The 72089-nt window shown below is 34.4% G+C and overlaps 1 long non-coding RNA gene across 2 annotated transcripts; it reads left to right on the top strand.

Moving 5' to 3' along the window:
• The first annotated feature begins 12421 nt into the window (after positions 1 to 12421).
• LOC143686320 (uncharacterized) lies at positions 12422 to 61719 on the top strand. Of its 2 annotated transcripts, XR_013177027.1 has the most exons (5): positions 12422 to 12625; positions 23371 to 23511; positions 57681 to 57757; positions 60137 to 60331; positions 61450 to 61719. It is a non-coding gene; the product is annotated as an uncharacterized LOC143686320 (long non-coding RNA). The 2 variants fall into 2 exon arrangements; XR_013177028.1 differs by lacking the exons at positions 57681 to 57757; positions 60137 to 60331; positions 61450 to 61719 and adding an exon at positions 23900 to 24116.
• Positions 61720 to 72089: the final 10370 nt, after the last annotated feature.

Below are 72089 nucleotides of genomic sequence, written 5' to 3'. Positions count from 1 at the left end.
GAGCAATTAATTTCCTTAAATTTGCTCCCTTAAGTACATGCCATTTTAATACTCTAAACAATGAAATGGGCAGTATCCATAAAAACTTCTGCTGCAAATGAGAGTTATTTCATAGCTGGCAAACTATGATTATTTAGACTTGGATATATGTAGATATTTACTTGAAAATAAAGTGAGCCTTTTTACATAAAGGGAAAGAACTTACAGTATTTGTTGTCTCTGATAGTATTTTAATTTCTAAGAAGTAGAATTTTAGAAAACTTGTGTCTGTCCCCATAAGCTTGGCTGAATTCCCAGTATTTAATTATATTTCTGATTATATCATGGTGGTAATATTAATGGATGTGATTTTTTTGATATTCACTATGAAATGTGTGAACGTTGGAAGATCTGCATGACATTCTGAAGATATGCATAACTATGAACAGACCAATTCATGATATGAAATCACACATGGGTAAAAGATCCATTAAGGGTGCAAGATTATCAATGATTTTAGCATAAAGTAGAATGAAAAGTTCATTGATTAAAGTTTCAGATTCCACATTGCAAATTACTTTTAAGAAACTACCATTTTTTGGCTTTTTGTGTAGCATCGAAAAATATACACAATTAACCGAAAATACTATTAAAATCTTCTTCCCTTTTCCAATTATATATATTTGTGTAGGGCTGAATTTTCTTCATATATTCAATCAAAATAGCATAACGAATGTTGGAATGTAAAACAGTGCCATTTTAAAATTTTTCCTTAAATTTTGGCAAATGTAATCATTTTATTGTAGTATATTATTTATGTTAAAATAAAATTGACTTGTTATTTTTTATGATTTATTCTTACTTTTAATTTTTAACTTTGAATATGGTAATAGCAATATTTATAACCTATAGAAACAAAAGTTTGTTTTCTCCTCAGTAATTTTTAGCAGTGAAAAGTAGTCTTGAGACTAAAAAGTTTGAGTACTTCTGTTCTAGACTAACCTTGATTAAAATGGTTGACACACCACAGGGCTACCAAGTCAAACTGAAATGGAAAATGAATTATCTATTTAGGGAACATTTGAAATTATAATTTGAACCTCCCCCCAAAGAATTTCATGTGTATATAAGAACATATGAAGTACCTGACTACAAGTTTGCTTGTATCTTGCTGGGAAGATTTTCAATATTTTCCAACTTTTGCTTAGTTTACTTTTATATCCACTAGTTTATCCAAAACTGCATGATACAAAACAGGGGCTCAATGGATCTGTGTTGGAAGAATAACTGATTGAATGTAGTTATTTGCAAAAGAGGGTATTCTGGCTGACTTAGACAGATGTCTTATAGACACCGTGATGATATGAGGAAGATACAAATGAATAATAGATCATGAATATATTGCCCATGATTGCTGTAAATTTTGCTGTTTGAAATCGGAAGTAATATTGATTACTAAAAGTCTCATGAAAGAGGTAGAATTTTAAAATTAAGGAAGAGAACTTTTAAGCGTCAATAACAATAAGAATAGAAGCATAAGGGAAAAAATATGATGTTAAACAGTTAATAGTTTAGTGAACGAGAAACATGATGAATTCATTCAGGGAAACGACTAAGGAATGAGGAGCACAGCATTGGTTTAAAATGTAAGACTGACTCAGTGGAGATATGATTAAACAAGAGATTAACCAAGTCTAAACAAGAAAAGAGTCAGCAGCACCTCCAGAGGGAAAAGTGGAACTGGCTGCATAGTGTTTTAAACTTTAGGGCTGAAAGCCCTTCCTGCACCTTTAGAATCATAGCTGATGAATCGACTAACTTAGAAGGTTAACAAAATGAGAAAATTAGGAATGTATAAGGCAACTGATCCCAATTTGGGTCCTGAAATTGAGGTAGCCGAACTGTATTAATTTCCCAGCTGCTAAAACAAGTACCATGCAATGGATTTGCTTAAACAATGATAATTTATCAGCTCACGGTTTTGAGGCTAGAAATCCAAAACTGACGCAAGAACAGGTGACGGTTTCTTCCGGAAGACTGTGGCGCTCTGGGTCTGGCTGCTGGAGATCCTTGGCTTGGCTTTTCTTTCACATGGCAACGCACATACCATCGTCTTTTCCTTTCTCTTCTGGGTTCCATTGACTTCCAGCTTCTGCGAGATCCCTGTGGCTTCTTTCTGACTTTCACGCTGCTAACAAAGGTCTCCAATAATAATTCAGAGAAAACCCAACCTGATGCATTGGGCCACACCTTAATGTAATTAATCTCATCGGAAGGTTCTATTAATGATAAATTCACAGTCACAGGAATGGATTAAGATTAAGAACATGCTTCTCTGGGGTATATAACTCCAAGCTACCACCCCTACTGATGTTGGAATAGCCAACAGATGAGAGAGAAGATAGTTCAAGGTTATTTTATCAAAAGAAAAAAATTAACTGGTTTTAGGTATTTGTGGAGAGAGAAAGGGGATAGATGGTTGTTGACCTTATACTTGAAGTGATTGGAAAGAATGTCTGAAGTCCAATGAAAAAAAGATAATCCTGAAATGAAAATAGGAATCCAGTTACTTTGTTACAGCTACCTAGATGGGTGAGGTTATGATCAATGATTTTTTTTAGTACAGCCAGAAATAGGGCATTTATATTAAAAAAAAAAAGACTATTTGAATTATTTTTTTAATTAACATTTGATAACATAAAGCAGATTTCATTTGATTTGAATCTCACCCTAATTTATCTGTAACTCACTGAACTATTATATGGAACTCAAGGTAGAGAATTAATTGCATGTTTGATCATCCTCCAAATTATGTATTCTTTCATAATTAAAACAAAATCTCCCAAATAAGCCCCCAATTTATTCCTTTTTTTGTGTGAATAAAGTCTATAAAAAGCAACAGAATAAGTATTGAAATATGAAAATTAAGCTGGGTTTTTAATTGAATGTAGAGAAATTAGGTGGTACCATCTATTTTCAGTGAGAATAATTTTTCTCTGATCCGAAGCATTTTGGTTATTTTCTATCTTCTGCTGTCTCTTAATTTTATATATCTATACATCCATCGTGCATTCTTACTACTACTGAAACTTATTTCTGCCATGTTTACATACACACATGTATATTTTCTATTTTTAGTTTAAAGAGCTTGTGGTTATGAACTGTTAATATTTCTCTAAGCAATTATGTATATATTTTAAAATTAAATAAATATACATAATATAATATGTACTCTAACATATATTATATATATAATATTCATTTAGTCATAGGAATTTCCCCATTATTATTATTTTTGTCTTTCTTTTTTTTTCATGGGTAGGCACCAGGAATTGAACCCAGGTCTTCAGCATGGTAGGCTAGAACTCTGCCTGCTGAGCCACTGTGGCTGCTGTCTTTTATTTTTTATTTTTTATTTTTTTTAGGTACATGGTCCAGGAATCGAACCTGGGTCTTCCACTGACCCACCCATACACCCCCATTATTATCTGGCTAGACCCAAAATAAAGAAAAGATAATTGAAACAGTACTACTGTTGACTGTTTCCCTCTTGGGTAGGAATGAATAATTTGAACTGTAAAAGTCAGGTTATGGGTGGTGCAATGGTGGCTCAGTGGCAGAATTCTCTCCTGCCATGCTGGAGACCCAGGTTCGATTCCTGGAGCCTGCCCATGCCAAAAAAGAAAAAAAAAAGTCAGATCCTGAGTACACACATAAGCTCTAAATCATGTGGCTGAAGTCTCACAACAGTTCTGTGTGCCTTATGAATATGGCAAAGCGCTCATCCCTCCTGACTAAAACAGTCCAATAAAACACACTGATTTTAAATTCAACGAAGCCCAGTTTTCTGTGAATATGGCCCGCAGGGCTCTCCTGCTCTCATCTGCCCAGGACTCCTGGCCTGCCATGGGAGGCCCTGCTCTGTCCTTTTGGGTCTCGTGCCTGGGGCTAATGAACTTGCTAGTTAGGGGAGTGGTGATTATATAAGTCTTGGGGACAAAACCCTATGGCATTGTGCATTTTGATAGGTTTAGTAAAAAAGAATTTGGTACAAGCAGAAACAGAACGGGGTGAAATTGCCCTTACTCTGCTAATTTTGTTGGAGGGGGGAAAAGTGTTTAAAGGGCCACTCACCCTCTTCTCAAACTTGGGTAAGGCACTTCAATTTGAATGTGCTTTAGTTTGTTCTTAGTTTTACTTTTGACTTTTGGTTTGGACTTTCCACCCAAGTGTATTCCAACCACAGAAGGGTGAAACCACGGCTACTGAAGGTGAATCTTTGTTTCAGTAACACCGAGAAGGCAGAGAAAAAGTCATAAATACTTTTCTGCGTGGGTGCTAAAACAATATTAGTAATATCATTTTGGATAGAATTCTCACTCCTGAGGGTTAGGAAGCAAATGAGCTAATGCTATAATGTCTTTTCTTGATAAGAGATTCATCAGCGGTTGATTCCTCAAACTACATGGTAAGTTCATGCACAAATGTAATCAACCTCATCATTAGCATCTATTAAAGGAAACAGTTTAAAATTGATGGACAGTGTTGAAGAAAGGTATGAATATACATCTTTTCCTTTCTGAATCCTATTTGAATATACAACCAAAATCTATTCTTTGATCTCTTACTTTTTCTGTGAAAAAAAAAGTAGACACTTGACCTTAAATTCACATTAGTAAAATTACCATTTCAGACTCACTGAAACTGAAAACATATTTTGAAAAAATATGCATCAATATGTCTTTTCTGGACAAGTATAAACAGCATTTTTTTTGAAGTAATACATCAGTTTCAAACCTTTGCATATAGAGCTGTTATACTTCATCATAAGATGCTGTCATTTAAGGTCTTTTTAGAAAAAGAACTGCATTTAAATACTTTAGTTTTATCTCTGATTACTGTAGGTCAAGGCAGTTCTATGATAGTTATCATGCTTTTTTTTTCATATAAAAGAGTAAACAAAAAAGTAAAATTTTGCCAGTTAATGATAATATTCCTTTCTTTCAGTACAGCTGGCAGTATCAAATGATTTATTTATTCCCCTTAAAATGATGAGATTGTGTAATACAAATATGTAATGTCCCCCAAATCATGATTTATGTTATTTTTCATATTCTCAAATCTGATTATTATTAAGAATATTTAAAATTTACTTAGAATATACTATATATATTAATATAAAACATACTAATAGACATTTATGGTAAGAGTCTTATGCTTTTTCAAGTTCATGAAAGCTTGTGTAATGTTTTCTGTCCCACGTTTTCCACAAAAATCAGGCATCTTTCATGAAACATTCTCCCATGTTTCTCCACATAAACCTTACCTCAGCCTAAAGACAGAGTTACTTAAGTCAGATGCTTTTAGTAGTTTTTTGAAAATTACCATTTCTTGTGATGTCTTTTTATGATAAGGGAATGTCTTTATAGTAGACTCAGTTGCCATTTCATTTATAGTACTTAAACTAAAAAAATAGAATTGACAAAGAAACCACCATTAAAATGTTTGTTGCAAGGCTGATCTACTAATGTTTTATTGCTACTCAATGGTGAAGGGTTCTAGAGAGAAAAAAGTCAGGAAGAAATGAGAGTTTGTTAATAGGTCATAGATTTAGGCTCTGTTTACAAGATTCTGAAACACTGGGATAAAGCATGAAAATTAAGTCATGCACAAATGTTTCCAATTACTCACTTGTTTGGCATCACACAGACTGGACCAAACATGGAAATTAAAGCCCACATTTTTCACCCTCCTGTTTATTGTGTTGTAGATATGACCCTTCTAGATCATATTCCTACATTTATAGAGCAGTAACTATGACTATTCTTAATTTGCTCCAGAATCAAACAAAGCTAAGGATTAATTAAGTCAATCCACTGTTATTTATCAAAATAAGGCATTTAAAGTATTTCAAGAATGGGCAGGAACAGACCAGTAACAATGAATCAGAGTACCACACTTGAATTATTTTATCGGTGAAGAGTTACAGTGGTGCTCCTGTAACCTTTAGAAGCTTTAAAAATTATTGTGAACTTTTACGAGCTTAATGCATTTTAAAAGAAATCAGAAAAGGCAAACCTTCAGTCCACACATGATAATTAATTTTCCTACAGTATTAGGAAAGAAAGCCTCTCCCATGGCCTCTGGCCTTGGGAGCTATTGCTCCAGCCACATGTCGTAGTGTGACTTCAGCTAGAATATCTACTACTGTTCTTTTTTTTTTTCCCTCTTCTGCTTGAAACTGACATCATATACTGAGAGATGAAGGGGCCAATGTGCTTCTTAAGAAGCAAGTAGTCATGAGACTTCACCTGCCACCAAAGATAGAGGAAAAACAGTGGGGATGTGTGTGGGAGCTTAGCAATTTCAAGAGCCACAATTTACCATGGAAGCCTCTACTTAATATTCCGCTTGATCTGCCAAGTTTATAGCCTGGCAAATCTGAATACAAATGTCGATGCAAATGAGGATTCATTATTCTTACAAGGTCTTTGTGTTGAAGCTTAATGTAACTTGGTTCCTATGGTTGCTCAGAGAACATAGATTGCAAGACAGCAAAAAATGATGGAAAGAAGAAGAATAGAGAAAGGAAAATAATAGAAATATAAGGAAATGTTTAAAAAGGTCTTCAGCCTGAAATGTGAGGATGCATAGAAACAAAGCATTGCCATTACATTCTCTACTTATTTCCAGTTATTAGGTATTTACTTCTCCTCAGCATCAGAGGAGTTAACCACTCAAGAACATTCTACCCAGGACAAAACATAACAACTCTCCTTTTCTGATTATAATACATTGTCCCCATTAAAAAACCAATTCTTCAAATTGTCAACAAATTTTACCATTCCTTTATAATATAGAGCTCATGGCTGGTGGGACCCACACATTCCGATCTCTAAAATGATAACAAATGCATTAAAACACCCACCCAACAATTCCTTCCCTTTCATTAAAGATTTATTGCCAATAATTCAGAATCAACATGTTAAGAAAGCTAAAATTAATAAACTACACATTGAAAAAGCACAACAGTTCAACATTATTCATTTATTGTTTACCATAACCCATTGCACGTGAAGGTTGCAAAACCCCCAAATTAGGGGAAATCCTGAGAGGCTGCAAAATTATATCTCATATACCATGGTATATTGTTCCGATGAATCTTTTACATGGTTAGCTGTTGTTTACATATAAATACCTTCTCTGGAAATAAAAATGTACTGAAGGTAAAAGGAGCTGCAAAGCTTAGCAGATACGATGATCCCAAGATCATGCAGAAAGGCTTGTTTCTTCATCCATAAATAAAGCACATTTGCATCCATTCAGTCAAATTAGCTCCATTAAAAAGGTGGTTATAATTAGCTCCTTTTTTTCTGGTTCACCGGTAAAATTCTTGCATGCCTGCTGTTTTGATTAAATCCACCATTGTCTTCCAATAGCTAGTGCTAATTCTTCCAAGGAAATCTTCAGTTGAGGTGTTATTTTATTCTGCGCTTCCGTTAGTTGTCTAATTTACGCCAAGTCCCTGCAGTGTTTCCTTAAGCCATCCTCTTTGTCTTGCCTTTGAAATTTACCAAATCTTACAAGAAATCAATACTTAATTGATTATTCACTTTTCTGCAGCTTCAAACAGCAAGCACGCATAAGATCCTGGAGTAGTCCCCCGATTTCCAAAGCAGGATGTTGCTTGGTGGCAGAGCTCTGCAAGTGTCCAACAGCAGGCATTCCATGGTGCCGTGCGCTGGCGTGGAGTGCCAGTGTCTGATAGATAAAGAAAACGAAGATACTCTAACGAAGCAGGAAAAGTTCCTGGATGAGGCAGATCCATCTCAAGGATAAAAGGCTGAAGCAAGAGCAATTGGATACCAGAACATTATGATTTTTTTTTTTTTTTTTTTTTGTATTTATCCTTTGCTTTTTGCTTATCCTTTTCTTCCCGTGGCACTGAAGTGGAATATCCCAAGTGCCACCGAACTCAGAGAACTGCACGCCGGAATGGGGGTGAGACTGGTGGTGTACCTCTGGCATAGGATAAGGATGGCAGGCACGTAACATTACGAAATGTAGGACAAATTCAAGCGAAAGAGAGGGAGAGAGAGAGGGGGAGAGGGAGAGCTAGAGACAGATGGCGGGTCTGGCTAGGAGCCAAAGCCAGTGAAATGAATTACATTGCTGAATAACTGTACACCATTGATTCTGCCACTTGTTGCTGCATGGAAAAAAAAAAAGAATGAAAAGAGAAGAAAGCCTCAGTGTATGCTGGAATCTCCTTATTTGTCATGTATACAGCAGACAACTTTCATGCATAGCTCAATCCTGAGAATGATATGCTCTGGTTGTCTTGGGTGGGTGTGTAGGTGTGTGCGAATGTGGTTGTGTGCGTGTATCTGTGCCCAAGAAAGCAAATGTGAGTGTGCGTGCAGATGCATGTGGGAGAAAGGAAAAACAATCCCTGCAACCCAGCCATTTTTGTTTAATGAAGAATGGAAGATTGGCATTCAGAGATGTGGTTATGTGCCGCATATTAATGCGTCTTCACCAGACACCCTCCCCCACTTTAAAAATGAGTGGCACAGGGGTGAAGCCTTCTATAGACCAACCACGTGGGAGAAGCACCTCACGAGGTAACATATCATCTCTAAATCTACAAATGTGGCGCAAGGTAATCCGCAGAAGAACAAGTTGCTCTCTGACAAGAAGAAAAGCTTGTCCCAGAGATGCGATGTTTGGGTGTTTTCGAAAAAGACAGCCAATCTCAGCAGATTGTTCAATAAATGCTTCATACCCAGGATGAAGGGAGACATTATGGGATGCCCAGGGGGCTTTGGAAATCAAATACAATGTTTGAGTTGCACAATTTGAGGTACATTATAAAAAAGCAATTTGAATTGCCAATGAGGCGACATATCTGCATGCTAATTAGACCTGTGTCAAGCTTGGTCTGCAGGCTTCTGTTGATGGGGAGAAATGTGCATGTAGCTCTGCTGAGAGATTGTTTCTGCATAAATTATCAGCTTTGTCCTACTGATCATTTTCCCAAACAAACATGAAATGCAAGATCAAAAGGCGATTCTAAAATTAAAATTATTGATTGACAAAGCCAGATTTCAGAATCTAATTAGAGGAGGCACAAACAAAAGCTGATATTATTACCGACTATGCCTGAGCTAGCAGCCAGATTATGCAGGGTTTGTAATTTATCTTTGTTTATGCAGCCAGGATATTAAAAATGTAATTAAAATGGTAAAATGATCTGATCAGAAATAGCCACCTAGTGGCAAGTATATTATTTTAAATGGATTATAAAGGCATCGGTCTGTGCAAATATGCTTCTTTTTTTTTTCATGACAAACCTAGCATCTCACTGAAATCTTGCTAAGCAATTTATCTTTTGCTAATAAGTTGTCTTTTCTGTTTAGTTCCGTAGATAAGCAACATCATTTATAACCCTCATTTGTGCACTAATAAACATTCTGTTTTTACAGGTGGCCTCCTGTTATTACAAGAATATCGTTCATAAATTATGGTATATTTTTGTCATAAATGGAAGAAATGCCATACCTATTTTCTATATGCAACATATACATTAGATATAATTATTATATGTATTTGATAGCATCAGCAGGTAAAGTAATCCTGCCCCCCCCTCCCCCGCCCCATTCTTTTAGACACTCTCTTTTGAAATGGATCTGGAGATCTCTGGAACTTGGCATTAATGATCATCTTGAGTCCTGCAAATAAGGTTGCAGAGCAAACCTACTTGCCTATTGAGAGCCCTCTTCAACTTACTACTTCAGAACAGAATTAGTTACTTAAAAACAAAGTAATAAGGTGATTCAAGTGATTTATAAGCTATATCTTCTCTCATTTAGCAACATTTTGGAAGTGCCAATGAATTATTTCAGGAGCAAATTGTCTAATATAAAATATATTAACCAAAATGCATCTGCTGTCATCTAATTGTGAATTTTGCAGGCAGTCACCAGGCACAGCCTTGTGAATTTTTAACAAAGCATCTAAAAATGCATGATAAATATTTTTTTTGTGAAAAATTAGAGTCCTCGGTTGTGAGGTCTACATAAGAAACGTTAGATCACATTTCTTTTTCTTTTTTTTTCATGAAATCACTGCGGACCTGCTCAGTTCCCTTTTAAAAAATTCACAATTTAGGATCCTGTCAGCAGCTCTGGGGTCTTTTGTTAGGTTCACTTAAAATGCCAGATTAAATATTAATATGTGGTTAGAGTTGTGCTATTTTGCAAGCCCTGAAACCCTATTAGTAAATCATGATCTGATGACTGATGCAAGAAATTTCAAGGCGCCAATGGTGCAGATTGCTTTATTTCCATCAATCTGATGGATCACTAATTTTTAGTAGATTGGGCCTTTGGACTCATAGTTGTAAGTAGGTACTTGCTTTTCATAAATAGAGAATATAGTCCACCTAATAGAGTATTTTCTCCACAAAATGTGTAGGCTCATAGGCTAACCTCTTTTGTGTAATCAAGTGTTTGAAAGCAAATGCTCATTTAACAACCTTTGCATGTGCAATAGTCTACTTCAAATATACTTCTAGTTGTATTGCTGAGTGCCCAAAAAGAAATAGTTGTTGATTTCTTAGGCTCCCAGGAATGTTTTAAAAGAAAAATGAAGGAGAAGCTGATATGAGAAGAGGGGATTATCGATCTTGTTAGTATCCTTTAAAAATCAGAATCATGAACTAACTCACATTCTTGAGTTTCAATGCATTTCTCAAACCATGGTGAGCTAGCAACACCCAGAAGATCAGCGAAAAGACGTTGAAAACTAAAACAAATTTAAAAAAATTGAATAGTTGTTTGTAAGTGTCTTCTCTCTTATTTCTGAAAATATGTCTACATAACCTGTTACTTGACTTTGAGAAGTGAGAGATTTTCATCATACGCCTTGCTTCTGATTCTTTGATAACCCAGGTGGGAAAATATCCTTACTGGCGATATTTGTTTCATACCAATGGACCTTGACTCCTAAATCTTTATAATTTGAATAAATATGTGGATTAACATATTTCTTTATTATATTTACCAATTATAAAGCATTTTCCTTCCAGTGGATAGTATTCAAGTTTATGTTGGGTTCTGCCTTACCATCTGTCCTTTTTTTTTTTTCCTTTCATTTTTACAGACTACTCTATAGTACAGATATAGTAATTTTAAAGGGAGAAGCACGAAGAACAACTGTTCTCTCTTTTCTCTCCTTTATTATTATTATTGTTATTATTGCTTTAGCAGTAATAAGTAGAGTTCAAACCAACATTTAAAGGATACATGCCTTTAGTCTCAGGACTAAATTTTCATTTTTGGGAATATGAAACTCATTATTATAAATTAGTTCAAATAATTGAGTTTTAATATGAAAAGTTTGTCAATATTTAATACATTATAATGCATGTATCTCATATGCACATACACACATTCACACACCATTTCATTTTTCCTGTACGCCCAGAACACAAAGCTACGACAATCACACATTTAAAGCATTGAGTAATTGTGCTTAATTTAGACTAGAAAGGGTCATTTGGAGAACAGACATAATTCCTTGGATATAGATAGTCTAAAATGTCTTTTGTATGTTCTCTCCCTCCTTTTTGGGTTTTGTTCTAATTACTGTCCCTTTACCCTGCCCCTCCAAATAAAGGGGGTGCGTGAAACCCTTCTGTTGTTTTTCTTCATTACTGCAATTCTTTTCACTACACCAAGAAATATATTGCCTTGTTTTTACATGCCCTCCCATGCCATCAAAACTTTTAATTGATTTGATTTGCTAAGACAAAAGGAGAAAATAAGATAGCGTCTGTCACAACAGATTATGTACTTAGATAAATACAAAACAAAAAGTTTAGCATTCTCAACCACAGACTAGATTAGACCCTTCTATTTCACACTCCAATACTGTCCTCTACTTCCCTTTAATAATGTTGACCAGAATTGTTATTTAATTGTTTTTGATGACTGGTATTCCAGAAACAGAATGGCATTTAAAAAGGGGAATTTATTAAGTATCACATTTACAGTTCTAAGGCAAGGCTATGAAAATGTCCAAGTTAAAGCACCAACAATAAGTTATCGTCACTCAGGAAAAGACAATGAAGTTCAGGGTTTCTCTCTCAGCTGGAAAGACTCATGGCAAAGTCTTCTATCTTTCTCTCCAGGCTTCTGGTTTCATGAAACATCCCTGGGGGCATTTTCCTTCTTCGTCTCCAAAGGTCTCTGACTGCGTGGGATCTAAAGCTTTTTCCAAAATGGTTCCCTCTTAAAGGGCTCCAGTAAACAACCCCACTTTGATGGGTGGAGTCACATCTCCATGGAAACCATCTAATTAAAAGTTACCACTCACAATTGAGTGGATCACATCTCCATGGGAACAATCAAAGATTCCACCCAGCAATATTGAATGAGGATTTAAGGACATGGCTTTTCTGGGGTACATAGCAGATTCAAACCAACAGTTGCCTATCTCATTCACTAAAAACAGTTCCTGCCATATGGAAAATATTCATTAACTGTTTGTGGACCAATGTTTAAATGAATGACTAGAACTGAGAATATTAGTAATAAGTCACATTTTAGAAGGAAAAGTTATATATGCTTCAGAGGAATAACAGGTAATGCTAAAGTACAAATTTCTCTAAATGATATATATTTGGTTTGCTGCTATGAGAAGTATGATTTGTTAACATAATGTTTCAGTGGAGGAAAGCATGACAACTCAAATTTAAGATAATCAGTTGGCAAGATATTTCTCTTGAATTGAAGGGCACAAGTACTGAAAGAAATACTCTAACTGCATATCTATCAACCAAGAGAAGAGTGATTGAGCCAGAAATTATTTAAGGTACCATTTACTACTAAAATTCTGTGGTTCAATGTATCCAAAGAGTTGGCCTATGGATTATATGAGGATATAGGCTAAATGGCAATAGCAAAGAGATCTAAAAGATGGTTATTCAAACAAGTTGAAGATTGTAACAGTTCAGATATAAGGAGTAAATTCAGGGTAGTTGGGTAGCTTAGCTCTATGAACTCTTAGAGGCTCCCTGTTTCCTTCTATCTCACTGGTCTAACATTTCCAATTTAAATCAGAATTGTATTCCAATTGGTGGGACAGCATCAAAAGAGGAAGGGAAGTACAAGCAATTTAATCACATGGTGGCATCAATTATAAGGGGGCCTTCAGAACATACAGTACAGATAGGAGATAATGTGCAGCTACTGGGAAGAAGGGGAGAATGAAAAAGAGGGAAAATTAGCATATCTATTTCAAGGACTTTTCTCAAAGTGCTTCCTCTTTTCTGACCCATGAATTCCATTAATTTCCCTTATAGCTTTTCAAATTCTGGCTGGATTTGGCCTTGGGAACTCACTCTATTTCTGTGGGTTAGTTTTCTCTTTTGAAAAAATGAAATGCTTGAAGTAGCTTATTGTAAATTTTATTCTGCCTCTAAGAATCTATCATTCTTGTTTTTCAATAACTAAGAGAAACAGAGAATTTGTTAACTGTATTTACCCAGAGAGTAAATGTTACACATGCATGCAAGTCCCCAATTTAAAATAAAATATTGAGCCACTTAAAAACAATGAACGTCAAATATGATAGACAAATGCATTTTCAATATCGACAAAATGTAAAAGCTCATCAATAGTTCTCAAACTCTGTGACTTTCAAGAGCTCAGATTATTTATTTCTTCAAACCTAAGGTATTTTAGGACATATTTTCCATTGTAGACCAAGCATGACCAGAGTAACTATACCAATTTCCTCTCTAAATCAAAAAACAAAAGACAGGTTCAACCTGGTTATGTTGGGGCAGGGGATAAAAGAAATGGTGGAAGGAGTATATTATTCACTTGATAAATATTTGAATATCATCTTTGTGTGACATAATGTACAAATTTCAGTGAATGATGTAATAAAGACCGAATCCTACTCTTTGTCATTAAGAAGGTTATAGTTCTGTGGATTAAAAAGAAATTTAAAGCATCTAATACATGGAGGCTTATAAAATTTGCAGTAAGAATCAATTGAAACATATTCTAGGATATTTTAGCAATCAATTGAAACACAGACATAGTCAATTATAGTATGATGGCGAGCAGAGTAGAGGTGAGCCCTGGTAACAAATTCACCCTCTTGGGGAAGCTAATTCTTTCCTTGTTTTAACAGTGATGTTCAATTTGGTGAGAAAATACAATTTGTTTTTCAAATTCTGTGGTGATTTCTGATCATAGTGTGTACAAATAAAAAGAAGTTTGAAGAATGAGGTAGCAAGAATGCCAGTTGTTAGTTAGGAAGTATGCGCCAGCAATCCATTTTGTTTAGGAATGACACAAACTCTACCTCACTGCTTGCAAGTTCGAATCAAAGTTCTAATCTCTGGAAAGGAGATTGGCAAGAATTAGGTGAGAATTCTAGTCTCTGTGGGGAATGAAATACTAAACCATTTAATAGCAGGAATTCAGGAATGGAGAGCAGGGCAAATGGGACTAGGATTCAGAAAACAAGGTCAATGTTGAGAAAGACTGTAGAATACCAGGTGAAAAATTTTGTACGTTAAATAATACAAAACCACATTGCAATGTTTTGTTCCATTTTTAGCTCTAGAAAGATGATATCAGACTTGTTTTCCAGTCAGAGAAATCTCTTAGTGGTGGTTCAGAGGAGATGAGGCTTTGTAGGAAAATTCATTCATTTCACACAGTTTCTATTGGACAATTACAATATGCTGTACACCGTGCTTTGTACCAGATATTCAAAGGAGTAACTAAGCATGTGATTAGGTGAAGGATCAGAGGGAATGAAATGTTGACCTGAACCAGAGAGGTGGCAGTGGAAATATATAGGAACAAAGACAGAGGCAGAATTTTCAGGACTGTATATCTGAATGGAAAGTGAGAAGTTGAGAATAAAACAAATATTTGGAACTAAATGACTAAGGAGATTTCAATGTCATTTACAAAGGTAGGTAAAGTAGGAAAAGTTATTTGGGGTTGCAATGGTCAGGGGACATACTGATTTTTTAATCTATGGGTGATGAAATAATATATAGATTTTTTTTCATTGGACATTTGGATGTGATGATCTGAAATTTGGTAGAGACATCTGTAATGGAAATAAGATACTTAGGCATCATCTATAAAGGCAGAAGTTGAAACCATGGGTATGCATCAGATGACAGAGAAAGAAGCACTGCAAAAGAGAGGAGATAAACCAGTCGAGTATAATCAAATTAATTATTGAATATTTATGGAAAATAAAGGAGTCGAGAATTTTAAGAAAGCTGGAGGCATACGTGGAAAATGCTAACAAGCTGTGAAGCAGACTCAGGCTTGGGAAAGATGATACATGATACTAGAAAGCAGTTGGCTACATTTAAAGCAGGCAGTCAGTAAATAGAGGGGGTAAAAGCTCATTTGCAATGAGATAAAATGGAGCAATTAAAAATGTGAAGGCAACAGAGTAGAATACTCTTTCTCATAAATTGCGTGAAGGTTCCAGAGGGAAACCTCTCTTATATGTGAGACACATATCCTGGTTTTTAAACACTAATTTTGTGAAACCTGTCTTTTGCTATCACTGCTTGTAGGTTACAGTCCTTTTCAGAGCAAAGAAACCATGTAAGAGCCTTGATATTAGCAAGGATATTCGTGAGTCAGAGTGGATGCTTGTATCTCAACGGTGGGCTCTGCCCCATAATGCAGCTGTCAATGGGCCCAAGGTTGCTGGGCTTCTGGTAACATTCTGTCATTGGATCCCTGTGAAAAGTTAAACATCTCTAATCAACCTTCGGAGTAGTAAGATTCATGTCTTAGCAGTTAAGAACATTATTATGAGCAAAGAAAATTATTGCGAGTTTTATTGGATTTCAACTAGATTTTACTCAATTTAAAAAGTCGTCTTGCACCTATGTAAAGAGGATTATTTATGTAATCATCTGAACATATGTCCCCATCAACCACTAGATATAATCATTCCATGGCATTCAAATTCAGCACAAAACATGAAGACCTAAGTACAAATATTATTACTATAATGGGTTTTCATTTCTAGAGGTCGGCAGGGGAAGGGATTAATTTCGTTTGCTTTATTGTACGCACAGTACAGCACACACAGGGTCATGTTACAATGCCTCTATCTTGAAAATAGCATTTAGATGTAATAAGAAAGGCACTTTTAAAAACAATTTTACAATTTGAGATACATTAACTGCATTTCACTCCATCTTGCTTTGCTAACAGATTTTGAGGCCTTTCATGTGGTTAACACTGATTTTTGTCAATATTAGAAGGGAAATGTTTTAAATGTTTTCTTTAAATTCTCTTTCCAAACTTTCTTTGATAATTTTTAGATTGCCCATTGTGTTAGTTTGCAAGCTACCACAATGGGATATACCAGAAATGGAATGGCTTTTTATAAAAAGAGAATTTAATAAGTTACAAGTTTACAATTCTAAGAAAGTGAAAATGTCCAAATTAAGGCACCAGCAAGAGATTACCTTCTCAAGAAAGGCCAGTGGGTTAGGAACACCTCTGTCAGCTGACTAGTCGCATGGCTGGCATCTGTTGGTCCCTTTCTCCTGAGATCCATTGCTTTCAGCCTCTGTTCCTGTGGGGGTTCCTCGCTTGACTTCTCCAGCGCTGGATTCATCTCTTGGCTTCCCTTCGCTGTCTCCAGGTTCTGACTTGCTTAATATCTGCTGGTGTTGTCTGCTGGGCTCTAAGCATCTCCAAACATCCATGTCTCTGTTCTCCACGTGTCTGCATCTGTGTCAGCTCCGCTATGAAGTTTTGGTCGGCTCTGAGGCTTCTGTCATTTCTGTCAGCTCTAATCCTCTCCAAACTGTTTCCTCTTTTAAAGGATTCCAATAAACTAATCAAGACCCACCTTGAATGGTGGGGTCATAGCTCCATCTAATCAAAAGGTCACACCCACAATTAAGTGTGCCACATCTTCATGGAGTTAATCTAATCAAAACGTTCTCATAGAATATTGAATCAGGATTAAAAGAAATGATTGCTCCCACAAGATTGGATTCAGGATTAAAACATGGCTTTTCTAGGGTACATAATACTTACAAACCAGCCCACTCTCTAGTGGTCTGTATTATGGCATTTTTGAGGAGCAATTTTTAATTTAACAACCTGGAGAGTTAGACCCGACAGAACTCCAATCTGTTTCTCTGAAATGCAGTTTTTCATCTCATAGTTTTCTTAAATCTTAGGTAATAGGTAAAATTTAGTGATATTCTCTGACGAGTTTTAGCCTATGGAGCTTAGTTTTAGGGGGTATTTAATTAAAATGTCACATTGATTTTGCAACTCTAAGAAATGTCTATTTGACATATGTGGACAATAATACTTATCCCATGAAGCATTAACTTGGGAAAAGATCTGTCATAAAGGGATTGTTTGTTTTTGAAGAGCAAAGGCAGCTTCTTGCAATGCTGCTCATCTCTATGAATTAATACTATGTGGCCCTAAATCAACCTGTGGGTTGAGTATCTAACTTAAAAAGAACAGTCTTTGCATCTAGAAAGCTATGTTAGTCAAATAAGTCAATACATTTTCAAATAAACTGATTATTTTAGGTCAAATTGAATGCTTTTTCTCCTCTTTTATCCATTGTGTTACTAATTAAATCATCTCTTTATTTGATAGTCTAGTGAAACCATGGATCTCTTCTCAGAATAATATTTTAAAATTCATAAAATAAAGCATAGCAAAATTAAAAAGGAAGCCAATTTTATAAAAGTGGTGGTCATTTACAAAATCGATTTTGATGCAATAATATATATGCTTGTGTATTAATATTAAATATTATCTAGCTGCCCATGAATATAAAAGAGATTTCAAGAGAGATGAGACACTATAATGTGATAAAAGAATATTTGATTTCTCATGGTGACAAAGACAGAGATACTGCTGATCTTAATAGTTTCGTGGTTGGTTGCCTATATTCATACTGAAGGAAATGCTAAATTACAGTTAGAAGTCCATAAGACAAACCGCCCCTCCCCCACCTCAATTCCAAGACTCCAATGTTAAGAAACACTGATGTACACTATCTTTTTTTGCCTCTGGTGCTTCAAACCAGGATCACACCCAACAGCAAGTAGGGTTAGGAATTAGAGTCCAGTTCTCATAGAGGCACTGACTCTTATTCTCTCATTCTCACTCTCTCTTTCTGTCTCTCTCTTACACACACACGCACACATACATATATTACATTCCAAATCAAAGGTCAGTAAGTAAGCATGCATGTCTAGTTATTTGACTTCATAATTTGATTAAAATACTTCCAGATTTAAAGAGAAATTCTACTCAGCATCATTTCAGTGAGAACTCTGATGGCAGTTCAAAGAAATTTAAGGGAGAATTGGATGTCTTCTGTGCCTGGCTCATACTTCTCTATTGCAATAATTTTATTTTATAAGCACATGTGTGATCTCTTACATTTTAAAAAGGGAAAGTACAACCTAAATGAGTATTATGTGAGGGGTTGAAGAAACAATCATATTCTGATAACACTTAAACTTTTTTTGGACTGTTGGGTATAAGAAAGCATTCTTATATTACCATGAATTAATCAGAAAATCCTTTTATTAATAACAAAGTTACCAGTTTTCCAGCTGGAGTTTCCATTTGCTGGATATGGATATTTCCTTTTGCATTTTTTATAAAAGCACTTTCTATTAGATGTGAATGGAAAGTTAAAATTTTGCATTTGGGGTTGACAAGTACTTCTTTTGTGGACATTTTTGTCGTATATTCTTCAAAATCTGACAAAAGCTTTTCACTTTTTTCCTAAAGAAAAATATACTTCTGAACGTGCACATGCACAAAATTTATAGTTTCTGGGGTTTATGGAATTCCTGATCCTTATGAAATGAACACATCCAGATGAATTAATTAGTCAGAATAACCTAGATTATGCTGTGGTTATAAATATCCCTTAAATTTCAGGGGCTAAGAATCCTAAGAATTTAATTCTTATTGGTGCTCTATATCCATTGTGGTTTGGCTGTGTTGGGTGACAGTCCTCCAAAGGTCTGCATTTTTATACATCTTACAACAGGTGCTGACTGCCTTTTTTCTGCAGTACATATCTGCACGACATCAAGAATGTTGATGCAACAGCAGCCTACAAAGATATAGATATACATTTACCGAAAAAAGAAGGACAAGTCTATTTACTGTCCAGTACAATCAAGATGATGTCTCTCTCTAGGGCAAATTTTAGGCAGACTTACTGTCATTAGAAGGACTTGGGTTCCATAGGCTAGTTGTTTCTCTCCTGCAATGTACCCTACTGCATATGCAGGCATCTCCTGGCCCTGTGAGAATTGGGGCTCAGGAACTGGCACAAATGCTGATACTTTTGCTACTGTTATTACTGTGAGTATAAATTTCTTTGTCTCTGATCTAGCAGGCTTGCATTTTCTGCCAACGTCCATGAAACTGTTGCAGGCTAATTGTTAGGACAGAATTTCATACTCTTTACTGGCTATAGCACTCTCTCATTTTAACTTCACTTTAGGAGCTAGGCTGATAGGGCTGTCTCCATCTGGAACATTGCTGTTTGTTTTGACAGAGGGTGAAAAGAAAACATGTTAGCCATGTTCTCCCCTTTAAGCTTCTTCTAAACCCATAACTTATGCTCACATTTCATTTTTCAAAGCAAGTCACATGGATAAGCTTGGCATTAATGGATTGAGAAATGTAATTCTCCCTCTGGAATGGGCAGCAAATATTTGTGTATAATAATATAATCTACCACAGCAGGTTAATAACCATGCACTAGACCTTTAATTACCCACCTCCTCCAGCTAAGTGAATTTAATATAAGGCCAAATTTTCAGCTTATCTTAGACCAGTGATCTCCATACTTAAAATGTTATATTACTATATAATTGTTGCATGACTGCTTTTCACCTAATTTATTATTTACCTAATAATTTTCCTCCAGTTGCTTTTAAATGCCCTCATCCCATGAATATTTACACAATCATGGGTTTCAGAAGTTACCTTTATTTTTTTAAACATATTGAAATGAATATTTAAGCCTTATAATAATTAAAGCATGGTTATTCATATACCATCTAACATCATATCATATACTAACAATGGAAACATTTCACCCTTTAGGAAGCACTGACTTTCTAAATAGTCAAATACTTGTCATTCATTTAACCATTACTAAGTGCTTAGTATCTAAAAGGCAAGACACTAGGGGACTGGGGTGTCTGTGCTGAACAATATTGACCTGGTAACTGCCCTTACAGCACTTACAGGCTAGTCGGAGAAATGATAACAATGAATAAAATAGGAAATATACATAATACACATTTTTGATAAGTTTTTGAATGAAACAAACAGGTTTTGGAGATAAAATAAGAAATTTGAATGGGTGTATTTTAGGTCGATGATTTTAGGGAGGTGACATTTAATCTGAGACATAGTGTATAAGATGGAATGACTAAAACAAAGATCAGGGTGAGGAGGTGGAAATGGCACAAAAGCAGGTTGCAAAATCCCTAAGCTAGGGAAAAAAAAGACTTGAGGGAATGAACGAAAGCTAGAGTGGTTGGACCAGAGTGAGCCCAGGGAGAATGGTGAAAACTAGGATGGAGGTGGATCATGACCATTGTTGATAGAGTGTGGTAAGGCTGCAATTCTCTCAAAGTCAGAGTGCATACTTTTGGACATACTAGAAAAGTTGAGTATTTTATTGTAATTGGTAGAAAATTGTTGACAGGTTTATGCAGAGGTGTATCATGACCAAAATTATATGGCAAAAAGATTTTTCTGTTGTGAGGAGAATGGCCTAGAGGGGCAAGTCATGAGATTGACTAGACTAATATGGGGACCTAATAGATTCAGAGAATTGGACAGATTTGAGGCATCTTTGGAAGCCATAATTGAAGTTATTGCATTGGATAGGTGAATTATGGGAAATAATGACTGCTGGGTTGCTCGCTTAAAAAACTGGATGGATAATTATGTTCACTATTTTCTAAGATAGGGAAAGTATCTAGGTGGGTTGGTTGTAGGAAAATGATGCAAACCAAGGATTTCAGTTTTGACCAGTTTTGTTGGAGATATCTGTGAGAAATCTGATTGGAAATGGTAACTAGCCAGTTGAATATATTAATTTGGGGTTCAAGAGATAAAACTGGGATAGAAATACAAATTTTTGAGCCTTCACCAAATAATGACATTTAAAATTAGTTTAGATGAAATAATCAGGAAGGAACTATAAGAATAATAAAGAAAGGTTCCACATGTAAGTCCCTAAGAATACCATAATTTACAGGAGAAATAGAAGTGAGAGAAAGATGCAGAGGAGTGAGGAAAGTAGAAAAAGAGGAATATGTGATGTCATCGAAGCAAAGAATGGAAAGTCTGTCAGGCGAAAGGGAAGAGTCAAATGTAGCTTTTCATAAGAGCTTTAGTATGTTGAAGACAGAATTTTCTTTAGATCTGACAATACAGAGGCGATTGGTATTTTGAAAAAAAAGTAGTTTGATGATGTGGTAGAAGAGGAAAGCAGGGTGTGAGAGTAAAAAAAATCAGCACATTTAAGTTTTTCCTACATAGAGAGCAGAAAGATGAAATAGTATTTTTAGGGAGTAGAAAAGCTCTTGACTGTTTTGTTAATGAACTAAGCTATGACGTGTTTATGCCTTAATAGGAACAAGAAGAATAAATCAGAAGAAAGTGAGAATTGATATCCAAGAGAAGACATGCGTTCAGGAAAATAAACTCTTGCATGATTAGGAATAAAATCCTTGAGTAATGTGGAGAGGAAAGGCATGGAGCACAGAAGGGACTGGCATTTGGTGCAAACATTATGGATGCCACCTCCATTGTAATAGGGCAGGAGCATGAGAAAAGAGTTTAGAGATGTAAATAGGATTATAAATAAGGTGGGAAGAAGATAAGAGCTCATATTTGATGGTTGCTATTTTTCTCAATGAAATATAAGGTTAGAAGAGATCATAAAGTTGAAAGTGAGGGTGGTTTCAGAAGAAAAGGCTTTGAAAAGCAAGGCTTTGGGGAAATTTGCAATAATGCAAATGATAGTGAGTGCCCATCGATGCTATGTGATTCTGAATTGCAAACGAAGCTAACGGGCTGGTTCTGTGGTTTTCCACCACCAGGTGGTGGATGCTGTCAAGAAGATGGTTTGCTAGGAATCATTCCATATTGGAATGATTGAAAGCAATGGAGTAAAGGCCAACAAAATTGAGAATATTTGAAAAAAAAATGAAGTTGATGATAGACTGTGAAATCTGTATTTTAGATAAGGAAGGTTGTGATGCCAGGAGAGAGTTGAGAGGTAATGAGAAATTGATGTGGTCAATTTGATGTGGATCAGAGGTCTCCATGATGTCAAAGAGCTAAATCAGGGTGTACAGAGTCAACATAATATCATAGATACTGGTCAATTCTTTCTAGCACTTCCATTCTGGGGAACAGTAATTTCTCTAGCTAATGCTTTGCAGATTCATTTAGGATTTGCAAATATCATAATCACTGGCTGTTAGCTTAGTAATGATGATGAAGGGCCTGGTGTAATTATGTGAAGTAGTCATGTACTGAAGCACAATATCTACCAAATGCCTGGTAAGCTGCATTTTTACTATTTTTCCAGCTTCATATATTGCCAGTGTGAGAGAATTTGGACCCTACATCAATTGACCCTAAAAGAACAGCATTATATGGGTACTTAATAAATGCTTCAGTTGATGAAGTAGTCATGATGGTGTCCTATTTTCTAAGTAAATACCATTAAAATAAATATTGGTTTTCTCTGAATGGGAAGAAAACAAAGATACTTCATTAATATTTATGTGTGGAATTCAAAGTCCTGAATGTAATATATTTTTTCTGTATACAAATTAGCATGCCATAATTTGATATGACTTTAGAAAGAATGCTGATATTTAAAACAAGGTATTATAGAGTAATGACCTCATAATTTAAGAATCCAATCAATGTGTTTAAAGAGATTTGTGAAATAATTATTTACATGTAGCAGAATGCTAATATGGCTTTATTTTTTAACCACTCCTTGATAAACTCTTTCGTTTTCCCTTGGAAGCATTACTAGATTTATGTTACTTTTTTCTTTGGATTGTCTAGAAAATGGCACTGTCTGGCAAGTTTGGTATTTTTTTTTTAAACATTAAGTTTGAGAAACTTTAAATACGGTTTAACTTTCATCATTGTCATTTCAGAAAGCAAGGCTGTGGACAAGCCTCTATTTCAATGATTTAAAAAGAATGCTGGCAACAAAACGAAATAACAAGTTACACCCAACGTATAATAAATTTCATTTTTACTGTTTTAGAGATGTGACTAGGAGTAAAGGATGATGCTTATGAATGAAATATCTGGGATTAATTTAGTTAATGTGGTTCACGTTGAAGATCTTTGAATTTCGGAACAAAGGGAATTGGAAGAAAGAAGAAATTGGAAGAAAGAAATATAGGTAAATATAATTTTTAAATGTTGAAGAGAAAATGTATCCTATGCAAAATTCTTGCCTGGACACTAAATATAAAATTACCTCAAGGTCATACTGGTTTAAAGATGGTTGATGGTTGATGTTTACAGTGGATGCTGATGTGTGCCACCCAGATATCCTCTTGAAGACTGAGGCACTCTTTTCCTAGCTGCTGGGAGTGTTGACTGCTGCCTCAGTTGAAAGAAGCTGCCTTGCCTGAGATTGTGTCCCTTCCCTATAACTGAACCATGCAGGGAATCAAAAGCTTAGCTAATTTAATTCATTTCAGGACAGCTCTGAAAGACCTTACCAATTCCACTGCATGAAGCCCAACTTTTCTCCCTGCCCAACCGTTTCTCTTTTTCCTTCATAGGGGTTACTGGCAAGAGCACTCCCTAGAAACCTCCTGAAGTCCTTTCTACCTGACCATTCTCCAGTCCGATTCAGGTAGTTCTGGACCTCTTATGACAGCAGTCTGATTCCTGAGGAATCCCTATAAAATATTCAAAGTAAAATTGATCTCACCTCTCTATTCTATGCCTGCATTGATACACTTTTGCCACCACAAGCATACTGAGTATCTATTTTCAATAAAGGAAACATTTAAAATGTGAATAGAGATTTAGCTGAGGCTTTTTTTTATTATGGCATAATTTATAATAGTAAAAACAGTGGGGATAAAGTAAAAAAAAAACAAAATAGAGTATTGATGAGTCAAAAGTCAATAGCTAATGAGAAAATGGAAATGGTGAATGTGGACAACACATTCAAAAGCTCTGCTAGTATTAATATCATTATTATTATTAATTACCATTGATCTGTTTTTGCATTTGCCTCCTTCTCCAGATTGTCATATTTAGATATTTTCCCTCTGGATAATAGTACCTTATAGTTAAATGTATAAACAAATTCCCCACCATTCTGCCCTGACACCTTGTATTTCATTGGCATCAGAATAGCGTCTTTGGATTAAGAGATTTTTCCCTGAAAGTCCCTCTCAAAATGCAGATGGACATTTACTGTTCTTTTCTTTGGGCTTGGAGAAACTTGCAGTGCTAATTCGAAGACTGTTGTTTCAGTGTGAACTCTGTAGAATGGAATGGGAATGCATAAATCAATGTCTCCTTTGTCAACTACATTTTCAAGTCTCTTCCTAAAGGTGGCGGTAATCTTAGTGGAATTCAAACACTTATAAATACGTCTAAAGTGTGCGTTTATTGCTCTAATTATTTTCATGAAAACAGTTCTACTTTATTACCCAAATGAGAGTTGTTATTGCCTTTCCTTCTGATAATTGAGTTTGTGGTATTTATTTCAGGGTTCTTAAGATCCTTTAAGGCCTATTTAGGTTTTCTTTTGTTTTATGAATTTAATGCTAATTAAAATAATGGATTAGTAGACTTGGGAAATGAAATCATTATTCAGCCTGAGCAATGGAGGGGTTTATTTAATTGACCACCTTAAATCACATTAAACCAATCCTAGAAGGATCATCATGAAAATTCAAATACTGCAGATACTGTCATACTTTCTATAGAAGATACTAAGAAAAATTCAGATAAAAAAGGTACTGATTAAACATTTAAAGTAGCTGGGCAAGTGCTGACTTTATTAGGAGGCAGTTGGACATCTTTCAATTTACCCTTATGATTTTTTGGGTAATTTCTCCAGACAGTGATTTCAGCTGGCGATAGGTTAAACTCATACCAGCATGGAAGTCAAGCAAGATTCAGAATAAAGCCTAATAATACTGAATGCTTGGTTTGTCATCACCAGGTGGCTGTGTGGAAAGTGAATCAGAGCTGTTGTTGACAAAATTCTCATATATAATGGCAGTAGTTTCTCCAGGATTAAGATTATAGTAGCGAGGCAACACTTTCTTATCAGGACGGAAGTAATAATTTCATGACAAAATGACAGATTATCTGCTATGGTTTATAAGAATTCATCATGTTTTCAACCTTTACTTTAAAAAATATTTCTACATCATCATATCAATTATATATTTTTCTATATAGTAAAATACTTAATAAATTTGATATTTGCTGAATTTTATAAACTGACTGAATGTTCTGGTGTTGCAAAAGGTAGAGACAGACTTAGGAGAACAAACCAAACCAAGGTGGATTCAACAAATGCTTGGCTCACTTTAAAGTCATTTTAAGACCTGCCCTCTGGCTCCTTCATCAGATAGACTGCACCTGATATTACGGTATTTAATTAAACTCATATGGAGGTTGGACCCATCTATGCCTGCCTCTCGCACTAGAGTATAATAACCACAAGACAAGAACCCTGTCAAGTTCATCTTTATGTTACTTACAGAAATCTCATACAACAAATAATTGATAAACTGATGATTGGAATGGTTTAGTCAATTAATTCCATTTACATGTTTTGTAGATCGATTCTCAGTTTTCCTAAAGTTTTAAACATACCTATGGTATCAGAAGAAAGCAAGTCAATAAGGTCATGTCTTAGACTTAGACTGTTAAAATAAAATAAAACCACATATTGCTTTCGAATATTCAGGGGTCTAGCCAAACATAATTTGATATACTAAATGCATGATTTAACATAGTTCTATTATAACTGAGGAGCATATTATTCCAAAAAGGTTATAGGTATATCACCTTAGATTCTGCCTAGTTCTAAATGGGATTTTATCTATTAAATACATTTTTTAAAAATTGTTCTAATATTAGGCCTATTTTGCAATATTTCTTTCTTACCCTCTTTTGTTTGACGTGCTCATGTAACACTTGAGTCTCATATCTTAATCACCTTAAGATTGTCAAGTTATTGCACTATTTATGGATTTCATTTCACATGGCACTGTATCTAATTTCTAGCTATATCAATTAAAATATAAATGTCTCACTGAAATGAAAATATTAGAAAAAAGAATGCTTTTTAAATGCTCAGAATACTCCCTCTACATTATCTTGAATACAAACTGCTGTACTGTACTGTCTGCCTAGAAATGCCAAATAGGTGTAATGCAAATCAGGAGCAAGTCATTGACAGATAAATTAAATAGTCATGATCTGAATATTGAGTTTAGGCAAGCATCACAGTCTATTGGCGCCAAGCTAGATTTCTAGTCCTGTACAAAAATGTTATGTTGCTCTCGTTAAGCAGTCATCCATCTAAGTGACTTCAAGCCCTAAAGACCCGAATAGGCAAACCTCATCTATCAGCCTCTTGACTTCAGACAGAGCCACAGCAGGTACCGTATTAAGCTGAGTCCACGTATTCTGATCATATTGCTACAGGAGTACATTTTAAAACCTAGTTTTAAAATTTTTATTTAAAAATAAAATAATTTTTAGTTTTAGTTTTATTGTAATTTTATAGCGAGATACTAGCTGGTTTTCATTAAGAACTCTTTTTGATATGTCAACTCCTAGCTATGGATGATGATATGAGGATTAGCAGAATATGTTCATTCTTGGAAGAGAGATTTCCCATAATTTATGCTTAGTCTTTTGTTTGACTTCAGTGAAAATATGGGAAAAATGATTTTATAATAACTAAATGCATTGATGCTTATCATGTACCCACAGAATGTTTCCAAAGCAAGCTAAAATGGCAGGATCTATAAAATGGTGAACTATTACAGGAAAAATTTTAAATTCAAAACAGGTGATTCTGTTGTACATTCTTAATCTGTATATTAAATCCGAACTATTATAGAAATTTTGAAGCAACAGATTTAAAACTTAAAAATTAAGTTAAAACAGCTCTCTGGCATGAATCTGGCAAATAGTTCTTTGATTGAAACTTTTTATTTTTAATTTTTTTTAGATTAGAGAAATTGTAGATTTACAGAAAAATCAGATAAAATACAGAGTTCTCATATACCACCCTCATACATGCAGTTTTCCCTTTATTTTCACTTTCCATTAGTGTGGTAACTCTGTTACATTTGTTGGAACAGTGTTACTATAATTATACTATTGACTATTATCCATAGTTTACATTAGCATTCACTGTTTGTGTTGTTCAGTTCTTTTTTTGAAAATTTTATTCTAGCAACATATATACAATCTAAAATTTCCCTTTTCAATCCATGCAAACATATAATTCACTGGTGTTAATTACATTTAAAATGTTGTACTACTGTCACCACCATCCATTACCAAAACTTTTTCATCAGCCCAATCATAAACTCTGTAACAATTAAACACTAACTCACTACTTCCTATTTCCACAATGGCCCTGATAACCTGTGTTCTAGTTTCTGACTGTATGAATTTACTTATTTTGAATACATCATATGAACAATACAATATTTGCCGTTTTGTGTTTGGCTTATTTTATTCAAAATGATATATTCAAGATTTAGATATTTATCTATTTTATTGATTTCCGAAACCAGTTTATGCTTTTATTGAATTTCTCTATTGTTCTCCATTGTTTCTGTATTGCATATTCTGTTGTGGCTAGACTGAATATTGTATTAATGTCAATCAGGTCAAGTTATTTGATAGTGTTGTTCTGTCCCTTTGTGTCTTTATTGATTTTCTCTCATGGTCTATTAATAACTGAGAAATGGTTCTTGAATTCCCAATTAGAATTCTGGATTTGTCTATTTCTCGTATGTGTTCTTGCTTCATGTATTTTAAAGATCCTTTTTAGGTGCATAAGCATTCAGGATTGTTATGTTTTCTGATGAATTGATTTCTTTACCATTGTAAAATAATCTTTATCCCTGATAATATTCTTTCCTCTGAAGTCTATTTTCTCTGATATTAATATAATCATTACAGTTTTCTTTAGGCTAGTATGAGTGTGTTAGTTCTTTTTGTATTCTTTTTACTTTTAACCTACATGTATCTTTATATTCAAATTGCTTTTGTTGTATGTAGGCATCATATATTTGGATGCTATTTTTTCAACTAATCGGACAACTTCTGTGTTTTAATTGGAATGTTTAGACAATTTATATTTAATGTGAATTTTTGTATGGTTAAATTTGTGTTTATCACTCTGATTTTTGTTTTCTATTCGTCCCATATTTTCTGTTTCTTTTTTACTTTTTCTGCCTTCTTTTGGATTATTTGAATATTTTATTTGATCCCATTTGATCTCTGTTGGTTTATCAGCTACAAATCTTTGTTATTTAATAATTAATGCTTTAAGGTTGCTAGTGTTTATCTTTAATGTATGAACATCTACCTTCAAGTAAATATTTCACATATGATATAAGAACCATATAATAGTGTGATTTATATTTCTTGATTGGTTATGATAGTTTTTTTGCTAAAATTTTTACCATGGCTATATATATTGACTTTTGTCAAATGTTTTTTTAATATCTGTTGAGAGCATAATATAATTTGGTGAGTTATATTGATTTATATTTTGATGTTAATCCACATGTACAAGCTTGGAACAAATGCCACTTGATTGTAATATATTATCCTTTTTTTTTTTGCTTATTGCTTATTTAGTATACTTTCTTTGTTAAAGATTTCTTATCTATTTGCATAAGAGTGATTATGTTGTAATTTTTCTTTCTGGCAATACTTTTGTCATATTTTGAAATAGAGGTGATTCTGCCAATAAAAAGAGTTAGGAAATGTTCTGATGTTCTCTATTCTCTAGATTTCATGAAATATCAATGTTCCTTTCAAAAATGTATATTAGGAAAGGATAGATCTGAGAGTTTCTTTGTAGGAATTTTAAAATTATGATTCAATTCCTTTGCTATCTTTAGAAGTATTCAGAGTTGTTTTTTTTTTAATAAGTTTGCATTTGATTTGTAAAAAGAGCTAACATACTGTCTTTTTCTATACTCTGAGATAATCTGTATGGTATTGGAATTATTCCCTTCCTGAAATGTTTGGAATAATTCCATTTTACAAGTAAATGCAAAGTAAATTTTTTGTATCAATATTTTCTATGCAATTGTATCTAAGAATTTCCAGTATAACTATACTAGTATAAGATAGAAAACCATTTAGGGAGTATATTAATCATCAAAGATATATATGTACAGGAAAATTAAATTACCTGTTTTTTTAATCTCAGTATAATGAACAGGGTGTAGAAAATGTTTTTTTATTTTTATTTTTTAAATTCTAAAAGGGTGGTTTGGGGGTAATAGCATTGATAACTAAGCCTAGACTCCACAGACATGATAGAGATGGGGATAATTGCAACCCAACTGTAAGGCTGCTCTACACAATGGGGAAAAGTGTGTAAATGCTATGGTCACAAAGATGTTACTACTGGAAAATTCCCACCATTATCTCTGCCCCTCTGTTTTCACTACTTGACATATTCCCATTGATCCTGAGATTTCCTTAGAGAGACAGAGAAGGAAATAAGCGCCATTCAGGGAAATTTGCATAGTTGGACAACTTTCACACTTGACTACTAATTTAATTAGAATAACATACTATTTCATCACCATTTTATTCATAGCATAATTCTCTCAAATGTCAGAGTTTGAACAAGAGCCCAAGTTTGCTGTCTCTCCTTCAGTGATACTTTGCCCTACTCCAAAATGACCAGGTATCACTTTGTGTTCAGGGAATACTTTCTTATACCTAACTAAGAACTTGATAAAGATGGAGTAATTATCACTTTTCTTCCTCTTCCCAGAGGCAACATGTTCTTACACAGATACTTTGGCCACCAATAGCCCATCATTTTTCAAATTTGGTTTGTTGTATTTGTAAAGTATCTATTTGAACGCACTTTTTAAACTGAGTTTTACTTATAATCTTTTATTTCTTTGTTTGCTTACTCTACTAGTTTTTTTGTTGTTGTTGTCTGTTTTTTTTTACATGGGCAGGCACTGGGAATCAAACCCAGACCTCCAGCATGGCAGGCAAGAACTCTGCCACTGAGCCACTGTTGCCCATTTGTTTGCTTACTCTATATTTCACTTTGTTCTAAAAAGTTGAGATGATTTTAAATAGCTCAATATTATAAATTTTAAACACACAAAGATATAATTGCCAGATCAAAATTGAAAAAGAGTGCTATAAGTAGGAGAGTATGGAGAGTACTTAATAATATTTAATTATGATCTTAAATTCCATAGTCATTTCCCCAGGTTTTTTCTTGAACCAGGGTTTCTTAATGTTTTTTGTGCTATGGAGTACTCAATTTTGGTGCTATAGTTTCCTCAATTTGATGAATACTAAATGTTCCTTCTCACAATAAGGTTTTGATATATATAAATAAAATACGGAACATTGTAGAAGAAGCTTATGATATAGAAATATAGGCATCAAAAATTGTTAAATAGCAATATATATATATTAAATAAATAAATAAAATGAATAAATACTATTTTTAAAGCATTAAATAATATGTCAAACAGTGAGGCTAATAACATTTTTATGAAGTGATGAGTATAAATTATTTGAGATACTAGCCACAACAGTAATGTAATCTCAAAATATCTATGGTTTCTATTAGAGCTAAAATTACAGGTACTGGTAATATAGCTTTGTTTCCAAAATTCATATTTGACAGAAATACTGAATTTCACTTATAGATTGGTGAAAATAAATATGTAAATTTTTTTCATCCATGTTTATGAGCTCCAGTATGTTGAACCCTTGAACTAAGCCAAGCCCTTTTAAAATAAAAGCAGGTAGAAAGAGGATGGTGGGGAGATGGCAGAGTAGGGAGCTCAAGGACATGAGCTTAAATAGGAATGAAAAAACTATTAAATAGGCTGAAACTTTCTAAAATAACTCTTTTGAAACTCCAGAGGCCAAAACAAACGAACAAAAAACACTGAACAGCATCCAGTGAATAGCAAGAGAAAAGAGTGATAAATTATAGTAAATAACAGTAAATTTCTCTCTCCATGTAGTGGCTGCCAGCACCCATACCCTCTCTCATGGCAGGCCACTATGGGGTCTAGCTCCAGGCTAGCTCACTGGTGACAGAAATGGACATAAAAATCCACTTCCCCAAGACCTGGGGCATACATAGCTGATCCTTGATCACAGTTTTTTTTTTTATTAATTAACGGAAAAAAGAAATTAACCCAACATTTAGAAATCATACCATTCTACATAGCAATCAGTAATTCTTAACATCATCACATAGCTGCATGATCATTGTTTCTTAGTACATTTGCATCGGTTTAGAAGAACTAGCAACACAACCGAAAAAGATATAGAATGTTAATATAGAGAAAAAAATAAAAGTAATAATAGTAAGAACAAAACAAAACAAAACAAAAACCTATAGCTCGGATGCAGCTTCACTCAGTGTTTTAACATGATTACTTTACAATTAGGTATTATTGTGCTGTCCATTTTTGAGTTTTTGTGTCTAGTCCTGTTGCACAGTCTGTATCCCTTCAGCTCCAATTACCCATTATCTTACCATGTTTCTAACTCCTGCTGAACTCTGTTACCAATGACATATTCCAAGTTTATTCTCGAATGTCGATTCACATCATTGGGACCATACAGTATTTGCCTTTTAGTTTTTGGCTAGACTCACTCAGCATAATGTTCTCTAGGTCCATCCATGTTATTACATGCTTCATAAGTTTATCCTGTCTTAAAGCTGCATAATACTCCGTTGTATGTATATACCACAGTTTGTTTAGCCACTCGTCTGTTGATGGACATTTTGGCTGTTTCCATCTCTTTGCAATTGTAGATAATGCTGCTATAAACATTGGTGTGCAAATGTCCGTTTGAGTTTTTGCCCTTAATTCCTTTGAGTAGATTCCCAGCAATGGTATTGCTGGGTCGTATGGCAATTCTATATTCAGCTTTTTGAGGAACCGTCAAACTGCCTTCCACAGTGGTTGCACCATTTGACATTCCCACCAACAGTGGATAAGTGTGCCTCTTTCACCGCATCCTCTCCAGCACTTGTCATTTTCTGTTTTGTTGATAATGGCCATTCTGGTGGGTGTGAGATGATATCTCATTGTGGTTTTGATTTGCATTTCTCTAATGGCCAGGGACATTGAGCATCTCTTCATGTGCCTTTTGGCCATTTGTATTTCCTCTTCTGAGAGGTGTCTATTCAAGTCTTTTTCCCATTTTGTAATTGGGTTGGCTGTCTTTTTGTTGTTGAGTTGAACAATCTCTTTATAAATTCTGGATACTAGACCTTTATCTGATATGTCATTTCCAAATATTGTTTCCCATTGTGTAGGCTGTCTTTCTACTTTCTTGATGAAGGTCTTTGATGCACAAAGTGTTTAATTTTGAGGAGCTCCCATTTATTTATTTCCTTCTTCAGTGCTCTTGCTTTAGGTTTAAGGTCCATAAAACTGCCTCCAATTGTGAGATTCATAAGATATCTCCCTACATTTTCCTCTAACTGTTTTATGGTCTTAGACCTAATGTTTAGATCTTTGATCCATTTTGAGTTAACTTTTGTGTAGGGTGTGAGATATGGGTCTTCTTTCTTTTGCATATGGATATCCAGTTCTCTAGGCACCATTTGTTGAAGAGACTGTTCTGTCCCAGGTGAGTTGGCTTGACTGCCTTATCAAAGATCAAATGTCCACAGATGCGAGGGTCTACATCTGAGCACTCTATTCGATTCCATTGGTCGATATATCTGTCTTTATGCCAATACCATGCTGTTTTGACCACTGTGGCTTCATAATATGCCTTAAAGTCAGGCAGTGAAAGACCTCCAGCTTTGTTTTTTTTCCTCAAGTTGTTTTTAGCAATTCGGGGCACCCTGCCCTTCCAGATAAATTTGCTTCTTGGTTTTTCTATTTCTGAAAAATAAGTTGTTGGGATTTTGATTGGTATTGCATTGAATCTGTAAATCAATTTAGGTAGGATTGACATCTTAACTATATTTAGTCTTCCAATCCATGAACACGGTATGCCCTTCCATCTATTTAGGTCTTCTGTGATTTCTTTTAGCAGTTTTTTGTAGTTTTCTTTATATAGGTTTTTTGTCTCTTTAGTTAAATTTATTCCTAGGTATTTTATTCTTTTAGTTGCAATTGTAAATGGGATTCGTTTCTTGATTTCCCCCTTCGCTTGTTCATTGCTAGTGTATAGAAATGCTACAGATTTTTGAATGTTGGTCTTGTAACCTGCTACTTTGCTGTACTCATTTATTAGCTCTAGTAGTTTTGTTGTGGATTTTTCCGGGTTTTCGACGTATAGTATCATATCGTCTGCAAACAGTGATAGTTTTACTTCTTCCTTTCCAATTTTGATGCCTTGTATTTCTTTTTCTTGTCTAATTGCTCTGGCTAGAACCTCCAACACAATGTTGAATAATAGTGGTGATAGTGGACATCCTTGTCTTGTTCCTGATCTTAGGGGGAAAGTTTTCAATTTTTCCCCATTGAGGATGATATTAGCTGTGGGTTTTTCATATATTCCCTCTATCATTTTAAGGAGGTTCCCTTGTATTCCTATCCTTTGAAGTGTTTTCAACAGGAAAGGATGTTGAATCTTGTCAAATGCCTTTTCTGCATCAATTGAGATGTTCATGTGATTTTTCTGCTTTGATTTGTTGATATGGTGTATTACATTAATTGATTTTCTTATGTTGAACCATCCTTGCATACCTGGGATGAATCCTACTTGGTCATGATGTATAATTCTTTTAATGTGTTGTTGGATACGATTTGCTAGAATTTTATTGAGGATTTTTGCATCTATATTCATTAGAGAGATTGGCCTGTAGTTTTCTTTTTTTGTAATACCTTGCCTGGTTTTGGTATGAGGGTGATGTTGGCTTCATAGAATGAATTAGGTAGTTGTCCCTCCGCTTCGATTTTTTTGAAGAGTTTGAGGAGAGTTGGTACTAATTCTTTCTGGAATGTTTGATAGAATTCACATGTGAAGCCGTCTGGTCCTGGACTTTTCTTTTTAGGAAGCTTTTGAATGACTAATTCAATTTCTTTACTTGTGATTGGTTTGTTGAGGTCATCTATGTCTTCTTGAGTCAAAGTTGGTTGTTCATGTCTTTCCAGGAACCCATCCATTTCCTCTAAATTGTTGTATTTATTAGCGTAAAGTTGTTCCTAGTATCCTGTTATTACCTACTTTATTTCTGTGAGGTCAGTAGTTATGTCTCCTCTTCCATTTCTGATCTTATTTATTTGCATCCTCTCTCTTCTTCTTTTTGTCAATCTTGCTAAGGGCCCATCAATCTTATTGATTTTCTCATAGAACCAACTTCTGGTCTTATTGATTTTCTCTATTGTTTTCATGTTTTCAATTTCATTTATTTCTGCTCTAATCTTTGTTATTTCTTTCCTTTTGCTCGCTTTGGGATTAGTTTGCTGTTCTTTCTCCAGTTCTTCCAAGTGGACAGTTAATTCCTGCATTTTTGCCTTTTCTTCTTTTCTGATATAGGCATTTAGGGCAATAAATTTCCCTCTTAGCACTGCCTTTGCTGCGTCCCATAAGTTTTGATATGTTGTGTTTTCATTTTCATTTGCCTTGAGGTATTTGCTAATTTCTCTAGCAATTTCTTCTTTGACCCACTCGTTGTTTAGGAGTGTGTTGTTGAGCCTCCACGTATTTGTGAATTTTCTGGCCCTCTGCCTATTATTGATTTCTAACTTCATTCCTTTATGATCCGAGAAAGTGTTGTGTATGATTTCAATCTTTTTAAATTTGTTAAGACTTGCTTTGTGACCCAGCATATGGTCTATCTTTGAGAATGATCCATGGGCACTTGAGAAAAAGTTGTATCCTGCTGCTGTGGGATGTAATGTCCTATAAATGTCTGTTAAGTCTAACTCATTTATAGTAATATTCAGGTTCGCTATTTCTTTATTGATCCTCTGTCTAGATGTTCTGTCCATTGATGAGAGTGGTGAATTGAAGTCTCCAACTATTATGGTATATGAGTCTATTTCCCTTTTCAGTGTTTGCAGTGTATTCCTCACGTATTTTGGGGCATTCTGGCTCGGTGCGTAAATATTTATGATTGTTATGTCTTCTTGTTTAATTGTTCCTTTTATTAGTATATAGTGTCCTTCTTTGTCTCTTTTAACTGTTTTACATTTGAAGTCTAATCTGTTGGATATTAGTATAGCCACTCCTGCTATTTTCTGGTTGTTATTTGCATGAAATATCTTTTCCCAACCTTTCACTTTCAACCTATGTTTATCTTTGGGTCTAAGATGTGTTTCCTGTAGACAGCATATAGAAGGATCCTGTTTTTTAATCCATTCTGCCAATCTATGTCTTTTGATTGGGGAATTCAGTCCATTAACATTTAGTGTTATTACTGTTTGAATAATATTTTCCTGTAACATTTTGCCTTTTGTATTATATACATCATATCTGATTTTCCTTCTTTCTACACTCTTCTCCATACCTCTCTCTTCTGTCTTTTTGTTTCTGACTCTAGTGCTCCCTTTAGTATTTCTTGCAGAGCTGGTCTCTTGGTCACAAATTCTCTCAGTGACTTTTTGTCTGAGAATGTTTTAATTTCTCCCTCATTTTTGAAGGATAATTTTGCTGGATATAGGAGTCTTGGTTGGCAGTTTTTCTCTTTTAGTATTTTAAATATATCATCCCACTGTCTTCTGGCTTCCATGGTTTCTGCTGTGAAAGCTACACATAGTCTTATTGGGTTTCCCTTGTATGTGATGGATTGTTTTTCTTTTGCTGCTTTCAAGATCCTCTCTTTCTCTTTGACCTCTGACATTCTAACTAGTAAGTGTCTTGGAGAATGCCTATTTGGGTCTAATCTCTTTGGGGTGCGCTGCACTTCTTGGATCTGTAATTTTAGGTCTTTCATAAGAGTTGGGAAATTTTCAGTGATAATTTCTTCCATTAGTTTTTCTCCTCCTTTTCCCTTCTCTTCTCCTTCTGGGACACCCACAACACGTATATTTGTGCAGTTCATATTGTCCTTGAGTTCCCTGATACCCTTTTCAAATTTTTTCATTCTTTTCCCGATAGTTTCTGTTTCTTTTTGGAATTCAGATGTTCCATCCTCCAAATCACTAATTCTATCTTCTGTCTCTTTAAATCTATCATTGTAGGTATCCATTGTTTTTTCCATCTTTTCTACTTTATCCTTCACTTCCATAAGTTCTGTGATTTGTTTTTTCAGTTTTTCTATTTCTTCTTTATGTTCAGCCCATGTCTTCTTCATGTCCTCCCTCAATTTATCGATTTCATTTTTGAAGAGGTTTTCCATTTCTGTTCGTATATTCAGCATTAGTTTTCTCAGCTCTTGTATCTCCTTTGAACTATTGGTTTGTTCCTTTGACTGGGCCATATTCTCAATCTTCTGAGCGTGGACCGTTATCTTCTGCTGCTGGCGTCTGGGCATTTAGTCAGATTTCCCTGGGTGTCGGACCCAACAAGGTTGTAAGATTTTTCTGTGAAATCTCTGGGTTCTGTTTTTCTTATCCTGCCCAGTAGGTGGCACTCATGGCACACGTTTGTCTCACGTGTTTGGAAGGGATCCCCCCAATCACTGATCTCCGTGGCCTGGGGATTTCCGATCCAATTCTCTCAGTTGGTTCGGGGGGCTGCGCGTGGTGGTGGCGTCAGCCGCCGCGGCTTGAGGGGACCCTGTGGCTCCTTTATTAATTCCCCTATTGGTGTTTCGTTGGACCCAGTCCCTGCCACTGTTGGAAATTCCCTCCTCTTCCTGGAGGGGTGTCAGTCGCCGGCCGCAGTGCGCCCGGGGAATTCGCCACCGGACCAGGAAGCCACCCGCGGGGGGAGGGCCACCGCGGCTTGAGTAGCCCTCTGATCCGAGACTCGTAGCCAGACCAGGAAGCCGCCCACAAAAGAGGGGCGCCGGCCGCCGCGTCTTGGGAAACTTGCCTCTCTCAGACTCTCAGCCGGCCCGGGAAGGAGGGAGGGAGGAGCTCCAGCTGCCACAGCTGCCGCTGCTCGGGAAATTGCGCACCGCTTGGGGATCTCACCGCAGCCGAGTCTCGCAGTCAGCCTAGCCAGTCCAGACTGGGGTACGCTGTGTGTCCATTCCCTGCCGTGGCCCCAGGAGCTGTTCTGCACTGTTTCAGTTCACCTAGTAGTTGCTTTGGAGGAGGAACTTAATGTACCTTATTAAGCCGCCATCTTGGCCCCGCCTCTTGATCACAGTTTTTGGTTAATGACTTCAGATTATGGGGCGGGGGGGGGGCTGACCCTAAGGGAAATCATTGTTTCAACCTGCTCTGGACAAAGGTGGTGGCAGTCACTGTTTTAAACTGTCTAGTACAAGGATGGTGGCAGCAGAGAGCTAAGGATGCTGTGCTTCCTCAGGAGTTCAGGTTGAAGGTAGGCATTTGCTGGGCAGGTCCAGAAAGTTCAGCTTTGGGGACCCATGTCAGAAGTTCTTGGTGCCTTTTCTCATTCCATCGTCAGGTCACTGTAGAGCCAGTCTATTCTCTCTTGTGGGTGTCTGGCCCTATTTCAGCTGAGAAAAACTGACTTGGGGAAGTCTTTTCTGGTGTACCCCTCTCTTCAAGAATTAACCTTCAAGGCAAAGCAGCTTAAGACAATGAAAGGAGTCTAAGGAACTCTACAGGCAGAAAGTATCGGGCAAAGACTTGCTGGCTTTAAAGATCTGGGAGAGAGAGTTATCGCTCCTGGGAAACAGAGGGGACAACCAAACTCCTGTAAACAGGGAAACTCCAAAATAACTAATAAGCAAAATTCCAAGACAAGACTGAGATACAGGAAAACAGGGAAAGTCTTGTACATTGCATTCACTTTGGGTAGACCTTCCCCATAGGAAGGATGAAGCCTAACATCACCAGCTGGTTACAAAATCAAGAAATGGACAACTTAGGGAATAAATCCTAGAGTTAACATTTAAAATATTAAAATGTGCAGTGTGCAACAAAAGATTACAAGATAAACAAAGAAATAAGAAACAATACCCCATCCATAGGAAGCGTACAAAAATCCAGAAATTACCAACAAGTGAGACAAGAATGTGAACATACCAAACAAAGCCTTTAAAAAAGATTCTAAAAATATGCAAGAAGGTTAAGGAAGGAACTAAAGGGCATCAGGAAAAAAATGAATGAGCAATATGAGAATCTTAGTTAAGAGATAGAAATTTTAAATTAGAATGAAACAGAACTACTGGAGGTAAAGACCAAAATAACAGAAATGAAAAATATTCAGGTGGGTTTCAAGAACAGACGAGCAGAAGAAATAATCAGTGAACTTGAAAACAAGTCACTTGAAATGAATCAGGCTGAGGATCAAAAAGAAAGACAAATTATTAAAAACTGAAAATAGCCAAAGACCCTCTGGGACACCAACATAGGCATTATAGTAGCCCCAAAAGGAGAAGAAAGAGAGAAAGGGGCAGAAGGGAATATTCAAAGAAATAATGAAAGATAACTTCCCAAATTTAGCAAAGACATGAATATGCACATCCAAGAAACCCAAAGAACACTAAATGGGATAGACATGGAGAAAAACACACCCTATCAGATATTGATCACATTATTGAATACAAAGAATAAGGAAAGAGTTCTGAATGCTTCAAGAGAAAAACAACAAGTTATGCACAAGAGAGCTCCAATTATATTGAGTGCTGTTTTCTTAATCAGAAACCATGAAGGCATGAAGGCAGGAAGTTGAAATACTCACAATGCTGAAAGAAAACAGCAACCAACAAAGAATTTTATATCTGGTAAGATTTTCTTTAAGAAATGAGGGAGCTATTAAGACATTCTCATGTAAACAAAAGTTGAGGGAGTTCATTACCACTAGCCCTGCCCTACAAGGAATGCTAATGGAGTTTGTTAGACTGAAAGGAAAAGACTAGACAGTGATTCAAAGTGACATAAAAAAATATAGACTTGTGTTAAAGGCAACCATTTGGGTAATTATAAATGCCAGTATTATTGCAGTATATTGTTTGCTATTTAACTTGACGCCTCTTACAGGAGATAAAATGCAAATGCATAAAAACTAATGATAAATCTATAGGTTTGGATCTACAATGTACAAAGATATAGTGGTACCAAGTACAAAAAAAGTGGGGGATAGAGGGGTATAGGAACAGTACGTGTGTATGCTAGTGAAGTTAACTTGGTATCAAACCAAATATGATTGTTATATATTAACCCCTTGGCAACCACAAAGAAAATAGAGGAAAAATATATTCAGATAGAAAGGAGAAGGAACTCAATATTGGACAACATAAAAAATCAAATAAATATCAAAGTATTTATTATTGGAAAAATTGGGGCAAAAAGGCATAAGTAACATAAGATACATAAACAACAATATGGAGGAAGAAAATTCTGCATTGTCAGTAGTGATTTTAAAGGTAAATGAGTTAAATTCTCTAGTCAGAAGGCAGAATGGACAAAAAAAAAAGCATGACCCAAATATATGCTGTGTACAAGAGTCCCAACTTAAATTCAAAGATTGAAAGTGAATGCATGTAAAAAAATATATACCACACATATAGTAATCCAAAAAGAGCTGGGGTAGTTAAACTAATATCAGGTAAAATAGACTTTAAGTCAAAAACAATTATGAGGGCCACAGTGGTCATTATATACTGATCAAGTGGCCAATTCAACAATTAGATGTAAAAATTATAAATAACAGAAGAACCCCTAAATATATGAAACAATTACAGATTTGAAGAGAAAAAATGACAGTTCTACATGAATAATAGGAGACTATAATACACTTTCACTAATAAATAAAGCATCTAGTTCAGAAGATCAATAAAGAAATTCAAGACAGGAACAATAATCTAAACCCACAGGAGCTTACAGGTCTATATAGAACACTTCAACCAGCCAAAACAGAATACACACATGCATAGATCAGTCTCCAGGACAGATTATATGTTAGGTCACAAAAAGTCTCAATAATTAAAAAAAATTTTATTATTTAAGAATATATTTTAAAAATATAATAATAATAATGTATATATACACACACATTGTATGCTTACAATATTTATATTATATATATATATAATGTATATTGGTCACAACAGAATAAAAATAGAAAATAAAAACAAGAAGAAATGTAAAATTCAAAAATACGTGGAAATTAAACACCATACTCTTAACCAATGGATTAAAGAGGGAATCACAAGAAAAATTAAGAAATATTTTGGGCAAATGAAAATACAACGTACCAAAACTTATGGGATCCAGCAAAGGCTGGAATACCATAATACCACAAGAGGGAATTTTATAGCTCTAAATGCTTATATTAAAGTAGAAGAAAGATTCCAGATCAGACACCTAACCTAAAAACTGGAAAAACTAGGAAAAGAAGAGCAAATTAAACCCAAAGCAAGCAAAAGGAATGAAATACAAAGATTAGAACAGAAATAAATGAAATAGAAAACAAAAAAATTATATAGAATCAACAAAATAAAAATTTGGCCCTTTGAAAAGATCAATAAAATTGACAAACCTTTACCTAGACACACAAAGAAAAAGAGCAGACAATGAAAATGAGCAATGAAAAGGGTAGATATTAATGCCAACTTTGCTGAAATAAAAAGGACTATGAGAAATACTATGAATAACTAATTGCCAATAAATTAGATAACTTAGATGAAATGGAAAAATTATTAGAAACACAAATTACATACTTCTTGGCTCAAGAAAAATAAAAGATCTCAACAAACCAATTACTAGTAAAAAGATGGAATTAGTCATCAAAAACCTTCCATCAACGAAAAGCCTAAGACTAGATGGTTTCACAGGAATTTTACCAAACATTTCAGGCAGACTTAACTCCAATTCAACTCAAGAGAGTGATTCAAACTCTTCTGAAAAACAGAAGAGGAGGGAACAATATCTAATTCAATTTACAAGGCCAACATCACCTTCATACCAAAGCAAGATACACATACCACAAGTAAAGAAAACTGCAGGCCAATATCTCCTATATATAGATGCTAAAATTCTCCACAAAATACAAGTAAACCCAAATTCTACAGCATATTAAACTAATTATACACTATGATCAAGTGGGTTTTATCCCTAGAACTTAAGGTAGGTTCAACATTCAGGAAATCAAATAATATAATAGACCATATTAACACAATGAAAGAAAGCACATACTCATCTCAATTGATGCAGAAAAGACATTTGACAAACTACAGCACTCCTTCATGTTAAAAACACTTAGAACACTAGGAATAGAAGGAAACTTCCTCAACATGATAAAGGACACATATGAAAAGCCTACTTAATGGTGAATGACTGAAATCCTTCTCTCAAAGATCAGGAACAAGACAAGGATACCCACTGTCACCAGTGTTAATCAACATTGTACTGGAATTTCTTGCCAGAGCAATTTGGTAAGAAAAAGAAATAAGAGGCATCCAAGTTGGAAAGGAATAAGTAAAATCTTTCCTATTTTTAGGTGATATGACCTTATATACAGAAAACCTTGGAAAATCCACAACATAGCTCCTAGAGCTAATAAATGAATTCAGCAAACATTACCCCCAAATTAGTTATGTTTCTACATAAGCAATGAATAATCAGAAGAAATCAAGAAAAAATATTCCATTCTTAATAGCAACAAAAAAAAAGTCAAATGTCTAAGTGTATAAAGTACTCACACAGAAAACTACAGAAGGTTGCTAAAAATAATTAAAGAAGATCTAAATAAATGGAAAGACATTCTCTATTTGGTGATTGGAAGGCTAAACATCATTAAGATGTCAATACTCTCCAAAGCAATTTATAGATTCAGTGCAATCCCAATCAAAATTCAAGCAACCTTCTTCGCAGAAATGGAAAAACAAATCATCAGATATTTATGGAAGGGCAAGGGACCCCAAATTGTTAAAGCCATCTTGAAAAAGAAGAATGAAGTTGGAAGACACATAATTCCCAATCTTAATATGTATTTCAAAATTACCGTAATCAAAACAGCATGGTACTGGCATAAGAACAGACATATTGACCAATGAACCAAAGTGAGAGCTCAGAAATCAATCCTCATATTCATGGCCAATTGATTTTTGACAAGGTGGCAAAGACCACTCAATTGGGATAGAATAGTCTCTTCAAAAAGTATTGGTGGAAAAACTGGATGTACATTTGCGAACAAAAAAGGAGGTACCTTGTCTTACACCCTATACAAAAATGAACTCAAAATGGATCAAAGCCTAAATATTAAAGTCAGAACTATCAAAGTCTTAGAAGAAAATGTAGGAAAACATATTCAGGACCTTGTGTTAGGCAATGACTTCTTAGACTTTATACCCAAAGCACAAGCAACAACTACAAAAAAAAAAAAAAAAAGAGAGAGAGAGAAATGGGACCTCATCAAAATTTAAAACTTTTTTCCTCAAAGGGTTTTATTATGAAAGTAAAATGACAACCTACAAAATGGAAGAAATATTTGGAAAACACATATCTATTAAAGTTTCATGGCAAGCAAAAAAAAATTAAAAAAATAAAGTTGCATGGTCTAAGGGATAGATGCATGTGCACTATGTGACTGTGTCACTGAGTGACTAAGACAGGCTTCCCAGACCATGGCTGTTGAAGGGCTGAGGTGGCACAGCAATGATAGGGATGTGTCAGGGCTGGGGAATATTACAGCTCAGTTACAGAGGAGAGATGTTGTTAAAGCCACAAACATCCACATGCGACTAAATGAAGACTATTTAAGAGTGACAAACACATCCTAGAGTAAGTTCTTCTCTATACATAAATAAACAACACTAAAATTTGAGCCTTGTCAAAATCTGCAGTGATCAAAGTTTAGAGGTTGAATATTGCTAAACATGAAGGGCTTTCAAAACACTTTGGATTTGAAATAGATACACCTTAACAAAGGGTAAGTTCAAGACTAATCCAAAATCAAAGTGATCAAATGTTAATACAACTGCCTCTTAGAACATAGGTTAAGTAACTTCAGAGGAAGAGAACAGAATCTAGAGTCTCAACAACATCACGATATTTGGCATACAACAAAAATATGATAAATCTGCAAAGAAAGAAAAAACAATGAGCCATAGTCAAGAAAAAACAGTCTAAGAACTACCTCGAGATGGCCCAGATGTTGAGAGATTTAAGCACAGTTATCAAAAATAGATTCATATCATAAAAAGGAAAATAGTCTTAAGGCATTGTTCTAGTTTGCTAGCTGCCTGAATGCAACACACCAGAGATGGATTGGCTTTTAATAAAAGGGGATTTCTTTTGTTAGTTCTTCAGAGGAAAAGCAGCCAACTTTCCACTGAGGTTCTTTCTTATGTGGGAAGGCACAGGATGGTCTCTGCTGGCCTTCTCTCCAGGCCTTTGGGTTCCAACAACTTTTCTTGGGGTGACTTCTTTCTGAATCTCCAAAGGCCTGGGCTGAGCTGCGAGTGCTGAGATGAGGAATGCTGAGCTGCTTGGGCTGTGCTACGTTGAACTCTCTCATTTAAGCACCAGCCAATTAAAATCAAACGTCATTCACTGCAGCAGGCATGCCTCCTTGCTGACTGCAGATGTAATTAGCAACAGATGAGGGTCACATACCATTGACTCATGTCCACAGCAACAAAACTAGGTGCCTTCACCTGGCCAAGTTGACAACTGAATCTAACTACCATAGGCATGAACACAGAGGGACTTTCAGCAAAGAAACAATAACTAAATAAAATAACCAAATGGAAATTTTTGAACTAAGTGTAACTAAAATGATAAATTGACTGGGTGGGCTTAATAGCAAATTAAGATGGCAGAAGAAAAGTTTAGTACACTTAAAAACAGATAATAGTATTATACAATCTGAAAAAAGAGGTTACAGTATTAAATAGAAGTGAACAGAAACTTAGAGATTGTTGTGTAAATATTATAATAACACATATGCAATTGGAGCTCAGAAGAAGAGAGTGAAAATTGTTCAGAAGAGATCTAACGGTGGAAATTTCTTAAATTTTATGTTTAAAAACCCAACTCAGATCCAAGAAATACAGAATAAATATAAGTAAATCATGTTTAAAATCCTCATAGTCAAATGTGGAGTGAATTGCTGGATGCACAGCATGGGAACACAGGTGCAGGCACCACAGAAACTTTCAGCAAGTAATTACTTTATTACTGCAGTTTTAGTGTACAAGTAAAAGAGTTCAAAAGGGTAGGAGAAGAGTTCCCATCATGGCCGGTCTTCGAATGAGAGCAGCTGCTCAGGTCAGGGTCCAGGATGGAAGCTCTGCCTGCCCCATTTCGCATCAGAAATGAGAGAAAAGTGTTTGCTTCCAGAGGGCGAGGCAGCTGCCACTGAGAGTTCCCATCCTATAAACAGCTAGGGTTGCTTGTTCCCAGGTTTAAGGTATGTGCAGGCACTCCTTTAGGCCTATCACCTCTCTTAGGCTGTAGAGTGGAAACATATTGAAATATCTGCACACGATAGAAAATGAGCTATGGAAGACAAGGGCTGGGAGAGAGCTACTAAGTGTGTCCAGCATCAAATCATTGAGCTAAAGAGAACATCTTAAAATCAGCCAGAGATAAAAGACCATTACATACGGTGGGAAAACACTATAATTGATGGCAATGTTCTCATCGGAACCAATGAAGTTTAGGTGCAGAGTTTACTTCTTGAAAGTACTGAATGGAAGTCAATCAAATTCTACTTTCTGTGAAAATATCTTTAAAAATGAATGTTTAATGAAGACATGGTTAGAGTACTTACAATTAGCAGCTCTATGGTATAAGAATGATAAGGAATAATCTTCACACTGAAAGAAAATGACACAAGATGGAAATTTAGGTCTAAGGAAAGGAGCAAAGGGCACCAGAAATGTTAAATAAATTGGTAAACCTCAGTGCTTATGCTTTCTTTCTTTTTACCCTCTCATATGCTTAAAAGACAACTAACAATTTAAAGCAAAAATAACAATTGGAAAATGGCCTTTATAATGCGTGTGGGAGCAAGTCTATTGACAACGATACCAAAAAACCTGGCGTAGGGGTGTGTGGATTAATACATTGTAAAGTACAAAGTGTCAAATGCGAACGGGGAAGTATAAAGTGAGTTGTGGTAAGTGGTAAGTGTGAAGTGTCAGATATGAAGGGTGATGTAGGAATATGTTGTGTCAGGTGTGAAGTGTGTGAATCATTAGGGGTTATTTATTATTAATTTTAAATAGATGCTGATAATTTAAAGATGCATATTGTTAGCCCTAGAGAAGTCACTAAGAAATAGAGGAGTATATATAAGAAGTCAGTAGAGGAAATAAAACGTAATACTGTAAATATTCAATTGACCCTAAAGAAGGATAGGAAGGAGCAACAGAGAAACAAAAACCAGAAAGGTCTATCAGAGACTAAATATCAAGATGATAGAATTAAACATGCTATCAATAATTATATTAAATATGAAGGGATAAGCCTCCAAACAAAAAGTAGAGAATGCCAGCCTAAGCAAAAAGTAAGACCAATCTGTGTGCCATTAACAAAAAATATTCTTTTTTTAAACGTTTTTTATTAATTAAAAAAAATTACAAACAAAACATTTAGAAATCATTCCATTCTACACATATAATCAGTAATTCTTAATATCATCACATAGTTTCATATTCATCATTTCTTAGTACATTTGCATCGATTTAGAAAAAGAAATAAAAAGACAACAGAAAAAGAAATAAAATGATAATAGAGGAAAAAAAACTATACGTACCATACCCCTTACCCCTCGCTTTCAATTACCACTATTTCAAACTGAATTTATTTTAACATTTGTTCCCCCTATTATTTATTTCTATTCCATATGTTCTACTCTTCTGTTGATATAGTAGCTAAAAGGAGCATCAGACATAAGGTTTTCACATTCACAGAGTCTCATTGTGGAAGCTATATCATTGTTCAATCATCATCAAGAAACATGGCTACTGGAACACAGCACTACATTTTCAGGCAATTCCCTCCAGCCTCTCCACTACATCTTGAACAACAAGGTGATATCTACTTAATGCGTAAGAATAACTTCCAGGATAACCTTTCGACTCTGTTTGGAATCTCTCAGCCATTGACACTTTGTCTCATTTTACTCTTCCCCCTTTTGGTTGAGAAGGTTCTCTCAGTCTCTTGATGTTAATTCTCAGCTCATTCTAGGGTTTTTCTCAGTCCTTTGATGCTGAGTCTCAGCTCATTCCAGGATCTTTGTCCCACGTTGCCAGGAAGGTCCACACCCCTAGGAGTCATGTCCCACGCAGAGAGGGGAAGGGTGGTGAGACTGCTCATCATATTGGCTGGAGAGAGAGGCCACATCTGAGCAACAAAATAGGCTCTCTTGGGGATGACTCTTAGGCCGAAATAACAAAAAATATTCTTTAAATATAAAGAAATAGGTTGAAAGCACAAGGATAAAAAAATGTGCAATTCAAACAGTAAGAAGGTGTATGGACATTTTAATATTCAAGTAAACTTAAGACTAAGAATACTACAAGACTTAAAGGGAAAATTTTATGATGAAAAAAGTGTCACTTATTTAGAAAAACTTAATAATCCTTATTATGTATGCACTTAATTACTTGTCTTCAAAGTTTAGGAAGCATAAAACAAACTAAACAAAGAACAAATGACCCCACAAAACCCAGGCAACCAACCAGACAACAACAAAAACCAAATAAACCTAATGGGTACTGTTTGGGATGGTGCAGACATAGATTAGAGATTTTATTAGACAACATTGCTCTATAGAGACTTGAGGGAGATGCCACACAGCCCTACAACCAGTCAGATTTCATCCCAGTATAAAGACAATAGGAGGACATCTGCAAAGTGAAATATTCAGAGACTATAGCACCCATGTGTTCTTGAAAAATCTACCTCCGTCAAATATTCTAGCCAATCAAGAGTAGGTGAGCTATAAGAACTCTGAAATAGAGCCTATAATGAGAAAGACTAATGGGAAGGGAAGGCAGGCATTGAAATCACTGAATGGTAGTGGAATCTACGTGAATGATAACTGTTATAAAACCCAATGCGAATGTGTTATAAAACGAAAGTTAACATATAAAATTATGACAACTATAAGCAACTAAAATAACCTCATTTCAAAATAACGAAACTTGGGAACTGAGTGGGTCTTGAGAAATTCTGCAGGAAATTTAAATAGGAAAATGTGCTCATATAAAACATTGCAAACAATATGAAAGCCAAAAAATATACTGTCTAATAATCTGATATTTATAACTCAAATTTATGTTGGGACAATAAATTAAAATGGGACAAAATCAATTAGATTAATAAGATTCTGGGTCAAAAAAAATAAAAGTGCATGTAACTAAAGACTTTGAATGCAAAAAAAATGGGCAAAAATATATGAGGCAAATATAACCAACATAAAAATTAGGAATATCTATATTGATAGCAGACAAGATTGACTTCAAGACCTAAATAAATGCTACTAAGGCATGTATCTCTCAAGATGCATAGTTTTAAATAATATAGCATAAAAATACAAAAGATAAAAACTTCAGTTAATATTATGAGAAATCTATATGAGACTTTTCGAAAACTTTCTTGGCACATCACAGATGAAATACACAAAAACAAGACAATTTGAATGACATAATTAGTAATGTTTAATGAATATGTATTGTAGTTTTCACCCTGAAAATAGATACTACATCATCTTTTCAAGAATCTATTTTGTATTTTTTAAATGGTCTGAGTACATTCCAAAAATTAAAATTAATAGTTCAAAAATCATAGAAAAAATGAAAACTATGAACAGATATCTATAGAAACAAACAAAAATTGCATTATCTTGGACTTTAAAATACTTACTTAAATAATAATTAAGTCCACTAGGAGATCAAACTCCAACTCAAAATTATTAAAATGTTTAGCATGTGCTCAAGCTGAAACTATAAGAAATATCAAAAATTTTTGTGTTTGATAAAAAAACAATGCAAAATTATCTAAATATTTGGTTTTAGATAGAAAGCAGGAAGACTTTATAGATAGAACACCATATTCACATTAGAGGCTATTTTTGATATTGCGAATGTAACATTTTAAAACTTTTTTGACTTTCATTGACTATTTAAATAGGATTCTTATTGATGGCAGCAAAATCTTTCATATGATTGACTGACTATAAAACACAATTTATGCTATCAGTATTTATGATATAAAACACATCATCCTGTGTCTTTCTGTGTAAATAGAACAATTCTTTGAATTTCAAATCATATATTCCGTGTTAAAATTGCCTAAGTAAACATTTGTCATTTTAAAATTCTATCTACATTTTACAAATTTTATAATGACTACATTGAAAATTCCTTTCAAATGTCAGCACAATTTCTGATGGGGAATATTATATTATTCGTTTGTAATTAGAGTTCTTGTAACCAGATGTACTGATCATTTCCTGTGGAAGTATCTATTGTATATGTAAAACAAAGCACAATCTGTTGGAAAATTTACCCAGTATGTTTGATTTTACTTGGTCATTTATCCAACTAAATATCTATTATAGTTTCACATATTATGGAACATTTAAAAATGGATTATCTAATGACGGCTATTTTTTCAGTAGAGGTAGAGCGTTTCTCGGTTAAACAATCATTATTTAAAATACTTCTACACCATAAAATGAAGTACTGCTGGAATTTGGGGGCCATAGTTTCGAAGAAGGCTTAATGACATTATTCCCTTCTCTTGTACTCTTTTGTTTTTGTCTTATCAGAAATTGCAGGGACTCCTATGTGTGAGGACAGTATATGTTTTCCGACATATAATTTAAGATACGGTCATTGAGTTAACACTCTTATGACAGTCCAGTTCATATGGATGAAAACATCACATTTCTGTGTCAGAGGAAATTTGATAACAATTAGTAATGTCATAAATAGAACAACCACATGAAAGTCAGTTTTCATGTGTGAGTAATTTTGACTTGCCCTGTTTAGAAGTATTAATCACTCCTATGCCTGTTTTAAGAGCTGGTGCACAGATTCGACATTTTGGTTCTCCTGATCAAATTTTCCTGCACATATTGTGAGCATAATTACATATTGTGAACTCTCAATCACAGAATTCAAGTTAAACTTGTTTTGCCGTATCTTTCAAGGATAAGAGTACATTCTGAAGGTTCTTAATGGGAGGTACTTAGAAACCGCCCCACAAGATTTTCTTATTCATATAAGACACAATTATTGGCATCTGTAGTTGCTATGGTTGCTTGTTAACTAGTAAAGATGTCAATCACCACATTTAATTTATAGATTTAATTAATTCATAATCTAAATGAAGACACTTTTTCCTTTTTGAAACTAGAGTTCTTGCTCATTAACTATCACGAAATACGTGAATTAAACGATTATATACATATAGATGTGGATTGTAGAAGAAAATAGCATTTTAGGTAAAATGGAAAAAAAAAATCCCTGTTGGTTAAATTTGGATAGTGACATAGATTGGAATGGTTGGTTATATGTCTCTTGGAACATGCCAACTTGGTGTGAATCCTGGGTCCTTTACTTATTAGCAGGGCATTGGGAAAAGTATTTAATTAAACCTCTATCATCTTAGCTGTAAGTTGGCATAAAAATCGCATCTACTTCTTAGAGTTGTTATGAGGATTAAGTGCATTAGACTTTTCAAAGCACTTGATGTAATACCTGGCACGCAGTAATTAATGTTAGTATTTATAATTCTCTTGAAAATAGGGTACGGTCCATGAGACCTGAAATATAGGGTTTTTCCTATGTCTAATTCTGGGATCCATTTTATCTTTAGGCTTGAGATACAATAAGGAGATAGGAGAGGTATAAATTGTGATGTGTGAAACATGTTAGGGGAACAATAGAGTAATTTATTTATAGATTATTTATAGAAAGTTATTAATATTGATGAACTGTAGATTCAAATATGTTACTCCTAAAAAGACAATGCAGGATTTTCAAATTATTGAAAGAAAAAACTAAACCCAGCAATCAGGAAAACATTCTAGCTTTGAGAATTATGTACTTTTGCCTGTATGTAATTATTTAAGTACTTGGCATCTATTTGTTTTTATTCTCTTAAACTCTTTCAGCATATAAGTATCTTGAAGGATAAATTCCAAATTATTAATAGTGGTAAGCTCTAAAGTGTGGGTGAAGCAGTGAAGGGTAATTTACAATTATATTTAATTTTATACTCTGTCATTTTATTATCTTTTTTTTTTTTTTCCCACATGGGCAGGCACTGGGAATTGAACCCGGGTCCTCTGGCATGGCAGGTGAGCATTCTTGCCTGCTGAGCCACTGTGGCCCACCCTTATCATCTTTTAAACAATGAGCTGAATTATTTTTATGTTTTTTTGTCTTGTCCTGCAATTTCATTCAAATTTGTCTAGATGTGGATTTCTTTTTATTTATTCTGACTGTGATTTTTTTGTGCTTTATGAGTCTGAGGCTTTATGTCTTTATGAATATCTCTGTCATTTGAATATTGCCTCTTTCATATTCTCCTTAGGGGACTTCAATTAGTTGTGTGTTGTCATTTCCATTCTATCCTCTATGTCTCATATACTCTTTTTCATATTTTTAATCTTTTTTTGTCTGTCTTGCAATGTTTTGTCCAATTTCATTATCAACTGCTTAACCTGCCCTTTGCTTTTAAAATCAAATTTTTTTTTTCATTACTGGAAAGTTCTGTTTGGTTGTTTTCATAATCTTTTTTCATTATTTTGAATAGTCTTGTGTAACTTAGTTGTGATTTTATTTTATTTTCATTTTTGTAAACATTTCACACATAACTTATTTTAAATACTGTAGTAGGAAACTCCGATCTCTTAGTGGCCTAATTTTGTTTTGCTTTGTTTTGCTGACTCTTGATCATGGTGAGTTTGCTTCCTTGTATGGTCTAATTATATTTTAAGTTCATATTTGGCTGATCTAAATTTGTGGGAATTCTGTGAGGTACGGATTGAGGGAAAGTTCTTTCTAAGAGAATTTGCCTCATTTAGGCCAAGGGAAGCTAACAATTCATTAAGTTAATTCGTTTGGTTTAAAGTTTCCAGTTCATGAAGATAGTGCCATTTAAATCCCAAACCAGTATGAAGAAATACTTGGCCTGGTAGATTTGGGCTGAGCCCTGTGGGAGGGAAGGGAAGGAACATGGGCCCATTTCTGCCCCCACCCTATCCAGAGTTCAGACCAAGATAGCTCTGTTTCCCTATTGTCTCCCTTACCGAGCAGAGGGATTGTTTTCTAGATCATTCAAACTAATTTATGATCCTCTAAGGATCCTGATTTATGAACTAAGTTATAGTTCTAACTCTCCCATGTGTGAGTTCTAAGACTTGCATTCTATTCTTCACGCAGCCCTGGGTTTTGCAAATACCTGGTAGCATAGAAGTAGCTTTGACATTCACTCACAATTTTCTCCCTTCTTTCAGTACTTTTCTAGGCCCAAGGATTTCCTGTTATTGCTTGTATCCACAGAAATCCATTAAAAATTATTTTCCTGTGTGTTGGTCAGAACTTTTAGGTATTTTGCAGTGTGAAGATTTTCAGTATTTCTAATCTGCCATTACGTAAATATCTCCCCCTTCTTGCCGCCCTGGAGATTGTCAGTCTCCCTGTTGCTAACACTAAATGCCCTGTTCCTTGCCAACGACCTTCTTCTTCTTTTTAAAATAACCTCCTTGTGTTGGTTTGGGACTCTGTGTACAGCAGAAAAACATGTTCTTAAAGTTAATTCATTCCTGTGGGTGTGAACCCATTGTGTGCAAGACCTTTTGATGAGCTCTACTTCAGTTAAAGACTTAAGTGTAGCCTTAATCGGCATGGGCCTTAGTCTCTGTATTGGAGTTATTTATAGGAGAATGAAATTCAAACAGAGAGAGTCTCAGAAACAAGAAGCTGAAACCAATGAAACTGGAAGAGAAAGAAGAGTTCGGCAGATGCCGTCATGTACTTTGCCTTGTGACAGAGGAGCCAAGGATCATTATTAGGCAGCTGGTCTTTGGAAAGAAAGCATTGCCTTGATTTGGACATTTTCCTGGCCTCAAAACCATAAGTGAATAAATTCCCATTGTTCAATCAACGCATCTCATGGTATTTGCTTTGAGTGGTCTAAGAGACTGAAACACTCCCCATCGTTTTTCTTTTTTTAAAAATGTCTTTCCTTACTCTGAATGAAGAGAAACCATACTTACCTGGAATCTAGTCTTCGCTTTTGGTTGATGCCATTTTCTTTATTGACGGGGGTTACAATTACATTTATTCTTACATATGTGGGTGCTTCATCCTTGAATCACTAAACCCTCATCTTATTCCAATGTTTTGAGACTGACTTTATTCTGCCCTTGGATTTCCTGGGGCTCCAGCACTCTGTTTTCCATCACACGGCCACTCACACCGCAGCCTGTCCCTTCCTGTATTGTCTGATACGATTCCAAGAAGAACACATAACAATTCATCTTTCTTTTCTCCAAAATGATTAAAAAAAAAACCACCTGTAAGAAATAGTAAATTTAATAAAAGAAAAGTTAATCCCCTCTGTAATCTCAAATGCTAGAGATAATCACTAGTAACAGTTTGGTCTCTCATACAAATATATTCATGAAAAGCACACAAATGACAAATGATATTCTACTTTAAATTTCATTTTGTAATCAGGCATTTTCATCCAAAATTATCATGGGCATATTTGTTGATTAATGCATAGAGAACTATCATATTATTTTTAGTCACTACAAAATAATTAGTTGTATGGAATATACATAGTTCATACATAACTTAGAAAAAATGCTTCTGCGAATCATTACAGTATAATATGGTATAATACAGTATGCTGTATGATTTACTTCCATGGGATAAAGTTCTATAAGTGAAATTTCTGAATAAAATGCCCTTTTTAAAATTTGATACATATTGGCAGGTTGAACTCAAAATGGGTTTATACTTTCAGGCACTGCGCATTACCAATTATATTAATCTTTGTGTGATTGCTAATATATGATATCTAATTGTTCTTTGATTTAGTTGGTAATTTTTAACAGCTTTTTTAATCTCTGCATTTAAAAGAAATGTCAGCCTTACCAAAGCTTGCTATATTATATAGTTTATCTCTATCTCTCTCTATATATTATGCCCATGTACATGTGAATAAGTTACGAAAATTATACAATGCTTTATTCTTCTTTTTGTTAAAAAATTAAGAATATAGAAGCATATTTTTAAAAACAGGTGAAAATTTTCTCCTGACTCCCACTTTTCCTCCTCTTCCCAATCTCCAGGGTTAAATATTATTAATATTTTGCTATGTAACCTCTGGACATTTTGTTATATGCAGACAAATATAAAAATATACTTTTTTTAATAAATAAAAATGAGATCCTTTAGTCTTCCAACATCAACATTTCATTTTGGGAAATGCAGATATAACTAGCTATTCTCAGTGGATGCATGACATTCAATAGTATGGATGTCAGATTATTTATTTTAATATTCCTCAAATGATGGACATGTTGATTGTCTCATATTTTTCACCTTACAGAATGCTACATTGGATAGCTCAATTCTTGTCGTCCTTATGTGTTTGCTTGTAATGGGGCATTCTTTCCTCACCACAACCCCGGGCTACAAAGAAACAAAGAAGTTGCATGACCGGTTGAAATATACCAAATTAGGAAGGGTGCAATGGGAACTTGAGTCCAGGTCCCTGACCTCAAACCCAATTTTCTTCTCACAAAAATCTTATGTTTTGTCACTTTTATGCAAAGCACAGTACCATTAAAATCTAACTACTGCTGATCTAACTTAACAGTAACAGATTGTTAAGTAGCAACTGAAGGAGAATCTCACTCTTAACATTTTTGTCCTGGCTTAACATGATTGGGATGCTTTCCTTGCTTTGGGTGTTTGGATGTTGTCTGATTTTCCCAAACTGGACATGGCTTTTGATAATTTTTGATTTTTAATTATTCTGCTTGCGTCTTGCTTGATCTCTCTGCACTTCAGTCATCCTTATTCTAGTTTTGAGGACTTCCCCACCCCACATCAAAGTAGCCATCTCCTCTGTTCTCAGTTTAGCTTTCTAAAGTCAGCTTTTCTTACTGGGGTAGGGGAATCATCATTCTTTCAAACATTATCATATCTTTTTTTATAAAATGCACCTTTTTTACATGATTATACATCAGAATTTCTTACATGCATAAACTGACTATTGACAAAATCAATAATAGCTAACAACAACAACAATAATGAATTTAACATTACTGGCCTAGCATCCGGTGAAATTCATCTCATGTATTTTCGTATGTAATTCATCCAAAGTCTTTATGATGTTGGCAAACTTTATGAATTCATTACTGTTGTGTCTGTTTTATAGGTAAGAGCCAAAGCTTAGAGAGGTTAAATAATTTGGCAAAGGTCATTCATTTATAAGAGAAGGAATGGAAATTTCAATAGCAGTCTGCCTGGCTCCACAGACCAGTTATGTTATAATTCCTCCTTAAAATGAACAATCAGACTCTTAAGAGTGATTTCTGTTATATAGCAAGGGCCAAAGTATAATGTAATAACTGAAATATTAATGAAACAGATATCGAAATAGATATCAACAAATAGATTGACTTTACTTTTCAGGATTTTTTCTATACTGCTCAGAGAGAGGATGTCCTGTATAGAAAACTATTGTGCCAGTTGCCTTAATATATTTTGTATGCTATTTTAATTTATGGTTTCTGGTTTAAAAAACAGAACCATTGCTAATTTATCACATTGACCTATTTAAGATATTTCTAATTTAAGATGAATACAATAAATAAACATTGGGGAACTATAGAGCTAGCGTAAAATATCTGGACCATATATAAAAATAGACCATAAAGACTGACTCAGAAAGCAGACTGAATATGGCAGGTAAAGCTAAGGCAGGGATATTCAAGACAGGAGGTTAAGATGAGCCTACTTCTCATAAAAACATTAATAATAAAATCCCACCTCTAGGTCAAATCATTCTAGTATGAATATGGTATGTGTGACATTCAGACTAGTAGAGAAATCTCTCAGCGTCTGATACTGCCTTGGATAAAAATATCATTATTGTATTAATAATATTTATCAGCCTGATATTCACTGTATTCACAGCTTATTTTATACAACAAATTATGAAATTGTCTCCAGAGTTTCAATCCATAAAGTAAAAATTTAGTGAAAAGGAGAGAAAACACCATTGTCACAGAGAGAGAAACAGGCAGAATATGGTAGGGTATGAGAAGGCATAATTGCATGCTTTGATATTTATGATGAAAGACCAGAGCTGAAAGAAAAATGACAAAAAATGCTATCTTAGCTCTTTATGAAACAAAGAGAACCCGAAGGTCGTGCAATAGTAATTTTCATCATTCCTTCCAAAGCTTTGACAAGCTTTGAAAATTCATATGTAATAGCCACTAGCTTTTCTAAGTGAAAATAATTTGAAATCATCTTGCGATACTTAGTCAATTAAAAGAAAATTTCACTTTATAATCATGTAAAAATAAAATTTTAGATTTCATAATCCTAACTCTATTTAAATGTGTATTTTTTTAGCACACATAATATTACACTCTGTGGTTATGTCTCCCTTTTTTAATATAAAGCATATTTATTTTAAATATTAGGATCACATATGAAATGTATTCTAAAAATCTCCTGAAAGTTAAATGTTTAAAAAATAATCTTTCTGGACATAGAACAGTTGAGAAATCTAAAATGATGTATTTTTTTTCTAATTCTACAATGAATAGTATGTAAATTATATAAATTCAAATTTTCTAGAAAAATTAAAGTGAAATATTTAAAACTGCTTATAAAACTTTTTCTTTTTTATCTTCGAACTCATTATAAGACTGCCAGAAGTTTTACCTTCTTAAAAAATTATTTGTGTGAATTCAAATATTCACTGACTAAAATACAGTGTTTGTTGTACCACCGCTGAGAAACATGCAGACTTTTTAAATGATTCCAAACTTGTTTTCCTCCTGTGTAGGCATACAGAAATGGGCAGGTTTCACAGAACAATTCACTGGGCTACCTTAGTTCCATTGTATGTCTAAAATAGTATCTTCAGAAAAAACAAAACCAAAAACTTTTCTTCCATGTTATCACATTCTCAGTAATGCTTGCTTTTTAAGGTTTATTTACTGTGTATGAATATCTATTTTCCGTCCTTTGTTCTCTGGAATTCACTAAAGAATTGTAGAAACTGAGAATAAACTGTTTTGTTATTGTTGTGTCATTATTGATTGATTTTATTTTTCCATTTTTTTATCTTTTTTGTCACTAACACTGCTAATTTAATTGTTTTACAAAGAGGCATATCAATTATTGGGAAAAGAAATGTATAATTCTCTCTTTCCCAATTGCCACTACATGAATGTGCCAAACATCTGAGCTTTCTATTACCTTGTTGGAAATATCTGTTCTCTTTAGTTCTTTCACATTTAGTGTTCTTATAGAATTTCCTGGTAAGGTTTTAGTGATTCTTTTTCCATCCTCTCATTTAAATGTGCTTTGGTTATATAGTACTGTACTGTTTCTTTTAGAATATTCTCTATTGAAAAGTCAGAAGAAAAAAAATAAAACAGAATTCTGAATCCACTGGATATCTTACCTCCATGAAAATAAAAAAAAAAAAAGACTATCTATAAAGTAAGGTAGAAAGAAAGGCATAAAGTCACAACTTTAGTAGTAATAAACAGATCAAAGGCAATAAATTTACAGACAATGTACGAAAATACATAAATGCCCTAATCCCAAAGAAATGCCATGTTCTACCATCCAAAGAATCAAGAAGTAAGATAAATTGCTCATTTCACTTCAATTCCAATGTAATTGGTAACTTTTTATGAAATACTGTCAAAATAACTCCTATATACCATGGGAGAATTCTGATTTTGGTTATTTTCTTAAGTTACAAAGTTGTCACTTCAAAATGTTTTCTTGGTATGAATACCTCTTAGGGCTACTGCACATAGAATTCCAAAATTTAATTTGAACTAAATATTTAGTCCTTTTAGCATACACAGTCTAACTACTGCCTTAGTGCAAACGGTTGCTCAATTAGTCCACAGATCAGAGTTACTGTGGTATTTTGTTTCCTTGCTTACCTTTTGATTTTGAGAAATAGGGTAAAAAAGTTCTTACTACTAAGTAGATTATTTTTCAGACAGCATAAAACACTTGATATCTTAGCTTTAGTAGATTTCCTGTTATATTTAAAGTGGTGTGTTAAATAAAATTATTCTCTCCATATTTAAAAGGTGAATCACATACATAGTTGAAAAAGATTGTACAAACCACAGGTTATATACCCCGGACTCACCTCTTACCCTGAGAGGTAAGTATAACATCCTGGATATTCATAGATAACAGAAGTCTCTTTATTTTGACTTGCCTATTTGAATTTGTGAAGATTTGCTAAAGGGAAATAGACAAGATCCTGTTAACACTATATCATTAATGGGCACAAAAAGTAGTATTTAAATTCTATTGTTTTAATTAAATGGAAAATGCAGTTATCTTGATCCAATAGACTATTAGAAGATCTTTTTTCTCTACAGATTTTTTGGAGTCATAAAATCCAGAGAAAGGTTGATGCTCATAGGAGTCAAATCAAGAAAAATTAGGTTATTTAATGTCAGGAATATTTATCTGTGAGAATTTCAGAAAGTATTTTAAGGAGTGGGGTAGAAAATAACCGCTTCTTGTAGATTTGAACATGTGTGTGCTTATGATTGTTCCTAGAAATTTGCTGTGGATAGGATTTTTGTTGAACTAACTGTTGTAAAACACATTTGTCAGAGGCCATAGTCTGTTTGAGACATTTAGCAGAGTAGAAACTACTTAATATTTAAGACTGTAGCCAGAAAAATCCCTGATTAAAGTTAAGTAATAGTATGAGAATGTGATCAATAAGTACCATAAGATAAAATTGTAAAGAGAGGAGTCAAGAGAACATGAAATAATTAGCTACTTACAGGGATATGTTTTTCCAAGAAAGTATATAAATTATTCAGGGGTGCGGTTGATTTTTCTGAGTTCTACCTATTAGAAAAAACTGCCTGCTGGGTTTATGCCCCCAGGTGTAGCAGAGTGCCATCTAGCGGCTATCACCATGAACTGAGGGCACATGACCCTCACAACATGAAAGTGAAAATCAGAACCAACGTTTTTTTTAAAAAAACAATTTTAGTCACATTATATAATCCATCCTAAGTGGACAGTCAATGACTGTTGGTATAATCACGTAATTATTCATTCACCACCACAATCAATATGAGAACATTCTCACTTCTTTCAGGAAAAATATAAATCCCATACCCCTTACACCTTCTATTACTGATGCTTGGCTTTGGTACAGTGCCTTTGTTATAGTTACTGAAAGAATATTACAGTGTTATTGTTAATTGTAGTTCTTAGTTCCCATTAATTGTATTTTATCCAATACACTACCCTATCATTAATACTTAGTAATAGTGATGTATGTTTATTTTAGTTCACCTAAGAAGTTTCTTATAGTTATACAATTAAACAGAGTCAGTGTCCACGGTGCATTTCGCTGTCATACAGTTCCAGGTTTTATCCTATATCTTTCCTTCAAGTGACATACATGGCCCTAGACTTCTTTCAGCCATACTCACACTCAGCATTGTTAATTACACTTACAGTATTGTGTTACCATCATAGGCATTATGCTGTCCATTTCCAAACATTTACAATCAACCTGATTAAATATTCTGTAGACCTTAAGCATCATCGGTCAATTCTCTACCATCTTTCTATCTCCTGATAATAACCTATACTTTCAAATTTAGCTCATATTAGTGAGACCATACAGTATTTGTCCTTCTGTTTCTGGCATATTTCATTCAACATAATGGCCTCAAGGTTCGTCCACGTTGTTGCATGCATCATGATTTCATTCCTTCTTATACCTGCATGGTATTCCATCTGTGTATATACCACAGTTTGTTTATCTGCTCATCAGTTGATGGAAACCTTGGGCTGTTTCCATCTATTGGCAATTGTGAATTATGTCGCTATAAACATCGATGTGCAGATGTCTATACGTGCCTCTGCTTGCGGTTCAACATTTGAACACGTTTTTTATTCTTTTGATAGAAATTCACATACCAACCCTAATAATGTTAAATAGGAACAACAGCTAAAAATCAATATAAAATATTATGCTACCTGACTGGTTCCATCAAAATGGAATTCAGATAGTCTTAGATTCCTCAATATCCTTATTTTTATATCACATATGTACAAATGTCAAATCCAGTGATTCTGTATTGCTATATGTACAATTTCTTATTTATCTCTAGCCAATTCATATTATTTACATAAGAATTTCATATATTTCATCTCCACTCCATTTAACAATCTTCTCTAAGTCCACTTATTTTAGGCAAAACATTCTAATAAATATGGAAGTATTTCCACTCTTGAGAAATCCAGCATAATTTTTCCCAATGTATGAGATACATTTGATACTTAGAACTTATTACTTTACAGGTGCATAGAAAGATCTGTTTTAAAAACATACTCCCACGGATTTCTATAAAAATTGGATTTTAAAACAGTTAATTTAACAACAGTTCCAGATTGACTTCCTGTTTTTCACAATAGTTTTTGCATTCTGGTATTATAAGGCTCATAAATGACTCCACTTACAAACTTAGAGAGCAGTGAATTTAATTTGTTGTTACCTTAGGACAAGAACTGAACTGAAATAAGGAGACTCACTTCTGGTAAAGTTACAGACTCACCTAGAAGCCAACTTCCAGCCCTCCCCTATTCGCCATCTCCTTTTCTATTGTGTGCAGATGTTTCAGTAAGTTTCCATTCCACATCCCTGAAGACCTTAGGTCTAAAGGAGCAGCCTGACCATACCTTAAATCCAAACCAGGTAATGAACAGTCCCAGATGCTTATTAGGGTAGAAACTGTCAGTGACAGGACTTTCTCCCCCTGGGTGTATAAATACTGTGCCCTCTGGCAGCACAGATTTGTTTCTCCTCTCACGGGTGAAGTGGGTCATGCAGAGTTGCCATTCACTGACCCTGATCTGAGCAGTTTGCCCTTCCTGGGAGACCGGCTATAATGGGATCTCTTCTTCTGCTCTTTTAGACCCTTTATGCCATGTAAATAATAAAGCAGTCATTTGGGGAAAGTTTCTGTTGTACCTGAGCCGGTGTCCCCACAACCCAACGTATAGCTACTTGGTTCACACTCATTCTAGTCTTACTTTGCTTCTGACTTTGTGACTACAGTCACACAATTTCTCCTTTTTCTACTTATTACAACTGTAAAATGAGGAAACTGGTTCTCAACAGAATCGTTCTGGAAGCACCAACCAGGACCATACCATATCTGAGAAAGCAATGACTATTACAGGAATAGTGACTGAGGGTTTTTCAAAATCAGCTTTATTGAGGAATACTTTCAAACAATAAATTAACCCATTTAAAATGTAAAATTTCAACGAATCTCCTAAGTGTATTGTTTCATGTAACCACTATGGCAATCAACATATAGAACGTTCTTATCACTCCCCAAAGTTCCCTCATGTCCCCTTAAAGTCAATCCTTCCCACAGCCACATTCATCATTGAATTTTGAATCCTGTAGTCTCTCGTCCTACTTCCCTTCCCTGACTATTCCAATTTGAGATTAAACTATATGCTGCTTTAGGTGATTTCCATCTCAAAAATGCTATAATTTAAGAACTTTATATGACAAATATCACCACATGGACCTTCAGTTTCTCTCTGCTCTGTGGTCATAGACCTCACTTATAATCCAGATCAGTTATCTTGGTTAGTCACCAAAGAAATAGCATGAAATCTAAAATTACTGAAAAATTATACATGACATCAGCCATATGAATGATGTCAGTAATATCATCTTTGTAGGTAAAGGAAAAAAGTTCTTTTCTTACAAATAAAATAAATAAAACCCTTCTATTTTTCATTTGTAGTAATGTTAAAGCATGATTTCTTTTTTTGTTTTATTTTTCTATTACAAAGGTATTACCCAGCACTAACATTCAAGTGGTGACTTGTGAATACTATTTCCCACTGACAGGAACTAGAGCTACTTGACTAATGGCTAATTCCATATATAAAGCAGGAAACGTAAGAGATGAGTTGGGATAACTTGTTGTGCCACAAAGAAAGGAAACTACCAAAACAAACAAACAAACAAACAAAAAACTAATGGTCTCATGTTGAAAGGACTTGAAAGTCAAGTTTAAGAAATTTTATTTGGCTAATGTGTGACAATTTTAGTTTCATTTTTTCGAATAATGAAGACAGTGACCTACAAGATGTCAAACACATAAACATCCATGAAAATGTAATACTGGAGTTCCACAAATTCATTGGTCATCATTGAATGTTACTAGAATACCAGCTAATTATTCTGAATATTGATACATAAAAAGAAAGTATCAGGCATGTATTTCGCTTTTTGTGTACAGACTGCATTTACAGTAACCAAGCAATTGATAAAAGAAAATCCTCTTCAAAAAAATTCTGACTACTAAATGCAGAAGTAATGATAAAATAGAAATTAAGCATTTTCTACCTCTGAAAAATTTAAAATGAAGAGTATTTACCTAGATAACAATTATCCAAAGATGGATAGCATTTATACGAACAACCAATCTCTACCTTTTAATGTCGACATCTATTAAATAATGTGGGTGTTATTCAAGCATTTACCAAATGTTGAAGAATTTGCACGCTGGAGTGGTCAAGCACAGAACATATTCCGGTGAATTTTGATGATGCACACATGATATGTATATCCATATGTGTGTGCATATGAGCATATATGTGTATATGTATGGCCTGTGGTTATTTTGAAGTTATTTGTCAAAGAAAAAAATTTTTAATTAATTTATAAAGTTCACATTAATATTTACTTTCCCTTCCTGCTCGTATTTATTCTCTTGAGTTTTCAATATATTTATGAGAAACATTTCTATCTCCACACATTTCTCAAATTTCCTGTGAGAACTGGAATATCTTATAACCATAAATGGCTTTTATAATTCCAAATTAGATGAGCTTACCTAATCATACAGAGTTATAAATGAGCATTCAGTGGAAAAGTCACGATTATGCTTACTTAGTGCTATTATTTCTGACAGAATAAGCTTGTCTTGGGCTTTTTCTTTTATAATGTCAAAAAACTAATAACCTAAAATATTTTACAACAACTATACAACAACTTATTGATCAATTTTGTAAGCATATATTAAGAATAGTTCACCTTTTCACATGCTTGCCATACCACTAACATGATCTTGATTGCTTCTTGGCAATTGTGGTGGCTTGGATTTTTGTACCCCAGGAAAAATATATATTCTTAATTATTCCTATTGGTGTGAGCCCATTGTAAGTAGGAACCTTCGATGCGGTAACTTTGGTTAAGGAGTGGCACAAATCAGTAAAATGAGTCCTAACCCTGTTACTGGAGGCCTTATAGAGAAGGCCACAGAGAGAGAGAAGCCACGTGGAACAGTCGGAAGGTGGGCATCAGTGGAACTGAAAGAGAAAGGAGAAGACACTGCCATGTGCATTGCCATGTGAAGAAAAGGCAACGGAAGCTCAAAGATTGCTGGTCAACCAGAAGACACTGACCCTGGGAGGAAGCAAGCCTTCCAGCCTCTGAAACCTTGAGCCAATAATTTCCTGTTGTTTAAGCCCAACCCATTGCATGGTCTCTGTTTTAACAACTGGGAAACTAGAACAGCAATTGACCAGTCACCTCCATTCATTTTGCTGAACTGCCTTGCTGAGTCAGACACGACACAGACACAGATAGTCCTCTTGCCTATGGGGCTCATGGGCAAGATATGTATTTCCTTTCCTTTTTGGATTTATAGTTGGGATAATGGAAATGCTGATGCTTATTGTGCACTGTTAGTGATATAGATAATTAGTGATGAAGTTTGTAAAGAGTTTTGAAACTTAGAAATAAAATTTATAATACTATGATGGCATATTTTCACCAATCTTAAAATTTGTGAGAAATACTTTTGCTGATATCTTGAATGTTCCCTTTTCTTAAATAGAAAAGCTCTAATATGCATGACTCCAAACTTTCTAAATTAATTTAGAACTCTGGTTCTGTTCCACAAAATCAGAGGTCATAGAATAATCCTGACTTCATAAGAGCTCATTATTTATAAGTGGATACAAACTTTACAGTATCTACACTAAGAAATCGATTCTTGCCTCCTTTCCAGAATTATTGAATAAGGTGTGTAAAAACTGGTTAAGGGTAAGTGCAGAAGAATAACAGAAGCTTTTCAATTTACAATTATTTTCCTAACTATATAAAGCAGGTGTTTTGGTAGTCAACTATATTTAGATATGATGGCTTTCAAATAATATTTGTCTTAATTATTTTCACATTAGCTATATCAATAAGAAATATCCTTTTGTATTTCTTACAGCATTTTCAATATTTTTATTGAAAGAAAAATTTCCTGTGTCTTAACCATTTTTATTAATTTTTGTTTAAAATGATTAATTAGGTCATAAATGAAGATATAAAATTGCATTACAGCAAGAACTAAAGGACAGTCAAATTATTTCACTTTACTATTTTTGTTTTGTTGTATTGAACATTTCTGAAACCAGCTGTATAACAGATTATGCTTGGGAAATCTTTTAACAAAGATGATCACTGAATATATGTACTTTCCTTAATATAAAAGAATCTTACAGGAAAAAGATGTTTGAATCACTTTTTTTAATCTAATAAAGATCTATTTGATGGGAGAGACATTATCTAATGGCATACCATATGGAAATTAAAAAAATCTTTGTAATATGACTAACAACCTCAAAGAAGCTGTTTCTTGCAAAGTATGCTTTCTAATAGCAGTATTGTTAAATCAGGAGCAGCCATCTATGGTATTTGTTATAGCGTCTATAGTCTGGAAATGAATAAAAAATATTCTTACTATTAGATTTCCTTAAGTAGTAGTTTATCTAAATACAACATTCTTAGAAGTAAACGATTTAATGAAGGAAGAAGTTACATAGATTCTTTACTCAAAAATTTTTGAGCATTCTATAGCATTTACGTTTCTGTTGTAGTGCTCAGAAAATATATCTCTGCAGATATCTTTAGCCAGTGAGAGATGGGGGAAGTGATGGGGTGAAAAGATGATGTCATTGTTTATGACAATTGTCTCCAACTTGATCATCTTTAAAAAAGGTATTCTTATCATTCATCTCAGTATCTCTTAGAGACAAATTGATCTACTGCAATAAAAGTTTCAAAACAGAGTGTACTCAAAACTGGAGGGAAGTTGATACATGGAGGTGAGAGGAGGAAAAACAACATTCTACCAGAAGCTTGAAAAGGCAGAATAAGTTCTACGTTTTATATTATTACAGAGCATAAACATGTTATAATTCAATATTCCAGCAAACACTGTTTACAAGAACTAACCTATTTGTGTTCTTACAGTCCCAAGTTTAAAAAGGACACAAAACCAAAAGAAAAAGAAATAGCGAAACAAGCTTCCATTTGAAACATAAAAAAAAAAAAAAAAAAAAAAAAAAAAAAATAAAGAGCAATACTTCTGAGAATTCTTGGTTGTTTACAAACTCAACATTCTAATGCTTTCATCAAAACCTTATTCTGGGAAGTAAATGAAGTAATCTTTTTGGAAAGTAATAGGATTTTATTCTCGTGAGATTCCCCAACAGAGAGGTGGCCACTTCCTTAAATCAACCAGTCAGGTATGATGATACCTCAAGTCCCAACTGCTTGAAGCAAATAAATAATAAATGAAGATGGTATTTGAGTCTGAAAAAAAATCATCTGCGAGGTCAAGAACCTCCTTTTGTGAACTCTGTAAGATGTGTTGTGCAGAAACAAGAGTTAAAGGCTGGGAGCTTGACCACACACTTCACTTTGGCTTGTAAACTGAAAGTGGCTACTAACCCAGCACCAAGCACATCACCGGAGTGGTTTTTTTATGCCCCCCTTCACCCTTCCCCCCCTTTTTTCTCTTTTTAGTGGTATGAGTTCTACCTTTACTACATGATAGCTGAAAGTCAGAAATACTGGGAAGAAAAGTTAGCATTCTTACTGAGCTGCTGCTAAGCTGGTATTTTGTATTGATTTTTCCTGAAGCCTGTAATCTTGAAAGCTTGTAGCAGAGGATGAGGTAAATATCATTTTATTTGCACAAATAGGTTTAGATTAGATTGAGATGAAAAAGTAGGGAGAGGCCAAATTAGGACTGAAAGCAACAATTACAGATTATTGTTTCCAGCAGTAACTAGAAGAGGTTATTTCTCTAATAAAAAGGCTTATTGAAAGAAAGAATTGGAGATATTTTCATGTTTTTCTGAATAAAGAAAAAAGGAAAGGAAACATATGAAATTATAGTAATTTTTAAATGTGAAAAAATCAATCTTCTTTCAAATCAAAGCAGAACTATGGCATAAGTCTCACCTACCAATGTAGTCCCAAATGTAAATTCTTATACTGCAATCTAGCAAACCTGTAAAATGCACTTTTAATTATGCAGTCATATTATAGATGATATTCTTTAAACAATCTCTGAAGCTTAAGCATAAAACCATAAAACGAGCTCTAAAATTAATTCCCTCACTCAAATGATTTCAGAAAAATTGTGTACAAACCATTCAAATGATACTGACAATAGGGCATGGATTTTAAAAGGCTTAACCATGTCTTATCTCAGAGTCTATTTTATTTCTTCATCTTCCGAGCACTTCAAACATATAAGCTGTTATTCCGTCTTTAGATCAGTAACTTTGAATTGTTCTACCTGTCATTCTGCAGTGACTAGCACAGCTAGATGTCATACAATGATTGTTTGCACTTTCATTCTTTCACATTAAATGGCAATCATTCGGTCCTTTTGATTTGTTTCTTTTATTTAGCCCTGAAGTTTTTACACTAGAATCTCATTAAAGCTGAACTAGTGTACTCCTGTCAAAAAACTAATGGAAAAAAGTTTAAAAGTGAAATGTGTCCCCTATATTGTCACTACAGGAGAAGTTGCATCTATCAAGATTTCCCAAGTTTAGTGCTTTGATTTATGTTTTATTGAGTCTGCTTGTCTCTTACTTTCTCTCTTCCTTTTCATCTATACGATGAAGAAATTCCAAAGAAACCAAGTTCATTTATGTAAAATGAAGGACAGAATTATTTGGAAATATTTTTCCTACCTTTATATCTCCTCTTTTTAAATTATATATGTGCCTAATGCATAGTTTGATGTCTAAATAGACACAGTTTTCGACTATAATCTGGGTTCAAAGAATAAATGAATTTAAATACATCATTTAATGGCTCATTGTACAAATGCTTATAGGAATCCCTGCTTTTTCTTTCACAATCAGAAAATAGTCTTCTTATAAGGCAAATAACTTATGATCAAGGTGAGGATATCAATTATGACTAGAAGAATAGGAACTAGCAAGAATGATAGTTCTTAAATTGCACAGGACTTATTTATGCATAAGTATGTCCTATTGTGTTCAGGAAAAAAGCCCATCTGGGTCATATTCATATAATCTAGGAACTACGGACAATGACAAATATATTCATTCAACATAAATCTCCTTTCATCATGCGCTGCTGTTCTGAAAGATAAGTGAAATAGATTGTGTGGAGGCTGATCCTTTTCTGAATTCCAGAAAATAAGATAACTGTCTTCAGAATGCTGGCAAATTAATCCCAGTGAAATTATGAACCGCTGACTAAAGATCCAACCAGAAAGGGATAGAAATGGCAAGGGTGATTGCTGTAATTTTAAAGGTACCTTTTCTTTTCATGCTGTATTTGTTAGCTGATACTGTAGCATGTTTTGCTCCTAAATTCTTCATCCAGAGTGAGATATTCAATATTCTTCAAATGAATTCACAGATGAAATACAGAACATTTATGATTGCTAATGTGAACTATCTTTTTTCTCAATTATAGATATGAATTGAGATTAGGAATTGCAACACAATTTCATTTTCAATCTCAAGTGATGTTATATTTTAATCATGCATTTGTAAATAATTTTAATGGTATACAAGTGAAGGTAACCTATCTAAATACACTTGGGGTGAATAAAATCTTTTAAGAAGTGTATTTTCCCTCATTTTTGTCTTAAATATTTTTTGAGCTGCCAAATACAGATGAATATTTGGAAAGCATTTCTATAAAAAAATCTCAAGATCACATAAAACTAAATAAATCCCTAAGAATCTTTGTAAGGGACAAATTAAAATAAATAACCCTTAGGTAACAGTATGATAAATAAAATTGCTATTTTAAATTCAAGAAAGTATACTATATGACTTGAAGTGGATTTATGATTTAATACATATAATGTTTATAAATAAATGAGTTTTGAAAAATAAAATATCAAAAAATTCATATTGCAAAAGCTATTGAGATGAAGGTTAAAAGGTATTTAAAATGTATACTCCTTTTAAAATTACATACATAGAGTTTTAAATTACATATATAGAGGTAAAGAGTATTTTATCATTTATCTGAGAGTGGAAACAAATATTGAGAATATGATTACATGTATATTCTCACATGATCATATGATTATGAACAAACAAACCAAAAGACTGTATTAGATGTACAGATTCCCTAATGTCAAATAACCGATTCCTTTCATTTTCTCTCAGAGAGTTGATTACAAAGACTAGTATTTCACCCTTTGCTAGAGACAGCCTGAGTGAGTGATTAGCTTGTCTCAGGGTTAGATTTGAGAACTTTAATCTCCAGGCCCTTGTCTGGGGTCTTTCCACTAGGTTATGCTGCAGCTCCTCAGGAGGGTGAAGCCTGCCTACCTGCTGCGACCTGGGAGATGCTTGATTTCCAGCGCCCATCCCAATGAAATGAATGCTGCTGCTTTTTTTTTTTTTTTTTGGTTGAACAATTTTTCCTTGAAAAACCAACATTTCTCCTGCAATACCATTTGGATGAGATTTTGCAGAAATTGAACATGCTGTGCTGCACCCTTTGAAAAAAACGGAGAAAATAAATTTATATTTGAATTAAGAAAGTGAAAACAAATTGCTTTTCTGTCGCTGGAGGTCTGCTTGATTTTGCGTATCTCTGCAGGTGCGTGAGCTTGTTTCTGCGTATTAAACATGAAGAAATACACTAACAAAGTCAGCAGGTAAATAATATAAACAGAAGTGGTGAATGCTGTGCCAATTTGCCCAAACAAATCTCCCAATATGCCATGGTGATTATTCGAAATATCCCTGTTGTTCTCAACAGTTTGCTTATTCCTAACTAGCATATGTGACTGACACGTTTGAAGTATTGGCTCCAGTTGTGGAAATGTGGCCGAATCACAAAAACAACAGATCCTGCAGCACAGGGGATAAAATTATAACCCAGGATGTTGCATTTAATATGGAAAAGATAAAATGAAAAAATATATTTTCTGATATTCTATATGATACCAAAGGATTACATTTAGAGATTTTTTTTTTTTTTGCCAGATTTGGTTAAAATCTATTTAAAAATCTTTTTCTGATAGAGCTTTTTGAAATTTCCTTTTGGCATTTTCTAATTTGGCGAATTAAAATCTGTTTGTTAAACCGAACATTCAAATTTTATATCAAGTAAAAATGTCATTATAATGAAGCTATCATGGAAGAGGGCAATCAGTTGGAAATGGGAGGATCAGAACTGACTGACCAGGTTTTGTATAAAATTACAGATTATTCTCAGAGACGTGAACAAGAATAAGAACACACAGTTCAATCTGATATTATATAAACAGATTAGGTGCCAAGAGAAAGTTTATAATAGGCTTAGGATAGATTTTAACTTGTCTTTGAGGGCACTGATCCTCTTGCATTTTTAAATACAATGACGTTTTTGTAGTGTGTACTTCCTATGCACTAGATTATATTTAAGCCTCCTCAAACTTGAAAATGACAGAGTATAAAATATCTTCACCCTGAATTGACAACTATAATTTTCAATGTGCCAATGGTTGGAAATCGATACATCCTATCAAAGTACCTTCCTCTATACTTTCAACTCCTATGTTCAAACCCAAATTTGAATTCAGTCAGTATTTTAAGGAATGAAAATGATGGATTACTCGATTTGGCAAGTTTGCAAAGATTTCATTTTTTACATTTAGGTATGAAGGAAGAGTCCTACCATTTTATCCCTTGGTATGAGCAAGGCACGTACTGGGCAGTTAAAAGATGGTGGGATTGGCATTCAATCCTAAATGTGTTTGCAGAAAATAGAGGAAATTATGTGTGTTCACTACTGAATTCAATACCATTTTCTATTTTGAAACTGAAGTGTATAATAAGGTACTATATTTTTATATAAGGGAAAATCATTTGGGTCTTGAATGGGAATTCAAGGAGCAAGTATGGAAATACGGGATGCTTCGTTCAAGAGATAGCATTTAAGCTTAATCTTGATTGATGCGTAGCTTTTGAAAATCCAGAATTGAGGACAAATACATACTTACTAGGCAGACACATTCTAGGGAGACAGTGGACAAAGAAAATTCCCTTAAAAAGTAAATCGTGGATCATACTATTGTAAAGTTGGTTAAAAAAAGGTAATTCGACTTTTCCATCCCCATTCCAACTTACATTTGAAGAAAAAAACTTTTGTAGCACTGTCCACTCTTTTGCTTCTCCATACTTTTGCATTAACTTGGTAAATGCCAGCAATGGATTAATACTACTCTGATAACAATAATTGCTATTAGGTTTTACATGCCAGCTATATGGATTTTTTACTGGTGCTCCTGATGAAACTCAGAAACAATGAAGATCAGGGTCACTGAAAATTCACCTTTTAAAATCTCAGATAGGCCCTCAACTTCCCAGGCTAAACATTTGTGGTAATTCTTGATCAAATGACCCTCTTTTTCCTTTCAACAACTTTGAATTCTTCATTACCTTTCACAAGGAGCCACAGCCTAATACCTATCATCATCGTTTTCTACTTGCCTTACACCACATAAAAAACGAGTGACTATCTCCAAGAATGAAGGGTCTGTGTCTCTGTCTGTTCAATGCTATCCCCTTCCCTACTGTGTCTTTTCACCCCATAGGCCTTGGGCTCCAATCTCCAATCTTTAAAGTTTCCTCTCATCTGACTTTCAGTCAAAACACATATTTGGTTCCCTCTTTTCTATAAGTCAAAAAAGGAACAAAAGAAGGAAGGAAAAGGCTGCTAGGATTCAGTTTATAGGCACCTTTTACCTTTCTTCTGCCTTCCATATATATCCCTCTGTGCTTCTATAGCACACACATCAGTCTGCTCTGAAATGCCAGCTTGCATTGTGAACACTTTGAGGTCACCAATGATAACTGATCCACTGTTGAGTTGCTAGTGTTTGATAAAGTGTTAAATAAATAACTAAAAGGTAAATAGATATCCCTTGCTCATACCAAGGGATAAAATGGTAGGACTCTTCCTTCATACTTAAATGTAAAAATGAAATCTTTGCAAACTTGCCAAATTGAGTAATCCATCATTTTCATTCCTAAAAATACTGACTGAATTCAAATTTGGGTTTGAACATAGGAGTTGAAAGTATAGAGGAGGGTACTTTGATAGGATGTATCGATTTCCAATCATTGGCACAGTGAAAATTCTGGTTGTCAATTTAGGGTGTAGATATTTTATACTAAATAAACTAAAAGGTTAATATTTTTCTATTCTATTTTATCCCTTGGCATTTTCCAAGTTTTCTAGAGCATATAGATGAGCTAATATTTCTAGAGACATCTTTAAGGCTTTTTATAAGGGCCTTAAATTTTGAGTATATGACAAACAGAAGTAAACACATGGTCAAGGATAAAAGAGCATTATTTATCACTTAAGATGATAAGCCAGTGAATCTGTAGCCAAAGCTTCTAGCAGCCATAGAGTTGTTGAAACTCTCCTTTTCTATAAGGAATGCAATATTTATGTTTATGAAGTTGAAGGAAAAGTGATAGGAAGATCATTTTTATAACAAAATATAGAATACACTACAGGTTTAGTTTGGGAACAATTGAAATACGGGTGACAAATAAGAGGTATTAATCTAGAATTTATATCTTACTTAATCTTGCCTAAATTGTTGTCTCTTTTCTTACATCATTCTTATATTTTGAATTCTGGTGTTATCTGCCAATACATTACTATTAACAATTAATATATAAAATATCAAAATTAATTTTGGAGTGTTTATTTCTAAAATGTAGGTAGCACCAAGTGGAAGCAAACTCAAATTCTAGTTATTAAAGCATGCCACGAAGTCCCTAACAGGGGTTTTCACTGACTTGAATGTTAGTTCACCATTTGAGCTGCTCCCTAAACCACTCTACTCTCCTCATGAGGGGAGAAATTACTGCTCCTCCAGTCTTGGTGTTTACTCTTTTCTCAGTTTTCATGTATCTTTCCAGGACCCTGTGTCATTAGGCCTCTAACTATCCTCATCTTACTCTTCATTTCAAAGTTGCAAGATTTTTCTCCCAATAATGGAGTTTTCAGTAAACAATTCATTTAGTCTTAGTGTATTTTACTGTTGTATCTCGAACTAAATGGTGGCTTAATGGCTGGAAGAGTTGTATATGTTTCTTATAGCATATCTATTGGCACATACTAAGTGCTCAAT

This window comes from Tamandua tetradactyla, chromosome 6 (genome assembly GCF_023851605.1).
Source record: "Tamandua tetradactyla isolate mTamTet1 chromosome 6, mTamTet1.pri, whole genome shotgun sequence".
Classification (NCBI taxonomy): domain Eukaryota; kingdom Metazoa; phylum Chordata; class Mammalia; order Pilosa; family Myrmecophagidae; genus Tamandua; species Tamandua tetradactyla.
Note: the sequence above shows the minus strand (reverse complement) of the source record. Positions and strands in the feature narration are given on the sequence as shown.